Source organism: Tasmannia lanceolata, unplaced genomic scaffold, assembly GCF_043159265.1.
Source record: "Tasmannia lanceolata isolate RefF3 unplaced genomic scaffold, GAP_Taslan_0.1 ptg000015l, whole genome shotgun sequence".
NCBI classification, from domain to species: domain Eukaryota; kingdom Viridiplantae; phylum Streptophyta; class Magnoliopsida; order Canellales; family Winteraceae; genus Tasmannia; species Tasmannia lanceolata.
In genome coordinates this window covers 32,119,513-32,184,242 of record NW_027518692.1, presented here as the reverse complement: position 1 = coordinate 32,184,242, position 64,730 = coordinate 32,119,513, and the positions used below count along the sequence as shown (strand labels likewise).

Below are 64,730 nucleotides of genomic sequence, written 5' to 3'. Positions count from 1 at the left end.
GGGTGTCTTTTTGCTTTTCTTTTTCAAATAAATGGGTTGGAAGGATAGCTAAAGATGTGACTAATCATGTATTCAATTCATTACCATGTTTACTCGGTCTTATATGCAAAATCATTCTTCTACTTTGGTAATTTACAAGTATTCTCATCACATGTGATTACTCTACTTTGCAAAATTCACTCAAATGTGATTACTCTATCTGTAAATTGCCAAACTAGAAGACTGCTTTTGCAAAGTAGGAGACTTCTTTTGCAGGAACCCCTTATATAAAACCTACTTCTTTCTTTGGAATTTACCAAGACTTTGGAACTTCTAAATACCTTAGCTTGGTAGGGAGAAATCGTAATTGTGGAGTGTGGATGATCACTTCTAAGTTCTAAGCTGAATTTGGATTGCCTAAATAAGGAATCGGAATGAACATTTTATTCCAATTCCTAGAATAGAATTTTTTTAAAAAAAAATCTAGTAAAAGTTTCATTCAGATTGGTACAGAATTAGAATACCTCTTGGGGAGGGAGACAGATTTTAGCATTTTTTTCCCTTTTAATTTGGCCCGGAGTCAATTCCACCCTCTTGATTCCGTCCTTTTTTTAAACCAATCTCCAGAATTGCATAGAAAGAAATCTGATGCCAATTATCATGTTTGATCCTACCATATGATCTGTTATAATCTTTTACAACAATCATAGTCATGTTTTAACTAAATGATCGAGATAGATATTTGGACCAATTTCGAAGTAGCATTTGTATGAATGATAAATGATTAGCAGAGAATACGATGAAGCTTATACTTGCCATAAAGCACATTTATGTGATTGATATGAGAGAACTACATGTGCTATATGTGAACATGATTCATACAAAAAATGCATGCTTTCTTGAGTAAAATTTTATTTCAGGAGAAAATTGTGATGCGTCAAGATGATCTTTATTTTTAAGTGCACAACCAAATGATCATCGTTAACATCTTAATGAGCAAATTCGGGTCCCACGTAGCATGTGTGAGATCAAGCCAATTGATATCATGGATCCATACAGTGGCCTACTTAATCTTTATCCCATAGGGCTGATTTTTGGTACACACCCTATCCATGGAAGAGCCTTCCAAATGAATGCTTTGGATCCCCCAAAAAATGTGACCACACTAAGGTTTGTGCAGCCATGCACATATAACTTATCTGTGCAGCTGCACACAAACTATATATATGGCAAACATTTTCTACGCGATACCTCAAATAAGTTATCTGAGCCAGAGCTCAAAAAAACATATGGGCCCACATTGTTTGGATGATCCAAAGCATCCATTTGGATAGTCCAAAGATAAATAGAGTGTGCACAAAAAATCTGCTCCACAGGATTATCCTAACCCTTCGATTTGTAGAGGTTAAAGTGGATGGGTATAATAAACCTCCACAAATCTGTCCATTTTTAACCTCCAAAAATCGAAAGGTTAGGATGATCCTATGGAGCTGATTTTTTGGGCACACCCTATCTATGTAAGGACCTATCAAATGAATGCTTTGGATCATCCAAACAATGTGGGCCCACATGATTTTTTTAGCTCTTGTTCAGATAACTTATCTGAGGTATCGCGCAAAAAAATTGTCCTCATATATATATATATATATATATATATATAAGAGATTCAATAGATATGAATAACTTTACACTTGTAAGAGATTCAATAGACATTAAACCTTGACTTCATTCGGTTCAATAGATGAGATAGCTAAAATAAAAGTGTGTTGACTAAGTTACATCTCCATGGCCCTCTTGAACTTAGTCAAGATTCCCAGCTCTCATTTTCAACTTTGAACACCTATTTCCTTGGTAATTGAAAAAGGGATGTGTAATCTTGGAGTCAAGATCCCCTCATTTTCAACTTTGAACACCTATTTCCTTGGTCTTTGAAAAAGGGATGTGTAATCTTGGAGTCAAGATCCCCTGCTCTCATTTTCAGCCATTACTACATATAGTTTATTTTCTAAAGGAATTCAAAGTGTGTATGCTTTCTTTGTTGTACGCTAGTGGGATGCACGGGGCAGCAAAGAAAAAGTAAATGCAAATAAAGTCCTTGATTTAGCTAGGGCTTTTGCTCTAATACCATGTGAAGACCTGGCAAGAAGTGACCTGGACCCGCGAGTCGACCCAGCCAACCCGTATTTTCCGGGGTCTGGGCTACTCATTTGTGACCCGTTTGAAAACAACCCGCTGGTCCACCCGGCCCGTGAAAACTGGGCCGGTCCAGGTGGACCCACGGGTGCCTATAGAGAAATGAAACAAGGTTTTATTTTGGGCTTTTTCCGTAATTGTCATGTTTTCATGCATTTTCTTTATAGTTTTTCTACTTTCTAGCCATTTTTTCGTAAATTTTCTCCAAAAACTTGGGCCTTATGGCATGATTATTATTATGCTAGCCACCTCTGCAGAAGTGGTACTTCGGTGTAGTTTTCATAATATCAAGAATAAGACAAATCTCTCAAAAAGTCATATAAATGGCTAACATCAAAGGATGGATGAGAAGTAGCCTTTGGCGAAGGTGGCTAGCAAATACCTATAAAAGCAAAAAAAAATTAAAAAAACAGAAAAATTAAAAATTACCAAAAAAAGGGTGACCCGCGGGTCCACCAGGCCTGTACGGGTGGGGTGCAGATCAACCATTTGTGACCCGTAAATTTCCAGGTCATTTTTTGGCCCGACCCATTTGACCCAGACCCGTACGGGTCGGGTGAAACCTGGCCCGGCCCACACGTTTGCCCGGTCTAACCATGCGAAACAACCAATTACTCTAAAAGCTTAAGCTACTGGAGATGGAGTTATTTATTCCTTTATGCTTTAACAATAGCCCAGTGATAAATCGACCCCCATCTCTCTCCCCTCTCTCTAAGCACTGCACTATATGGGGGTTGATTTAAGATATATGGGGGTCGATTTACTCCCTAACAGAAAACGACAATAAAAAGAATGATCTTGCTGGTTCAACAATGGCAATGTACAAAGTCTTCAAAAGCTAGTTTTTGTAATGCCAAAAGGGTGCGGGTTTGGCGTACTGGTTTGAGTGCAAAAAATGTAGCAGATCACATTCTATATATAAGCAACAAATCTAAATAATGATCTGTTTCCGTCTGAATCCCATGATTCAATTCAGGAAATCCCGCTGCTTCAAACCCCTATTTAGACAGGGTAAGATGCCAATAGGTGGTTCCAGTCCCATAAACTTGTAAAGAAAGTCCCATCTCTGGATTTGTCTACTGGTGATAATTTGAACTTCCAATCACGATTTTCTTATGCGATCTTCCTCAACACACTGCGAACAGTCAAGGAAAAATCCTCACGAGCCACATTTCGAGAAGGATGCGGTTAAAGGCTGGTTGCGGTTATGCTAGCGGAGTGGGCGGCCCACAGTGGTATAAGTAGTCCATAGGGAGGAGACAAACTTTTGTAATATTTGATCTACCAAGGATTTACCTGGTAGAATAGAGTTAAGAAGTGTTTGGTTGCCAATCTGGTAAGTAATGGGAGATGGTGTCATTACCAATATATATATAGAAAGAGAAGATAAAGAGGGAAGAGAGAGACAGAGAAAACAAAGAGAAAAAGCAAAATTCTTTTTTTAAAATGGCAATAAAAAAAAATAAAAAAGCGCAAGAATTTTGCCATTTTGGAGAAATGAGGCATGGAGGGTAGAAGGAGAGGTCATGGGTGCCGCATCACCGGATAAACAATAATTAGCTATGGTTCTTATCTAGTGGTCTCTATGGATTGTGATGCTAAATTAGCAAACAAACACCAAAAAGTGCATTATTTTGCTTGGAGATTGCTTAAGGCTCCATTGCAATTGGCATCCAAATAGTGTCTTAAGTCAATTCTGGTCACGAACATCTAATTGAGAGCTAACCCAACCACACACAAACAAAAAAGATTACTTCCCGTGAGAACCTAGGGGGTGCAACTCGGGTTGGGTCGGGTTGGAAAAATGGGTTCCTTGGGTCAAGTTGCACCCCTATGAGAACCTTAGGAGGAATGTTGGAGCCCGGGCAAATCTCATTATAGAACAACTTGTTAGTTTTTATATGTGAAAGGTAGTGCATGCAAGTGTAGCAAAACAAATACAATAGGGCCCATATTACTGGGTGATCTAAACCATTCATTATTTGTTGGGCTACGACTTAGATAGCCCATGCACCCAAAAATCTTCTCCGTTGGATGATCCTATGGAAAAAAAATGAAGGGTTTAAGTTCAGTCTATGGAGAAGTTATCTTAAGTCGGGCCCAACAAATGAATGGTTGATATTGGGCAACCCGATCAACGACCACAAGTCTATCATTACCTCAGCATGATCCTGGCCACTCGCTTTGTGGGACCATGTGGGGATGATAGAGCTTAAAGATTACACGCCTGGGGCCATCTGATTAAAGGAGTTAATTGTATTTAATATTGTCAAATCCTTTTAACTATCCCTTCCCAAGCACTCTGTTATGCGACTTCTAAGTGGAGTGTTTTAGATGAACGGTTTGGATCATTTTTTGATGTGAGATAAGTGGGCCCAATCAGTACAAAATCCTCCCCAAAAGTGCTTCTGTACGTTCAATGAGGAAAGGGTAGGTTTTGGTAATTTTTGAAGATAAAGGTTTTATAAGATAATAAGAACCAAACCCTCTCTTCTTCATTAACTTTCCAAAGCGAGAGAACCCTAAAACCCCTCTCTCTGCAAAATGGGTTTGTGTTTCATTTCTCTTCTTTTTCCATTGTTCTCTTTAATTTTTTTCCACCCTCTTTTCTGATTTTCATGGCTAAAAAACCCTCTTATTTGCAGGTATTTCTCGTGATTCTATGCACAAGAGGCGCTCCACCGGGGGCAAAAAGAAGGCATGGAGGAAGAAGCGAAAGTACATAAAACCCTAATCTAATCTCCCATTTTTCTTCTCCTTTCTGGGTTTTGTTTTTTTCATTCTCTTCATCTGCTTTTCTTTTCCTTTCTGGGTTTTCTTTTGTGTACTGATATTGGCACTACCATGTTTTGATAATTGCACGAACTCAGCTTGTCTTTTCTTCTTTCTTAGCATTGAGAGCTTTTTTTGTAAACTGTAGTAACTTTTGATGAGCTAGTGCAATTATCAAAACATGGTTGTGCGCACATCATTAGCCCTTCTTTTTTCATTTTCTTCGTCTCCTTTTGGGTATGTTTCCCATTCTCTTCATCTTCCTATTGGCATTATGTTCTTCTCATCATTCTTGTGGGATTTTGCCTAGGTACGAGCTCGGGCGTCAACCTGCCATGACGAAACTCTCGAGCAACAAAACCGTTCGTAGGGTTCGGGTTCGAGGAGGGAACGTGAAATGGAGGGCTCTGCGATTGGACACAGGGAATTATTCGTGGGGCAGCGAGGCCGTGACCCGAAAAACTCGAATTCTCGATGTTGTGTACAATGCTTCGAACAACGAGCTCGTTCGCACACAGACCCTTGTCAAGAGCGCCATTGTGCAGGTCGATGCCGCACCGTTCAAGCAGTGGTATCTGCAGCATTATGGTCTTGACATTGGGCGGAAGAAGAAGCCATCGGCCACAGTAGCCTCTAAGAAAGAAGGAGAGGTATTGATTTTCAGCTCTCTTTATTTCATTTACTTTTTATATTTTACTTTTATTGATTAGTGGGTAGTTTGGGATTGAACCAGTGTCCTTAACAATGGGGTCTTTGCGTCTGCTTACAAACTGATGTGTCAGTAATCAGGAATTATGGGTTTGTGTTAATTTACATTTCTGATGGGTCTATCAGGATTGAACCAAATTGTTTAAGTAGAAGGAATTTTAGACTAGTTTTTTAAGTAGAAGGAATTTTATAAGTATGTGTATATGCTTTTGTAATTGGCATTATAATATATAGTTAGTTTGCTTTCTTAAACATTGTTTTGTTCAGTTTGACTTATATTGAATTGTGGGCATTTTGTGTATGGTCTTGGTAATTGGATTAAGATAGTTTTAGTTGTATTGAGGTAACATACTTATCTTAAGAGAGGAATTGGGAAGTTGAAACAAAAGTTGAGTATCCTTAGAATGTATCCCATCTAGTGATAACTGAGGTTGTCTTCACAATGTGAATAGTTCCCATGCTACATGTCCGAGTTCTCTAATCTTGATTTTTTTATATTTGAAATAATAGACGATATTATCAGTTTGCTCAATATCGGATACTTATTACCCAACATGTACTGGTATCAGATTTTTTGCTGATTATTACCCAGCATATCTACCATTAAAAAAAATGCATTGGTATTAGATGATATGTCATACAGTCATACTGTGGTTTTGTTAGAGAATTAGCCAAACACTTGACTTTATAGAAATTGCATAACATGATGCTTGAACTATTCAAAATCCAAATAATTTTTGTTAACTGGGTGGAAAATGAAAGGTTTAAAAGCTGTTGTTGTTGTTCTGTTATCTTTTAAAAAAAAAAAAAAAAGCTGTTGTTATTAATGTTTTCTCCATGTAAAATTCCCAGGAAAATTTAAGTAACAAGGTAGTATTTCTATGTTTTTCTTGGTGGGAAAGAGGTTCCAGTGGGCATCAGAACAAAATTCCAAGCGACATAAAAACTTAAATTTTCAGCAAACTCTAGCACAACTTGGAAAATATGATAATTGTTTTTTTTAATGGTAAAATGTGATGATAGGTCATAAGTTTTTCACGGAAAACTTGTCCCAGACTATTGTAGTTTTAAATATTCAATCAGGCCTTGAAAAACTTCTAAAGTATTCTTCAGGTGTTTAGAATATTGAATTGCACCGGCAAGTCTACTTCAATTTCTGCCAATCCAAGTTAATTTGGCCGATTTTTGTGTTGACATGTTCAGATTTAAGATCATGAGTCGATTGTTTTCTACTGTATTTTATTTTTTCTACATATCTTATTTGCGCAGTTTCATCTTGTTACATATTGTTCATTTTACGAACAGTTTTGTCTTTTTTTCTTGCAAGTTTGCATCTGGTACACATTCAATAAAATTGAGCGCTCTTGCCATTTCTTTTAGATTTCTTTTCAAGTACTTGCTACTCATATGTCATAAAAGGTCAGCGCAAGAGCAGGGAAAAATCATTGCTAAACCATTGCACATATTGTGTTATCAAAGGAGGTCATGCATGTAAATTTCATTTGTACTATGCTTCCATTTGTTCTAAACTGCTAATGTATGGGTTTCTTAATGGTGTTGTAAATAGGGAAATCACTACAAAATAGTTTTAAATTGGGAGATCCCTATTAATGCCCAAAAAGGAAGCCAAGACATTTTAAGAAAGCTGATAGAAGGGAAGATTTTCAGGAGAAAACCTAAGAAATCGAATGGATCTTAAGAGGCTTAAAGATCGTGGAAGAGAAAGAGTTCCATACTTCTTTCGAGATCTGTATCGAACAAGAGATTGTCCTAAGATTAGAACCAGCACCATAGATTTAGCTCAAGTCAGGGATTGGGAGAAATGTAGATCAAGACAAGAGAGAATAGAAGACTCCACAGCTTTGCAGGACGACATGACGGCGCGATGAACGAACCGGAAGGTGCATGGGTATGGTTTGTTGTCGAAATCTAAAAGGTTTGTGAAGACCGTAAATGGTAAATATAACCTTAATTTGGGAGACTTGATTTGAAGAAGATGCAGATTTGTCAAGTTCAATAGGAGGATTACCTGTCGGAGATGTGGAAAGTGTTATGAGTTCGGTCAATGGGGAAATCGTATATTAAGAAGTCTAGGGAGCCCTCTCCTCCTATGGCAGCTTTAGTGGCCATGGAAGGAATATGTGCATCCGGCCCCACCCTGGTAGGACCATCCTTTAAAGACAGGCTGGTTGGAGCAGAGCCAACCTTGATGTGTGTGATTGACATCCCAAGGGTCAGGCATTATTACACCTCGTATTGGGTGTTACTGCATCCTGGGCAGGATATTAGGACTTTGAATGGTTGGGGTCCTCGAGAGAGTGATTTCCGTGTTCGCCAGCTCTTTGGAGGTCCTGATCCTTGCCGAGGATGCTGGAGACCCATAGTTGGAAGCTGATATGCTGTCGATAGCCTTGAGTTGCCCCATTCTTAGCTTGGTTCGATGGAGGAAATTTTGCGCCACCAATGCATCTCCGCAATGGTGGGAAGTTTGAGAGGTCGCAACGCATGCTTGGTTCGTCCAGACTTCGAAACGATTGGTGGGCATCTAGGGGAAGATGCACCCTTTGATCATTTGTGTTATCATGGGCATGGTAGAGTTATTGCCCGCCTCTGGGCTTTGGTGGCGGATTTCTGCCTAGCCACTAAGTGCATTGATCTGGAAATCGACTACACGATTTTTTAGGTGGAGGTCTGTGCTAAACATCACGAAGATGTGTCTATAATCCTGCTCAGTGGTGGTATTTTTCGTAGGCATTTGGATGCTGTGGGCCGCCAAGGACTGCTAAATCGTAGTGATGCTTTTGCTATCGGTTGGTGTTAGATTCTCGTTCATGCCAAACATCGGCTGAGGATCCACTAAGTGACGTTTCTTACTAGTCAATCGAACCTACTGCTCATCTTCAGATGTTCAACGTCTCTTCTGCCGAACTTGTAGATGCTCATGGGTGTAGTTGAGTACCTGTAGGGCAATACGTGGTGTTGGGTACGAACGAAGACATGCCTATTATAAGATATCCTCGACTGTAAAGTCACAATGTCGGTAGGGACCATAGGTCAAAACCTCTGTGTGGATGTTGGGGAGTGTCTAGTCTTGTCATCGGTTCAGGTGGTTGTCAGGGGTCTTGCTATCTTCGGAAGTTTCCTGCAGTGGAGTTTTCATCTCTGAAATATGCATCCTCCTCCTTTGTCACAGTGCTCGAGAGTAGAGAAGTTGGTCTTTTAGAAGTGCTAAGTGGCGCCCAAGTTGGTGGTGGGCCCTTTACAATTGGGTGATATGATTCTCCAAACTTTACTGCCGTTGGCTTCTAGCCGTCTCAAGCCCCCTTTTCCTTAAGGCCACGTTTGGATACCAGCAAGATTTAGATTTGGATTTCCCACATTTGCAGTTGAGATTTTGAACTGGATCAGGTCCTTAGAATTCCAAATAAGCTACAGCCTATGATTTGTGGACACGGACACAAGAGTGTCGGACACGGCAGACTCCAAAATTTAGAAACGGGGACACGGCTAAAATAGAAAGTACATATAATCATGATTTGTGGGCATGGATTCTATACGAGGCATCTGAAATCGTAACACCTAAACATCCAGAATTATTTTCACACTCTCTCTCTCTCTCTCTCAACATCAGCATGAGGATGATTAATGTATTTTGTATCCAAAATTCAAATCCAAATCCAAATACAAAAACATGAGGTATCCAAACGTGGCCTAACTGAGATTGATAGTGATAATTGGATTTTTTGACCATTGGTGGGAACTGATAGCCAGATTGATTGCGCTTCGGGCACTGCGAAGTTCTATCAAACTCTGAAAGAGAAACGGCCTATGAATTACCCTTTGGAGACCATTGATTGTGGAATTTTCGATCTGGCTTCGCTATCTGGTGGGATCTTGGCTGATTGGGCGCAGGATGGGTAGGCAGTAGTGCTATGCCGATGTGGCTATCTTACCTTAGAGCTAAAAATTCTAGACATTAGAGCATCCTCCCCCATTGTAGGAGGGCTCAGACAGTTGACCAATCAATCCGAATTTGCCATTGGCTCAAGTTTGTCGGGATTTAAAGCATCTGACTCTACCCTGCTGAGGAATACTTGGCTTGCCCCAAGGCTCCATGGTTCAACTGTGTTGAAAGATTCGGTACCACACCCACCAAGAAGTTGGTTGCTAATGGATGGGGCGGCGAATCCCTTTTCGATGACATATACAAATAGTACTTTGGTTGTTGTGCCTAGCCTGGTTCCATCAGCAACGGCCAAGAGCTTTCCAGTCCACAATTATAGTGGGTATCCCTTGGAGTCACTTATGAATATAACACTCTCCAATTATTTTGGTAAATCTTGTTGCTCTATGGTGGTGCAGGAAGGTGAAACGGGGCCGCTAGCACTCGTAGAAAAATGGAACGACTGCATCCTGTCTCAAATTGTGCATTAATCCTTTGGAAGATAACCGAGAGACAGATTTGATGGCCATTGTTGAAGGTTTGGATCGACCGCTAAATTGAGAGGTGAACAGAAGGTATTCTGGAGGCACAAGCGGGATAGAAGAGATCATATGGGATCTTGTGGATATTCATATCATGGTAATGAGCACAGTGCTAGGGCTTTCCTTTGTTGGCCTAGAGGCGGAGGCCGACATTCGTGACAGAAACATCAATGATCTTTTTTTTTTGTTGAAATGGAACATGATTGATCTTTGGATCCGGCAAGAAACGAAAGAGCTAGAAGACTCACCAGGTAGATGATCAGGCTCCAATCATACATGAATTAAGAGAATGGGTCTTTTAGCATAGGAGTGGGCACTCTAGAGTGAGGTTCTCACAGAAGGCTATAAACGCTCCAATCATGCGTGAACTATGAGAATGGGTCTTTTAGCACAGGAGTGGGTACTCTAGAGTGAGGTTCTCAAATAAGACTATAAATGGATGATTCTTCAGGAAAAGTTGAAATTGAGACAACACTGAAGGATGAAGTGGCTTAAGGAAGGAGACAAAAACTCAGACTACTTCCATGGCATTGCCACTATGAGACGGAAGACCAATAGGATCCACTCTTTAATGATAAATCATAAATGCGGTTAGAAGCAAAGACCAAGAGACCGTCATTTGTATGTAATCCATATAAAAATTTATATAATGTTTACACCACATTGCACATGCAATTTATATAAATATTTTTATGTAACACATACTGATATAGTATATCACTAATTCACTTACAATATTGGCTTCGGTATGCGTTTTGGTATTGTATGTGTAATATAGTATACCACTAATATGACTAATACATTTGTTGAACTAGCTGTGTTACATGTTATTTGTTGAGCTATATTAAAAATTCTGTCCCCTTGTTGATTTTATGATGCCTTTTTTTGTTTACACTTTTTTCTATCAAATTTACTTAGTGTGAGCACTAGAAGCCATAGTTCTCCAAATATATTGAATTATGATGGAGCTTGTTGCTTTATTTCTTCACAATACCTTTGTAACCACAGCTGCAGCTTAGAATCCAACAAGGATTTAGAGAGCAGCCCTTTCTAACCAAGTGTAGTTCTAATGATTGATAGGAGGGGGAGGCTGCTCCCGAGGAGGTGAAGAAAAGCAATCATGTCCAGAGGAAGTTGGAGAAACGCCAACATGATCACAAACTTGCCCCACATATTGAGGAACAGTTTGGCGGTGGGCGATTATTAGCTGCAATCTCGTCTCGGCCGGGTCAATGTGGTCGTGCTGATGGGTATGTAACAAATTTGTTTCCGATTTCATTTATTCAACTAATTTAAGTTAATGAATAGTAAGTAGACATGGGTTTTGCCCAAAAAGACGAACAATAAACAATTAAGAATTGAGCCCTTAATCCATCCTAAAGTACTGTGGTGCTGTAAGATTGACATTTTTCTTACATATTAGATGTACATGCATATTTTTATAAAACAAGTTTATACTTTCACCTGAATTTTTGTGTGTTCTCATTGTGACAGGTATATCTTGGAGGGTAAAGAACTGGAGTTCTACATGAAGAAGATCCAGAGGAAAAAGGGCAAGGGTGCCGCCGCGTAATGTGTTTACCTGAACCATATTGGTTCTACTGGGTTGAATTTCTTCTTCCATAAATGTTTTACTTTCCATGTGTTTACTAGCTGTCTGGCCAGTTCAGATGTTTCATGTCCATCCAACTTTTGTTGAAATCATTTACCGAGGGTTTTGATAATGTTTGTTAGATTTGATGTTTGAACAATCCTTCAGATAACATTTGCTTAGGGTTATATTCTGCTTTAGTCTGCTCTCTCCTTTTAAATTTTTTTTTTTGGAAAAGTGATTATCTCCTGTGTGTTGGTTTAGCTACATGCTGCCTCCATTGGAGTCCAATTTCTATGCTCTGTAATGAGCTATCTCCATGTGCAAGTGCCCACTTCTGTGGTGCTCAGCCGTCCATTTGGTATGCTCAACTTTGGTACTCCACAGCCAAAGTATTACAACTCAAACAATCCAAAATGTCTGAGAATAAGGGAGACTTACTGCATATAAAGGTGAGATGTTGTGGGAGATTAAAAAAAAACTATCTATAATGTTGCTTGATAGAAAATAAAATCAAAAAAGGGATTCTAGTTTCCCTATCAAAGGGGAAATCTTGTAATCAATGGTTTTTATATAAACAAGTGAACAATTTCCTCGTAGTTGAAGTACCTATAGAAAAAACTTGTAGCTGAATAGATAAGAGTATGCTTGGCTGCTTTCTTGTGTTTGATTTTGCCTGTTTGCTCATTTGAATACAAACTTTACAAGCCTAAGTCTTTGGAGACGGTGTTATTTAATCTTTATTTTATAGTTCACTCACACTCACGTGTGGCCCTTTTTTATAGGGTTGGCCTACACGTGGCACATGTGGCCCCTCTTCTTCTTTTTTGGGTTGGCCATTGCATGTGGATTTTTAATAACAAGTAGTTTTGAACTCAGGACCCTTGCTCTGGTACCATGTGAAACAATCAATTACTCCAAAAGCTTAAGGTGTTGGATGCGGCCTTATTTAATTCTTTTATAATTTAACACTGAGATTGAACCTCCGACCTCTAGGTTGATAAGTCTTTACCACCTAGTGGCTCAACACCTAGCAAGTTGTACTAGAAGAGGGATTGAAACTCCGTTTTGTTCCTTGGAATCAGTGTTTTCATTCAATCTTTTAATTTTTGACAGTAAAAAACGCAGAACTGCAGAGAAGATTTGAAGAATGTGCAACCTTAGTTTGTCTTTTTTATATATATGTTATCACCTTTTGTTTTGTTTTAAAACCAATGTAGCCACTCAAAAGAATAGCTCATAGCAATCCAAACAAAGAGTTTAATAGAAAATGGCACTTTTTCTCAGCCCAACAACCTGAGAGTCCACTGTTTGCTCAACAAAGCTATTGAGTTCTGCAAATGTTTTTTTTCTATAGATTACATAACAAAGACTTTCCTTCTAAATGACAATCTTAATATATAAGAAAATTGTTTAAGTTTACACCTCAAATATTGTCAATTTGGTTCATTTTATTGACAATGAATTTTAAATAGCACTAAAGAGCAAGAGGAATATGAAGAGGTTGAAGAAGAAGAAGAAAAAAGAAGAATGACACCAGAAAAAATGGTTAAGAAGGAAAAAAATAAGAATCCACTCTAGGAAAAAATGAAAAAGAAGAAGAAGAAGAATAAACTATGGAAAAGTAGAAAGGAAGAAGAAGTAAATAATAAGTATCAACGCCAGAAAAAATGAATAGGGGGAGTGGGTGGGTGAAAGTTAGGGTCATGTAGTAAAAAGAGAGAGGTTGTATAAGGAAAAAGCATGTTGACCCCACATTTTACCGAGGGGGGTACTTTTGACTGAGCCGACCCCACATTATATCGAGTTGAGTCCGCATTTTACGAAGATGATCCCATGCATTGGTAAGTCTGATATGAGAAATGAAGAGAAGAGGAAAAAGCACCTTGAGGACATTTTCGTCTTTTTTCTTGTACTACAGCACAACTCTGACCTGAATTCATAAAAAGCATTTTCTAGGTGCTTTTTATCTAAATTCTATATATAATGGGCAAACCATGGAATGAGTGAAAGAACATCAGAAATGATAACCACTAGTATCCCATGCAAATAGGAGTGCATCGGAGAGGAGGGACCTTTGTACCTCTCACTAAAGTTTTTGAAAATAGGACCGCCCTTTGTGCTTTACAGTAGGGCTTTTGCTAAATGACACTTGTAAAATTTTAACACATTTTTTTTTAGAGAAATGATATCAGCACAACCATATTTTGATATTTTCACAAACCAACTTGTCATTTTGATACTTAAAGAGCTGTCAAAAGGTTATTACATTTCCCAAAAAGCGCTCAAGAGCGCCAAACTAAAGAAGAAATGACAGTTGAGTTTGTGCAAATATCAAAATATGATTGTGCTGATAACATTTCCCTTTTTTTAAGGGAAATCATTTCAGCGCTCGAGTGTTTTGATAAACATGCGCTCTACTTGTTTGTCGTGTATTATTTAAAGGTACTACACGACAAACAAGTGGAGCGCATGTTTATCAAAACACTTGAGCGCAGAAATCATTTCCCCATTTTAATACTTCAGTATGTATAAAATGTTGATTCCATGGTCTTTTTCCAACGAGGTTCCAATGGGGGAATGTCCTACCTATTGGGGTCAACACTACTGTAGAGGCAAGTGCCACTTAGATATGGGGTAACGGTTTGGCCAAAGTGGTGAGATACTAGTCCTACCTATTGGGGGGGTCAACACTACCGTAGAGGCATGCCCCTATGATATGATATGAGGTACCGGCTTTGGCCAAAGTGGTAAGATACTACCCACACCTTTCACTTCCCCACCCCCATACGAGATAATGGCCTGGACCAATCTTATCTCCGCCACTCACAATGTGAATCCCCTCTCTCTCTCTCTCTCTCTCTCTCTCTCCGCATTGCACCTAGGGATACATTATGCAAGATTTCTGCTAAACGAGACAAGGCAAAGGAGAGGATATATGTGAAATCATGACTATTGATCTTTTAGAACTCCATGACCCAACCCCCGTCTTAGTGGAGACGAGGGTGAAGTGGCTAAAAATCAGGAAACAAAAAAACACTAATTAAAATCTGATTCACTTTTTCCTGATTTTTAGCCACTTCTCAAGTTCATCTCAATCATGCCCTCTCAAATCTCTCCTCCTCCCACTCTCCCTACGCCACACCCCTCTCTCACTACTTGGAGACACTAATTTATCATGAAAAAAAAATTCCAACAGACAAGGCCTAAAGGGCTATAAAAATCAACAGGGGGCAGTTTCTAGGAGAAACTTTAAATGGCTTAGATCATTCGATCAAAGTGTTCTTAATGGCATTTGGCCAAACCGATGGTCGCCCTTTGTAAATTGATGGAAAGTTTAACAGATTCTTAGCATGCTCGCAGAGGGCAAGCCATAAATCTATGGAAAGTTATGGTTCAGATATAAAACTTCTAATCTATAATTAAATTAAAATGACATTACACATCCGGCCGACTCTGACCTCGAGAGCGATCTCTGAGTTCTAAGGCTTTGATTTCTCTAACTACTTAGAGCTTTATCTGCCTCAAAACTGTTATTGCAAACTCTGCTACATCTCATCTCATGGGCGCTCTCTAGGTTCCAAGGCTGCGATTTCCCTGATCACCTGAGCTTTGTCCGCCTCAAACTGTTCATCCTCTGGAAGAACATGGGCAGACGATCGAATAATAAATGCAATTGCTACACTGAAAGGTTGTATAGATCTAAGACCCAGAAAAGAAAACACACAGGAGATTTTCATTTTTCATTTTCTTTTTCTACCTTTATCCATCTTGAAGTCACTGAAGAAACGAAGAAGCTTGCTTCTGTTTGCAACAAGTATGGTGACTATTTCTGGTGGCTTATTTTGATTAGCTGCAAATAGCTGATAATTAAGAGAAAGGAAGAATTACATCAAAAACCTTTAACAGATCATTAACAGAGTTATAGGACTGACGTTGAGATTGAATCAAGTGGACTTGAGTCATACCTTGAATACATGAAATGCTTCTAATTGGATGTTCTTACTTGATTCCTGTAAATGAAGGAACCCAAAAGATTCAAAACTAGGAATAAGAATTTCTTTTAAGACATGGACTAATGAATAGTTGCATTGGCAGGTCACTTAATTCAACAGAAAGCTGGATAGTATAACACAGAACAACAATACTTACATGCAGTCACATTCAAATAAATCAGTGTGTATGTCATGGGTTGTGCTAGACTGAAGGGAGCCCTTGCAAAAATAGGATGAAAGGGCGCTCCCATTGGTGGAAAGTCACTAAGTGCATTTATTGTTCATTGACTTTTACATGTTATAAATGCAGTTTGGGGACTTCCCCATTACATAATTTATATACCAGAACAATAGTAATAGTCTCAGTGACATCCAAAAACAAGTGTATTTTGCTCATTATGATTTAGCAAAGGTTAATCAGTGTCATGGAATGGTAGTCAACTTGTCAAAAAGAGACTGCAACTTGTTGAGGAGGATTGATGGATATATTTAGAAAAAGATAACATTTAATTGAAGCAAGTATTGATTTTTCAACATGTTTTTCTTTTTCTCTTTTCTCCTTCACATAGTTACATCTATTTAGCTGATCTGTTTCCTCTCTTTTTCTCCGTGTGTTTACTTTTCTAGTGTCAGCTCATTATTGTGGCTAGGTGCTGGAGTCAGAAACCAGTCTTATACCCATCTGGTATGGACTATGAGATCGAGGATCTAGCCAGCAGCATTTTGAATTGAGTCAGTTAGTTTCAGCTTTCCTACTGGGCCTTTGGCTTTGACAAAGGTTACAATTTAATGGTAATACCTCATGATTCCGGAATCAGATTTTTCTTTCCTGACTTTAGATTGGTATCAGACCTGTAATTGGAAGGACAAACCAACTTAACATATGGACTCCAATTCTACAAGAAGTTGAATTGGAGATGTTTTGGGTGTCATTAACTGTCTCCAAGTAGAAAAAAAAGTGCTTACTCGACATGATGTAAGCAGTGAATTATTTTCTCATGGTGCACTCCAAGAACATATTACCAAGCCAGGCAAGTAAAATTTCAGTTTCATGAACGAGGTCACATTATACAACACCCTTGAGACATGTCTATAGAATACATCAATGGACCTAGTAATGTGCTACAAACCTACAAATATAATTCTTAAGCATCCTTTCTCATCTTGGAATCATAAGTCACCAACCAAATTCCCGGAGTGGAGGAGACACACTGCCAACACCAAAATCAGGGATCTCGTTTGGCTGATTCACCCAGATTACCCACAGGAGTAGATCTGCGAATGTGTTGGCCGACGGCTTGGCCAAAAGGGAGTGGAATTGGACCAACAAAGGGTCATCTCGTCCGATCTGGTCAGACCAGCCTCTATTTGACTTTCAGGAATTTCAATTTTTCCTCATTGGGAGACTTTAATGTCATCATCTCTATTCTAATTCAGTGTCTCTGGTTGTACTCCCTAAGGTGACTCCTTGTCCCCATGCTGTACTCTTTATTCTGGGTTATTAATAAAATTGTTACCTCTTAAAAAAAACACCAAAAGCATATCTAGGAAAGCATATCTGGGCTCTGGAGATTATGATATTAAAAGCATTGCATAAGCTAGGTTTTGTTTCCGGACACTTTCCTGCTGGTTTTAGCTTTTTAATAAATTTTGCCTTCTTTCAAAAAGAAAATTAAATGAATAAATAAAAATGTAACACTGAGTTACATTATTTTCTACATTTTGCAACAGTAAAGGATGGGAAAGGAAAAGAATATAGCACCCTGGTATATCTATTAGTTACCTTATGAAAATTTAGTACCCCAGAGAAAAAAATCAAATATAAAGTCAAACTATGTTGAAGATTTGAACACATGGTAGGAAATCATGTAAAGATAAATAGAGAAACGCAACCATTCAAAAAAAAAGATATATAGAGAAACGCATACCCTGAGAAGATTCATTAGGATCCTTAAGTTATCTTTTGAGCTCACATAGCGCACCATGACAGCGGAGTTTGAACGATCTAGTAACATATCTCCCAAAAGCTGAAATAGAAATACAAAATCTGTAAAAACTAAAAAGGGGTTACGTGAGCAACTCTTTTTTTTTTTTTTTTTTTTTTTTTGAATATTATTACGTGAGCAACTCTTCTGGGTAAAGACTTAAAACCACAAAAGAACCTTGGGGCTACATGGCGAAGATCCTATTTGGAAGCTAATTCAAAAAGAAAAGATTATCTATTATTCTCTTATGGAGATTATCTATTATTCTTTTATGAAAAAAAAAATCTAGAACACCAAAGTTACCTTGACAGCCTGCCTTCTCGTGATGTAATTGGGAGATTCCAGAAGCTTTGAGTTATATTCAGCAAAGAACTAGAACCAGAAGAAATGGATAGGAAATGATTATGAACTAACAGCGATTAGTCAATCCAAAATATCATTATGTTGAAAAAACATTATAATTTTGAAATGAAAATGTGGAAGTTCTAGCACAAGTATGCCAATGCAACATGTGATACAGCAAGATTTTCTAATGCACATAACTTGAAATAGCAATGAAATATACTATGATACCAGGAACTTTTACATGCCTGGAATATCAGCATCCATAAAGTATGATACTGATGTGGTTATAGGATATGGATGAACGCTTACCAAAAATGAATATGGATTAGATGTAAGATCTTCTGTGGGCTCATTAGTCTTAGATCAACGGTCTAGATTGATGAATGAGATTAAGTGTGAAATTACTAGAGTTGCACATTGACCAAAGTGATCAGTAAGGGATATAAGAGTAATCGGTGCATCTCATCCTTATTGAGACATGAATGATTAGCGTAGCCCTAAGTTCAACTACATCATGATTAGTAGTTGGTTAAGTTGATCACAGTTCTATTATGGGTGGAACTCTAAGAGATCCTTTTTTATAAATATTGGGGCTGGATGGTCCCTGCTGCCATTTAACTAACTATAAGGAGATCTTCCCCATCAGAGATCAGGTCGCCTAGAGAGGCAGGAGAAGGTCCAACCCAGACCGATCTCCATTACGGCCGATCGAGATAAGTTCTTATTCCTCCTTTTAGAGAGATCTTTGATGTTGTATTGATTAGATCAATCGTTTATATGATCATGGTACATTCTATATGTATGTTTTGAATACCATTATCCCAGTTTTACATCAGATACATACGCAGCCATCCTACTGTGATCGAATTATTTAGAACACATATTACATCCTATAATATACAATACATAATATAATTTTATTTGTGGATTATAATATATACACAGAAGAATGTAACATACATAATAAAGAATTGAATAGCATGTATCTTAGTGTCTTTGAATATTTTGTCCACTCTGACTATTTTGTTTGATCTATTTCGACTTTTTCTTAAATAAATAAACATCACTAGAACTATTCAAAAAATAAACATCACTAGAGTTCCCATCAGCCTCAAGGAACCACTACCTGTATCCATACGAAGTTTTTGGGAACTGCCGAATAACATCAGCATTTATGTATTTTTATCAAGATATTGTCAGTGATACAAGAATTATCTTTTTCTCCTTTAATTTTAGCAACATCTCTGACATTCAGAGCGGTTGAAACTTCATTGGTGAGGTTGAGGTGTTATGTTTATTAGGGCAAAGTCTCTCATGATGAGGTTTTTGATATAGGACCTTGAGGGATGGATAAAAAAGCGGAATAGGGCAAGGGTGTAGAAGAAATAGGCAGTTTTATTGGACTGAAGGACGAGATGTTGGGGTTTAAGAAATAGGATAGGAGAAAGGGAATGAACAAGGAACAAGTGGCTCATGTGTGGGTTGCAAATTTTTTAGCAAATGTTGCTAAACTACGATTGGCTGAGTGGTAGAGAATGAAGAAAAGAGAGTTCAGTATAAGAAGTAACCAGGATTTGATGGGAAAATGTGTGTTAGGCTTTAGGAAATCAGATTTAGGTATACCATAGCAAGGAAGCAGGATTCTTCCCTGGGAGCCTTCGATTCCCGCTTTTGATTCCCGTTTCGATTCCCGCTTTAGATTCCCGCTCTGGCAATCTTGAGCAGGATTCTTCCCTGGGAGCCTTCGATTCGCGCTTTCAATTCCCGTTTCGATTCTCACTTTCGATTCCCGCTCTGGCAACCTTGTACCATAGTTCCATCACCCACTACCTAGATACCATTTGCACATTCCATTCCACACCTTCTAAATCATATCCCTAAATACTACGCTAAGAGAGATAGTGTCAGGGTCGAGTACTTCATTTTGCATATCAAGGAGGTAAAACAAGAGGTGTTAAACCGACTGCGAACAAGTACCGAGAGGTAAGAGGTGGCAGCCCGATCAGTATAAGAGAGATCACTTCAATAGCTGGGGCCTTAGTGACGACAGTTTGTCGATATGACTGATTCGTGCTTGGAGCCGTTCACCATCACTTCGTTACAATCACGAGACTACGATATGGATATTCGGAGATATCTCGTTAGTTTGCAAAGGCGTTGTCTGATCAACTATTTGTGGATGGATGCTGTGCCACTACGATAACTTCGTGAGGAGGGGTTTCTTCAGCATATGGTAGACTTTTACTCGATGAAGTAAAAGTCTAGTGACGACAGTTTGTCGATATGACTGACTTCGTGAGGAAAGATCACTTCTATAGATGGGGCCCTAGTGACGACAGTTTGTCGATATGACTGATTGGTGCTTGGAGCCGTTCACCATCACTTCGTTACAGTCACGAGACTACGATATGGATATTCGGAGATATCTCGTTAGCTTGCAAAGGCGTTGTCTGATCGACTATTCGTGGATGGATGCTGTGCCACTACGATGACTTCGTGAGGAGGGGTTTCTTCAGCATATGGTAGACTTTTACTCGATGGAGTCGAGTTCTTCCCACATGGTGAGGAACTGATATGATTCAGTCACCTTAGCTGTTAGATTTAGTTTTTTCTCTATTGGACATGTTCTTTTTCTTTTAGGTAGTGTTTTATTTGATTTATTAGCATTTTTATTTAGCCTAGATGTGGGGATGTCCACATCAGCCTAAGGTCCATCATATCCCTTTTCCCATGGGGACCGTTATTAAAACCATAGTTTAAAATATTTTACCCATGGCCCACTTAACTTATTTCTTATTGGCTCATCCCTGACATTACACACCAAATCACATAAAAATGATATATAGAAATCCAACTTTCAAGGGATTCACTTGCAAAAGCAACAACTCAAGCCATAGAAACTAAAAAGGGGGTGCCTCATGCCTACGCAACAATTTGCCAAGAGATAAATCATACATGCATGCTAGTTGTTCTTGCATCATTTCTTTTGTTTTGAAGGCTATACTTGTAATTTTGCTTATTTTACACCATATTTATACCAGTGACATGTCAGAACTTTCTTATTCTGAAAGGATGCCCAACTTTACGCCATATTAGAGCCACTCTTGGGACGTGTGGACCTTCCCATGGTGCCCATAAAGTAAATGTTGGGGTACAAGCTGACTTGATTTATTCTCCTCTTTCCTATTATGTCTTTATCCTTTTGTCTATTGATCTCTCTCTTCACAAACTCCTATGCTAATAAAAGACCCTAGTTGTAGCATTTTTTTTAAATGGTAACTTAGTTGTAGCTCAACTGATCCAAATTGAGTCTCAATCATCCTAAAATAATAAATAGAATCTTATCTTTCTGATTACCTGCAACAATACTCACTACTCTAACCTGTTACATCTAATGACCATTCTATATCAATAACGGAAATAGAAATACTTACCCAGTCATAATTTTTTGTAAGGAACTCAGCAACCGTTGATTTATGCCTCGTCAAAAGCTCCTGCAATATAATGAGGCAGTGGCATGTTAGCGTGCTTTGTACATGTCAGCACACAAAAGAAATGTAATGATTGCAATAGGTTCGTTCAGTAGCCAATAAAATCTCCTGGAATAGGATTGGATGAATGATTAAATGTCCTTCGAATAAATAGTAGAAATTGGTATGCTTACTTAGTGGAAATCCACCAGTATTTAGAAGCAATAAAAAAGTCTTTCTTAGCAGTGCGAAACCCGAGAATTGGTAAATAATATGAGCTAAAAGTTACAATACCATGAAAGAGCACAAGACCATAAAGAGAATATGACCAACACTGAAATATACTGTAGAAAATATGACGAGTCAAAATTGCATATAGCAATAGCAAAACTGAATGGGAAGTTCTTTGTTAAGGTTTAGAGGATTGCAACATCATGTAGTCTCTAAACCATAGTTGAGTGCAGGGAGCGGTAGCAGGAAGCGAAAAGCTCTAAAGAAAGTACAAAGGAAACATGTGAGAAACGTCATTGAAAGTCGGAATGAAGGGGGCAATAAGCCTCACTGGAAGCGAACAAGAAGTATATAGAACAAGTGCGGTTATAGCAAGTTAGGGAGGAAGGGTTGACATAGGTAAGGATTACAAGTAGTGAAAAAACTTCACGACTGATTGAACTTACAACTTTTAGGGATTTATAGCTTCACATGTTTTATTCATGTAACTTTTTTGAAAAAGGTTCCACATAGGCTTCATTTGAAACATGAAATGATTTTTAAAGCTTTAAATATGTTCCTTCGACATTATCAAATGGAGAAAATACTCTTGTAGGAAAAAAATCACCAAAATAAGAAGCGTAATCTTAATTAAGAGAAAACTCGTGGGAAAATTGGGAAGGCAAGAAGAACTTAGCTTCCGAAGCAAGTTTCTAGGGAAGCGAGCTTCCTATCCTGCTAGGAAGTTTCCAGTTTATAACCAACTTGGGAGGAGCACTCGGCAGCCCACATGTTACAAGATAGGGTCAAGTTTCAAACGCAGCATTTATGTTTATTCTAAATGAACACTTTGGAAAAATTCTAAGATAACCCCAAAAATGAAATAGTTGTGGAAGAGATCCAAAAAAGAACCTCGGGTGTAGGTCAGTGTGCTGGAAGTTTACATAGTTGTTTCAGCATATAATATTGTGTCACATACAACAACATCAAAGTACTTGAGGCAGTCTAAAAGAGTTGCGGAAAACCAAATGAAAATATCAAGGCTAACCCATTAAATCAGGGAGCAATAATTGTATCCAGTATAACCATTCAAAAAATAATAATAACAAATGTATCAGTATACTTGACCTTAAATGTTGCTGCAGCATCTGAAGCAATGTCAAAATTTGGGAGTTGTATGAAACCGAAGAACTTCTTCATGTGATCCGATTCCAAGACATACCTGTCGCATGAACAGCATAAGCTTACTAGTTTATAAATTTTGAGCACTTTGATATACGGTACTTTCTTAAAGACACACCATTTCAAATCTGTTCCCAAGAATGACTCCCAAGTTGCTTGATATTGGAAATGACATGAACCATTTGGGCATGAACAATAATGCATATAACAGTAAAAGATATGGCATTGAATGTGCAAATAATGCCCTAGCAAGTGAATATGTGCACCTCTCTCTAAGCTCTTATCAATTAATTAAATGTAAAAATTTGCCATTCAGATTTTCCTGACACCAAATAGTATTTTAGGAACCATGACATTGAAACAACCACAATGATACATCATAAAATTAAAAAATATTACTTTATAGTAGGAACCACAATTGGGCAAGATAGTGTAATGATGCAAGAGAATGATCCACCACGAAAACCTCAAAGTCAAATGTTGACTCTTTTCGTCGTAAAATATTATAATTATGTCTGACAAACAACAATCAAGATCCTATCCAAGCAAGAGTTTGAGAAAATGGGAATCCAATTGCAAGTCGGCATCCATCGATTGCTAGAATATGTTATTCTAGAAATTAGACTTAGCAAAGAGTTGCTCATTTCTTTGAAGCATATTATGAGAAATTCCAATGATAGAGAATTTTTTAGCTACAGAGGGAGTCCATAGAGGGGTTTTTGTATCAGGAACCTTTTCATCTTTTGCAGTAGCTCTAGTACTTAGACTTCTGTTGTGTATGCTGTTTTCTTCAATATTCATACTTATGTATGGAATCAACTCGACCCCAGGTTTTATTTTCAATTTTTGTTCTCTAACCTAATTATCACATGGTCACCTTTCAAAAAAACAAAACAAAAAATCATTCACTTGTTAGCCTCTAAATGTTTTCAAGCAACATAATATTAAGTAAACAACTAACAAACCTTACCTTGCTATAGTCTGATGGCGTATGCATTCCCTCAGCATTGCACCATAATGTAATGCTATGTCCATGTCTTCATAACTAAACAAAAGAAATTGTAAAAAGTTGACATGTCATGAGAAATATATATAATTTTGTGACTGTCAAGAATAACTAGCTCAAAAAGAAAACAAGTTAACAATCTAACCTAATGTTCTCAGACAGGTGTCACATATCAGTATAAGAAAACATAAAATCCTAAACTTTAAAGAAAATCATGGGATTTAATTAATCATAAGAAATTAATAAGTTTTTAGACTCTCGCAGGTAGGGGTGTCAATGGACCTAGGTAGTCCGATGGATAGTCCGAATCCGAACCTTAATAGATAGGATCTAGGCACATTAGAAGGATCCATGGACATATTTTGGATCCTCTTCGTAAGATCCGAAAAATTTCGGATCATGATCAAGACATGGCAAAAAAATCTGATGGACAGTCACGATCCGAAGTCCTTCTACTAAAATACCTCAAAATATTTCTTATATTAAGTCTTAAGGAGGGGTATTTTCATAAAAATGAACTAAATATTGCTTCGCTTACGACTTTCCACTTCCCCCCTTTTCCAGACATCTTTTTCTCTTCCTTTCCTCAATCAGTTTTTCCTCCTGTAAACTTGCCACTCACCCTCGACAAGGATTAGTTACTAGAAAGTTTTATCGTCATGCACCCTCGAACATTGGAGTTCTTTTCAACAATAAAAAATCCTATTCTTCATCAAAATCATGGGTTGTTATAGATAGTGACTATTTCTTTTCTGATTTGAGGAAGTTTTGGAGTTCATTTCAAATGAAGAAAGTTGAGAATTTTTTGTTGATTTGTAAGTAGGACCTACTAGGACACTCCGATGGACAGTCCAATTTGAAATGGATCGTGACCGGGACACAAGAAGTAGGATCCGAAGAACATTCCGAATCCGATCCGATCTATAAGGGATTTGAATGGATCGTGACTAAGACATAGGTGGATCCGATCCGAAGTGGATCCGTTGACAACTTGACTCGCAGGCTCTGGGATTTTGAATCATCGTTATCTCGTATTACAGGAATCAGAACATGCAGTGCAGAAAAGAAAACTACAGAAACTACTTACAATTTTTATTTATTTTTGAATGGTGAAACTACTTACAAAATATTAATAAGAAAATCAACTAAAAACTGAGCAGCTAACAAGCGTAGCCAAATACTAACTGAAATAGACAGAGGAATCATCCCAAAATATAAGCCCATCATATCTCCAAAGATCAACAATGAATAGCTCACCCTGATATCAAGTGATCCATAAGATCTTTGTTTTCTTCCAAGTAATCAGAAGAAATCAACCGTGAATGAACTTGTTGCCTTTGCAAATTGGCAACAACTTGAGTTGCATCTTTACGAGCCTACAAGAGATCATGATCCTCGTCATGAAAAACATCAACAAGAAGAGCAAGCAGACTTAACAGAAAGCAGAGAATTATGTAATTTAAATATTCCTATTCAACCAAATCTAATAAAAGCCTTCCTATTGAAAGCATGGATATTCAAAATATCTGAAGTTGAATTATTAATGAATCATCCAAAACTTACTCAACTCAACTCAAAAAAAGAAGAAAACTTAAAACTACAAAAAATATAAACAAAAAAGAAGAAAGATTACATTCAACATTTATTTCAATTGTATCATCTGAACTTATAACACAACCAGAAAATTTGTCTCTACTTACCTCCAAGTTCAATTTTGGAAGACAAATGATTAGGAGACGTAGTGTGTTTTGTTTAAAGAACTCCTGGGTCAATTGTGCACAAGCTTCTGAAACTGGCTCTGATTCACTGTTGCCATAAAGAATGCACTTCAACTCCCGGATGAGTTTACCTAATTCTGCCATCTGTTGAAGAGTGGAAATGTGAAGAAAAAGCATTCTAAACTGGAATTTAACATAAATTAGCCTGAAAGGAAGTGAAAACATGTCTTTTACATGTACAAATTCTAATATGCTCACATTCATTTACAAATAAACAGGAATAAAAATAGAGTACGGCCTTCTAAGAGGCCAAAGATGGTTACATCACCACAGAAATAAATATGGTCACATCTGGTTATGATCCAATCATTATTCACAACTAACATCACGAAAACAAAACCCATTCCTCTAACGAATGGATGAGGTAATAATGTCTAGCAATATCTTATAAAATGAGTCAAACTATGATAGAGGTTATAGAGAGAGTGTTGCAAGAAACTCAAATTAGAAAATGCAGCAATGAAATAGATTTTCAAAGAATGGTGCCATCTAACAGATATGGTGATCAATAACATGTTAAGAAATTGGGGACCAGAATCAACAGCTTAAAAATTATGGAGTTTTTAATCGATAATATAGTGATAAATGCGTGGGCACATTGCAGAATTTAATAACCATTGGGAAGCCAAGAAAAAAAAAAAAAAACTCATGTTCCAACACATCATTTAATGAACTTCAAATATTAAGCTTAAGTACCTAACCAAACTAGGAAATACCATAAACTTCTAGTTCAACCCCTTAACTTCTTATAAGCAATTGAATTGAATCTAGCTTTGAAATTATGGAGTTTTTAATCAATAATATAGATATAAATGGGTGTGCACAATGCAGAATTTATTCTTTTCAAAGAAACTGAATTGAATCTTGCTTTGAAAAGAATAAAAATCATATTTTTCCTTTAATCAAGTGCAATTCAGGCTAATTTTCTTTTCACTTTTGTTTGTGTGTTGTTCTAGACAATCTCGATTGGGACCATATATATCTATCTATAAAATATACTAAGCACGTAACTTTCCAAGTATCATTCATATTTTCCAAGAAAATTTTTTCTCCAAAAAAATTTTCCCGTACAAATTTGGTTATTCCCACATTCCCTCCCTACATTCCCACTTCCTAATTTGTTTTGATGTTTAAACTTTTTCCTTGATATATACGTATCCTATTTCCCACGTCTCCCTCTCTATCCCTACTAAATCAGCAGCTCTAATTTGTGCTATTTAACCATCTCTCTCCCTATTAAATGGGTAACTAATCCGTGTGATTTAATTCCCTCTTTTCTATTAGAAATCCTATGAATTTGGTTTAGCAGGGAGTGAATCTATGATTTAGCGGACACTTTGAATTTATTGCTGACACACGTGCCGCACCGGGTCCAACACGACACGCGTGTCCACACGTGTCGAGAACCCTTTGGACACTTTAAATGTATTGCTAGGAGTGTTAGAGTTGATGTGGGTGTGTTGACACATATTTGTGTAATAATCAATAATTTCATGTGTATGTAAATGTCATCATTTCTAGACTTTTACCTAAGTCGGGCAATTCATATCCGTGTCAAAACTCGACACGAATTCATATCGACAAATTATGATTATATATTCTTTCTATTTAAGCCGTGTCCCATATTCTAAATTTTGGGAGTTTGCCGACACTCCGTGTGTCAGTGTCCACAAATCATAGGAGTGAACTAATATCATTAAAAAAAAAGCATGGAGTGAACTAGGTTTGGTAGATTTCTTTGGAGATTTTGTTGGCTTTTTGAGGAGTAAAAAGAGTCCATTATAGGAAAAATTTTGCTAAGAAATTTCTGTTTAACCAAACTCGAAAAGACTACAAAATCTCCAAAGAAACCATCCAAACCTAGCTCTCTCTCTCTCTCTCTCTCTCTCTCTCTCTCTCTCTCTCTCTCTCTCTCTCTCTCTCCCCAACCAAATTTTTAGGGATTTTAATTGAAAGAAAAGAGGTAATTAAATCACACGAATTACTTACCCATTTAATAGGGAGACAGCAAAAAATTTTATACAGTGGACTCTTTTTACACCTCATGCTTAGCATGGGATGGGCCTGTTTCGATATGCTAGGACCTGCTATTTTACAACCATGAGTGGGCCCGCTTTCCTCTCAAATCCTTGCCTAGGATGAGGCCCCCCATTTTAAGCAATGTTTTGGTACTATGCTCCCTCCAACTTCACTCAAACCACACAACGGGTGGGCCCACTATTTTACATCATGTTTCGATGTCATAGGTCCCACAATCTCCACCAGGCCCATATTTAGCGTGGGGCCTATCATCTTACACCATGTTTTGATTAGCATTGGGGGCCAATATTTTACACACACACACATGCACGCACACATCATACAAAAATCTCCACCATAATAATTAAAACAAACCAATAGCAGAGAAAGGGTTAGAAAGAACTCTAAAACAGCCAATTTAGCGCAACAAGACCAAGCCATCTAACAGATATGGTGATCAATAACATCTTAAGAAACTGGGGACCAGAATCAACAGCTTAAAATTATGGAGTTTTAAATCGATAATATAGAGATAAATGGGTCTGCACATTGCAGAATTTAATAACCATTGGGAAGCCCATAAGAGAAAAAAAACTCATGTTCCAACACATTATTTGATGAAGTTCAAACACTAAGCTTAAGTGCCTAACCAAACTAGGAAATACCATAAACCTCTAGTTGAACCCCTTGACCTCTTATAAGCAATTGAATTGAATCTAGCTTTGAAAATTATGGAGTTTTTAGTCAATAATATAGATATAAATGGGTGTGCACATTGAAGAATTTATTCTTTTCAAAGAAATTGAATTGAATCTAGCTTTGAAAAGAATAAAAATCATATTTTTCCTTTAATCAAGTGCAATTCAGCCTAATTTTCTTTTCACTTTTGTTTGTGTGTTGTTCTTGACCATCTTGATTGGCACCATATGTATATATAGATATATACACACACATCTATCTGTCTGTCTGTCTGTCTATCTATCTATCTATCTATAATATCTATAAGATATACTAAGCACGTGAGACGAACCCAACTAGTGTCAGGATTAGACTTAGTCAATTTGAGCCGGGTAGATCCTTTAACCTTCTTCATGAAAATTTTCTAAAGGATTCATTAGCCAACCCCAACTAGTTTGGGACAAAGGCTTAGTTAAGTTGAGTTGTTGAATATCCTAAGCACGTAACTTTCCAAGTGTCAATCGTCTTTTCCAAGAAAAGTTTTTCTCGGAAAAAAATTATCCCCTACAAATTTGGTTATTCCCGCCCTACATTCCCGCTTCCTAATTTGTTTTGGTGTTTAACTTTTTCCTTGCTATATACGTTTCCCGCGTCTCCCTCTCTATCCCTACTAAATTGGCAGCTAATTTGTGCCATTTAACCTTCTCTCTCCCTATCAAATGGGTAACTAATTCGTGTGATTTAATTCCCTCTTTTCTTTCAATTAGAAACCCTATGAATTTGGTTTAGCAGGGAGTGAATTAGGTTTGGTAAATTTATTTGGAGATTTTGTTGGCTTTTTTAGGAGTAAAAAGAGTCCATTATAGGAAAAAAATTGCTAAGAAATTTCCGTTTAACCAAACTCAAAACGCCTACAAAATCTCCAACGAAATCATCCAAACCTAGCTCTCTCTCTCTCTCTCTCTCCAAATTTTTAGGGATTCGAATTGAAAGAAAAGAGGGGATTACATCACACGGATTAGTTACCCATTTAATAGGGAGAGAACAAAATTTTTTATATGTGGACTCTTTTTACACCTCATGTATAGCATGGGATGGCCCGTTTCGATATGCTAGGGCTTGCTATTTTACACCCATTAGTGGGCCTACTTTCCTCTCAAATCCTTGCCTAGAATGAGGCCCGCCATTTTAAGCAATGTTTTCGTAGTATGATATCTCCAACTTCACTCAAACCAAGCATTTGGATGTGTGTGTGTGTGGGGGGGGGGGGGGGGGGGGGAGGTATTATCTTACACCGTGTTTTGATTAGTATTAGGGGCCAATATTTTACACCCATGCATAGCAAGAATGCTAGTGTATATATAGACACACACAAGCGCACACGCACACACACACACACACACATCATCATCATCATCCAGGCTTCTCAGTCCCTATTGCTTCAATATCAAGAAACATTTAGATTTCCAATACAAGAAATGACAATTATCACTGGTGCTAAAAATGGAAGTAATCATGAAAATACACGGAAACCATGACAGAATTGAAGTCATACATTTAATATTATATATACTATAGCAAAAAATGAAAAATAAAGGCAGTAGGATCTTTGCTTAATTTCTGTGATTTTCTTTGATCTCGGAAGCAAAAGCTGAACTGAAACACTATAATTACAATTTACCACTTTCCTCAGCCCTATGGTTTTCAATTCGCACAAAAAAATCACCCAAAAAAACCCTAAAAATCGATAGAAATCCAGCAATTCCATTCCACTGGAGATCCAAAATCGATCAAAACCGCACAAACCGACCGAATTCTGAATCAAGATATGATCATAAATAAATAACTGAAAACAAGTCCCTAAGGCCATATTTGGTTTGCAAGAAATTTCGGGAAAATTTTGGAAAGGAAAAAAATTCTAAAATTTCCTACCTTTTTTTTTTTGAATGGTATCCTACTTATTTTACACACAAAAAAGATAACATTAACTAGTCCTGTTCAATTTTTATTTAGAGGGACCTACAATTTATGATGATATCACTCTAGATTAACCATAATCATATCATTTTCCTCTAAATTGCCAAAGAGAAAAAAAATTTCTTTTATAAATGTTCTTCTTTCAATCCAAACAGGGCCTAAATAGAATCAAAATCCACGTAAAAAAACCTAAAAATCGATAGAATTCCATCAATTCCATTCCACTGGGGATCCAAAATCGAACAACCCCAAATAATCATAAATTTTTATTATTTTTTTTAAAGTACTAAAATAGAATCCAAATCTTTCACCTTTTCTTCTCTTTTAGCCTCTTTAGAATTCGAATTGAGGTCTGCATAGATAAGTAATTCGCGCATCAACCGTACGAGCTCGGCCGGAGTTCTCGGCTTCGATTTGAAGAGGCCCTTCATTTTCTTTGGCCGGAAAAACAGCCTCCACGGGAGATGGGAACACAAAGCTGCTAGGGTTAGGGTTTTTTTTTTTGTTCCCTTACCTCAAATCTAGGGTTTTTCTCTCTCCTAGGGTTTCAGACGGAGGGGAAATGGATTCGAAATTGGGATAAAACCGGCCATAGAAAGAGAATTTCAGAAGAAGAAGAAGAAGAAAAACTCTTATCATAAAATGCCAAAAGAGTTTTTTGTACTTGGATTGAAATTTCCTTATTATCTTTTCTCGTTTCAAAATTTGTGGACGTCTTTAATCTTGGACGATAGACTTATAACACGTGTCGAAGATCTATACCGTTCGTTGTATTTGTGCCGTTGTGGCTCTGTCACAGCCGCATACATCGAATAATCTTAGGGGACGGTTAGGATTGTTTTTGAAGGGTTTGGATCTTATATGTGTCTGACACGTGTAGGACATTGATTTTGAGTCTAGATACTAACCTACATAAAAGGATTGTTTTTTTTTTTTTCCAACCTTATTTAATGCAAACAAAATCTTATAAAATCAAAGTTTTATTTACGCTAGATTTTTATTTGTCTAAAATAGTTGTAGAGAAATGATAATTCCACCCACTTTTCAAGCATTTCAACCTCTCCCTTCTTTAAAATGGCTTCATTTTATACAGAAAAGATTAAGAAAAGGGTGCATTCATTTTTAGAAAAAGACAAGCTAAATGGGGTGAGTTATCATTTCCTATATTTCTATTCGATTTTAGAGATATTGTTGACATGACTTAGGGTGTGTCCGGTTGCTTTAGAACCCTGGGAAAGGAAAGTGACTTGGCAAATGAAAAGGGAAAGCAATGGAAAGCCTGTGAAGTGGGTGTTCTCTTGCCTAGAAAATTGGCTGAAAAGTTACTAAAAGGTTGTAGGAAAGTCAAATCTGGATGTTATGCTAACTGGACTTGGTGAGCTGCTCTTCTGCCTCCAATCTGGCCAAGTACAGGAAATGCCTTGCTTTTTTTTTTTTGACTGATAAGCTGGGGCTAGGCAGACCCCCACCAGAGTACAAAGAAAAAATAAAGAAGAATAACAAAATTACAATTTTGGATACAATGCAGCCTCTCTATCCGAATTTAAACATGAGAGAAGAGACTGAGTACATAACATGGGAGGGATACTATCCTGTTTCCACGGGAAATTGCATTTAGAAAGGATGTCAACTACTGCATTCGCTTCTCACCAACTATGAGAGATTCTCCATTTACTGAATGATTTATGAGTGTCAAGGATATCAGTAATGATTGGCATTTTCCCCCAAGGTTGCTCTGATTTTCCACTGATGATATCAACTGCGAATTTAGAGTCGGACTCTATCCATAGATTTTTTATTTTATTTTCAGATTTGCTGCTTGGATAATGCCTCTGTGAATTGCCATGATCTCCAACTCAGATTTATTCCATACTGCAGTTCACTGAAAACAAAGAGATGAGCATACCACGATCATTTCGAATTACTCCTCCAAGCCCTCCTTCATTGCTTTCAAGAGAAGCATATGTATTCAACTTATATTCCCCATCCAACGGAGGAGTCCAGGAGCAAAATCTTTCCCGGTTGATTTTAATATTGAGCATGTATCCAAAGTGACTGGCGATACTTACAGATAGAGGGTTATCTCTGTCATGAAGTTGAAGCCAATTGATCCTCTCCTTCACATCCTGCAGAATTGCCTTGAGAATCACTGATTTATGACATTTCACATTTTGAAATTGTCTTTCATTTCTTTCCTTCCAAATCCTGTAAATGGTAGATGAGAGGGCTAGTTTCATTGCCGTTGCTGCTTGTCTCATTCCTGTCCAGTTAAGTCGGACCCAATTCTCTTCCTCTTGCAGTGATCTAAAGGGTCTCCTCCGAGTATTGAATCTCCGTAGTATAGACCTCCAAATCCAACTAGTGTATCCGCAGTTCAAAAACAAATGATTGATGGATTCTTGATGAGCTGAACAGAGAATGCATCTGCTGATTATGGATGGAAAGATGTTCTGCATTTTGTCTTTGGTGAGTAATTTGTTTTGGAACACCTTCCATACTACAATGGCATGTTTGGGAATGTGTCCCTTGAACCAGTAGGCCTTTGCCCAGGGGACAATGGGGGATGATTGCCGGATCGCCTCCCAGGCACTTTTGATTGTGAGTCTTCCATCAACAGTAGGCATCCATATTGCTCGATTTTTATCTGCCTTAATGAACAAGCTTCTACTTAGGATTTCCTTCTCAACCTTGAGAGAGTCATTATCCAGGATGATGTGCCAAATCTCATTTCTCCACAGTTCTCCAAGATGTTTAATTCCAGCAAGAGTGCTGGAATTAAACATCTTGTGGAAACAGGATAGTATCCCTAGATTATATTTTAGACCAAGATGATGTGCCAACCTTGAGGGATACTGTCCTGCAAAATGTTCCACAAGAGTTTGATTTGTAAAGCATTGTTTATATGGCCAAGCTTCCTCAGACCAAGTCCCCCTTCAGATTTTGGATGACAGATGTCTACCCGCGCTACTGTATGCATTTTTATTTTGAGCTCTGAACCACTCCAAATGAAGTCGCAGAGAAGTTTTTCGATTTTTTCCAAGATCCCTTTGGGAAGGTTGAAAGTAGAGGCCCAGTAGATTTGAAAGGAAGAGAGGACACTCTTACAGTAGATGCCTTGTTGACCGCCCATAAAGGCAACATAAAATTTCTTCTTCGCCATTTGTGTTCACCAGTATATATGCATAGATAGATTATATATTACCAACATACAAGCAATACATGCAAAATATGTCAGAAAAAATCATAACATTAAACAAATCTAAATGAAATTAAAACCATGCTGTCACAAATGAAAGCCTAGCTGATGGATTTGGCTATCGTCCATGAAATCCAAGCACTAAGTTCCTCTTCGCCGTACATCATGAATATGCGGGCTTCTGTCGGATGGTTGCTTAGGTATTGCACTGCCCTCAGCTTTACATTATGGCTGAAACCACCAAGCCCTCATACTGCGTTACAAAGCTCATCCAGATCCTCAAAGTCATACATTTTATCTATCGTTGATGCCATACGCGTGATTTAAGTCATCGCCTTCTCTATAGTCTCCACAATTGTGCATTCCTATTGCTTTTTTTAGCGTCGACTCGTACCCGTGTGGTGCCTCGTAACGTCGTGCTGCCCTCTGGCATAGGGTATGGTGGCACCGATTCCTGTGCGGACATTGGAGTTTCTTCATTACAGTTATTCGAAAAGTTGTCCAAACTGACTGGCTGAGAAGGCATGCTACTATCAATACTGGTGGTAATGGACCCTCGTGACCGGCTCCACTGCCCGGTCACGCATACTCCCATCACTCTCATTGTGTGCTATAATGTGTAAGAAAATAGCAACCTGCTCCTAAACGTTACAGTGAATCGTGTCTTCGAGGGTACTGCTTTGTCTGAACATGTTATCAAATTGACTGAAGCAAGAGATGTTGATCCGTAGAAAGTGCTGACAATGTCCATCCGAGAGGGTCACCTGACTGATGAACGAATAATGTGTGAAGCAATTGCTTTCATATGTAGGACAGTGAGGCATCCTACCAGTTACATCCTAATGGTAATTAAGTCCACAGGCTCAATCAGTAAGTCGATATTGTCCTAAGCAAGCACAGAAATTGCCAGATATACTAGCACCCATTATTTGCAGGATTTTGGGCGAAGGAAACTACTCTGCCACGTCAGCCTAGTGGAAAGAGAACAAAACTTGGCTTCAGAACAGTTTGGAGAAAGTTCCCCCGGTACCCTCTAATAGCAGGGTGTGTGGAAATATCAAATCCGTGGCTACTTTTTATTTTCAAAAAGATTTGATATTTCCACACCCCTTACTATTACAATATTAGCAAGGGGTTTGGAGGAACTTCCTCCAGTTAGCCAAGTTTTGTTCGTCGAAAGACAGGTCATTTTCCATTTTAGGTGAAGTGCGACACCTGAATGGTGGAAAGTAACTTTCCATCGAAAAATTCTCTCCAAAGGAAAGTCCTTTCCACCAAAATTTAGTAACCAAACACACCCTTATTCTCTCTCCCAATTTGCCGACCTTCTCAACACATGCCACATGTGCATGATGATTAGGACCATTAATTAATGGTCAAAACTAGTTTGTTTGGAGCTCGCGGGTCCACACTAAAAATGATCCCAATCGTCAATGAATAAACACCCAAAAAAAAGAAGGAAATGATAAATCCGCCCCCTTTTTCATACGGGCCAGCCAATTCTAGTGTTAGTGGCAATCAGGCCCATTGAATCCTTCCCAAGTAAAGTAAATCAACCACTCTGCAGTCATAGATACACCGGAGGTGGCTGTCCCAAGTGAAAAAAAAGGGCTGATATGTCACTTCCCAGGTTCCCAGAAACCAAAATTGGTTCATTAAAATTTGTTGTCCTTTTTTTTTATGGTAGGTAAGATAGGGTTAGGCAAGACCCCGACCAGATATCATTAATGATAAAAGGAGTACAACTAGGGGGGCTTAAAAAGCAGCCAAAAGGGAACATGCTCCAAATACAAAAGGCCTAAAGCATAGGAATTATAATCGGGAGAACAAACAACCTGATGCATCATTAAAAATGATATCGGCAAGCGGGGAAGGGATGAGATAAAGAGGAATATCTTCCCCCTTGCACACACAATCTACTTTAGATAGAAAATCTGCCGCAGCATTAGCTTCCCTCCAAACGTAAGACACCTTTCATTTTCTGAACTTAATTTGTTGTCGTTATTGAGCATATCAGATATTTCTATGGCACGAGAGTTGTAATTGATATCTACACTCCTTTTTTTCAATAATGCCGTCCACTGGTCCACTCGCTCAACTTTTAAAAAAAAGTTGTCACAATACCCAGGATACTTTCTACGTGAAACAATACAGAAAGTTGATTAAAAGATTATGGAGTGCCATTATTATCAAGACACCCGGAGGTACCTTTGATTCTAATGGGACCGTGACACAGACAACAAAAAGTAGGATATCTACATATACGACCGAGTACCAGCCTAATTAAGATTCTACTGTATTGTAACACCACCATAGGATGATCGAAACCGTCCATTTGATTGGCCACAATGTAAATACGTTGGCCGCTAAAATCATTTTCATATGATGAATCCAACCCTCCCATCTATAGAGGTTTCCATAACATGCATTTCCTCTATAGGTCGTAGGTTTAGGATCATCATATGGAAATGATTTTCTGGGCACAACCTATTTACATTGTGACTCATCAAAATGGATGGTTTGGATCATCCTATGGAGTAAGCCGTAGAGTGGTTTTTTTTTTTTTTTTTTTTTTTGAAAAACACTGGACTATACGAGCTTACACCATACATAGGTGGATCTGATCCGAATTATGTCGGTCAACGGCCCTAATTTCAAGTCCTACTTCTTTCCTTTTCATATGATAATTTGGTTTTGAAAGCTTGAGAATAATTGTTAGGGATTGGGAGAGACCCATGATATAATAAACTGTAACATAAACACCTTCGATTAATTAAAGAACATTGCTCTAGCATTAGAATCAAATATATGATTAGAGCTTACCTATGTTTTGTCTATGGATGTTATGATATGAACACCCTCCTGTACTCTCTTTTAATTAGCCTTTGAGAGCTTCTTAGGTAAGTACAAGCTGATTTTGTGCAATTATTAAAATATTGTAGTGCCAACATCAACATCAGAAGCCTACAGTAGTCTATATGTATAGCAGCATAGAAATTCCTATTTTTTTAAAAATTCCATCAATCTATCTCCTTGATTCTTTCTGTTCGTATCTTTGCATCGATGAAATCTCTTTCCCAGATGACCCAGCTGTGAAACCAAAAATCCCTTTCATGCCCCCCACTCTGTCACTCTTCCTCTTCTCATGTGCCATCTCTTTTATATACAGCGGTCACCCTCGCATGGCAAGCATGACACTCCAAAGCGAAACCAACTTTACAGTTGAAATTTGAGAGATCTCCTTTTCATAATGTACGCATGTCAAGTCCACTTCCCTTGTCATTGGACAAACTGGGCTCCTTTTCATTTCCAAAGTCACATGCCTTGCCACACATTCAAGACATCTTTCCATCTACCTTACTTCCTTTTTCTCTTTACTAGTGTCTTGTCATCGTATGATCTTCACTCTCATTTTTCACAAGCCTGTGAACACAAATTTGAGAGAAAGAAAACAAAATGTCAAAATCAACCTCATTATATGGTGACTGTTAATTAAGTAGAAAAAGTTGAGGAGGATGGCTCAATTATATGGTGAAGGAAATAAAGTCCCTTCAAACAACTTCATGATCTCCCTCAACATAATTCATCTTAGATTTGTGAGGACGAGGAATCATTCACTGCCCATATGAATGATTCATCACCTTGAATAACCAATCACTTTTTAAGTGACTTGAAAGTTGAAACTAGATCTGTGTGGACTCATGAAGGCGTGATGAGTCCTTCTGCTGTTCAATGAGAATTATATCTCTGCTTAGGTTTCAATTTGTCATCTTCATTGAATAAGAATGGTAAAAACCCATACTAGCTTTTATAAAAATTATAAAAACATCATTTATTGAATGACAATTTTTACATTATTCTACCTCCATACGAACTTATTTATTGGGATTGAACCTCTAGATTATTCATTTACTAACTGTAGCACTCTAATAGATGCCTGGGTTTTAATTTGGGAAATGGTTAAGTTGCTTGTGATATTGACTGTCTTGCCCGCTTGTAGGGTTCGCTCTGTAGGTGTGCGGGCGTGACAATATATTAGCTATATACTATATAGATCTGATTCTAGGGGTCACCTCCGGTCTGGTTGAGGGCAACCCTAGCCCAACCCAAGATAGCATTCCCTCAACCCTAACACAACCCAACACGAGCCTTGGGGTTGTGGATGGTGAATCCTAACCCAACCTGCGTCTAAATCTCTCAACCCTAACCCGACCCATCTAACCCATCTAACCCGAAATCAGACCGGGTTGACTCGGGTTGGGTTCCAGCTCACCTAGGGGCATATAGAAAAAAAAAAAAACACAAAATCCAAATAAATTAATTAGAGGACGGAGGTCAAATTCAGGTTGGGTTGCCAAGGCCTCAACAACTAACGCAACCCAAAATTAAATGGGGTTGGCTTTTCCCAACCCAACCTGAGGAAATGCCAACCCAACCCCAGCCAAAATCGGATTGAACCAGTCGGGTTCAGCCTGACCCAAGTTGCACCCTTGAATTGATTGGTGGCCCATACAAACCATGAACTTGAACAAGATTAGAGCGGGCTACTAAATTTGGTAGCCCTGAGAAGCACCAGCAGCTTGGCACCAGATAAGTAAAACTCAAAACTCCACCACACATCCCGCCACATTTTTGCCCAGCAGACAGAAGAATGAATCATTTTTGGAGAGCTCGAGAGAGATGATCCTACTCCAGAGACTAGTCTCCTCTCCTCCTCTCATATCTTCCTCTCTCCTTAGACTCCCAAACCCTAATCCCCTTCCAAAACCGCACCCTTACCCTTTTAAAACTCTCTTCTCGATCTCCAGAAGAAAAACATCTGCTACCGGAGCTAGGGTTAGGGTTTCTGCAGACCGAAGCAAAGGGATCTCGACCTCTGCTTCTTCCCTCTCCGTTGTTGAAACGAAGGAAACTGTCACAAATGAAGATTCCTTGGCCGAGGAGAGGGTCATTCTACCCACCAATGATTCCTCTGAAAAATTGCTTCGGATTCGCCACACGGTAATGGGTTTTGAAAGGAAAAATATTTCCAAAATTTCCAACTTTTTTTGCATATGAAAAAACCCAAATGTTTTGAGCTTACTTGGTTTGAGGGGTTGGTAAGGCTCTTGCGATTTCTGTAGTTTGGTTTGAATGTTGTGAGAATTTCCTGAATTTCGTAAATAGGAAATTTGACCTTGTCGAATGAATTGATTTTAAGGTGTTTTGAAGATTGAATTTGAATATGAATCAGTATAAACAGCTCTCGATGCCGCAATCAGGAAGAAATGTTTTATCTATTTATTATTTTCTTGGTATTGTTCACGACTGTTTGCGTATACATATTTGCCTAGGGACCCAAATTTCCTATGGTTTCATGATCCTAACTGGGCGTTCAAGTCCTTGAAAATGGTCAGTTAAACAAATGTAGGCTGTGGTCCACATTCAGTGGTTGACAGAGCAATTGGTTGGATGTATATGTAATTTCAATGTAGTGAGTTTTTGAGATAATAGCATCCCAAGGTAGGCTTACTTGGAGGAAAGTACAGATGGTTGATGAACATCCAGTTGTACAATGGGATAGGCATTCAATGTATTGAAATGATGCACGTTTGTCACATGTTGTATTGGATCAATCTTCTTTAATGTAGTTCTATTTATATGGATATATTTTTGTGTAAGAAGTGTACATACACACACAGACATGGTTGCACAGTTTTTTCCTTTTCTTTTGTAGGGATTCCATGTGAAATTTTGATTTATTAGGGGTCACGCATAGAAACATGTCTTCTTTGTTTCTTTCAATAGGGAACATTTGATTCGTCATCATGATTTCAAGAAAAAAGAAAAATGCAGAGATAAATCACAGTGGAGCACCCGATTCGAGATTAATTACAAAATATTTCTCCCAAAGGATTCTTTCGAAAACACAATTCAGTACATGGCATCTCAACGCCATGGGGTATTTTTCTCTATTTTCTACAGCATGTCTTTTGAATCAACTCCATTCCTGATACTTTTTTTATGTGAATGCTGCGGTTTTCTCTATACCTTATCAATGCACCATTCATAATGATATTCGTAGGGTTGGGAGTGGTAATAGTAATAACTCTGGTTTATGTAGTAGCAATGGAAGAATATAGTCATCCATCATTTCTAACATATATATATTTCTGTGGTGTTAACCAATGTTTTAAATTTCGACCGAAATCCGAAATTTCGGGTTTCGGTGGAGACCGAAACTGAAAGTGGGTAAAGTCGAAACGTTACAAAATTTAGATCCCCTGAAATTTCGTTTCCCCCGAAAATTCGGGCCGAATTAAGGAATATCTCCAAAAAATCAGTAATTTATTGATTATTTAATATTATCCCGAAATTTCGAGGATTTCGTCGAAATTTGATACCGCCTAAAATATTGCTTTATTTAACTTCGACAGATTTCGCTGAAATTTCAGAATTTCGGCTTAAATTTCGGTTTCGGTGAGGACCGAAACGCATTCCGAAACCGAAATTTAAAACCTTGGTGTTAACCCACAATTTCAGTCACTCATAGAACACCGACATTTTTTATTTGGTCCAGTTTTTCCATTTTCTGTTAAATCCTTCATCATACGTTGATTCCATTACCAATAACATTTTTGTACTCCACTTTATTCATTATCTATTTAGATTTATCTATCTGTTTTGACTAGCAAGTTTTGCCATGATTGCAGTGCGCACATGTAATGGCCATGGCTGTTCAGAAACTCTACCCCAATTCTAAAGTGACAATAGGTCCCTGGATAGAGACTGGGTTTTATTATGACTTTGATATGGAACCCTTAACAGACAGAGACCTCAAGAGGATTAAAAAGGAGATGGTGAGAAACACAATTCTTTAGATATTTTTCATTCTGTTCTTCTGAAGTAAGGTCAGTTGTTGCATTTAACTTGGAAACGTATTCATTAGTTTATGGTTTCAGGGTACGGAATTTATTTCTTACATCGTCTGTAGGATCGTATCATCAGCCGAAATTTACCATTAGTAAGGGAAGAAGTTTCCAGAGATGAAGCTCAAAAAAGAATAATGGAAATCAATGAACCATACAAATTGGAGATTTTGGAAAGCATCAAGGAGGATTCTATCACCATCTACCATATTGGTTAGTAACTATTTTGTTCACCTTATTTATTTACTTCAATCCCTCCTAATTCAGTTTGTGATTTATAGTTTGCATTCCTTGAAGTTTACTTTCTATTTTCTAGAATCATCTAGAACATTGTGTGGCTCTCTTTAGTTGATATGTGCCCCAACACTTCAATTTAAGAAGAGAATGAGTTGCATTTAGATGTTTTTTTAGAGAAAGAATTCTTCTTTGGCAGGCCATTGCAGCCAAAATGACTTCTCTCTCATCCATTCTCTAACAACGCTTCCCTGTTTCACACAGGAAATGAATGGTGGGATCTTTGTGCGGGACCACATGTTGAATTTACTGGAAATATAAACAAGAATGCTGTTGACCTTGAATCTGTTGCCGGGGCCTACTGGAGAGGAGATGAAAAAAATCCAATGCTGCAGAGAATCTATGGTACAGCTTGGGAGACCGAAGAACAGTTGAAAGCCTACCTTCACTTTAAAGAGGAGGCAAAACGTCGTGATCATAGACGCCTGGGTCAAGATCTTGATCTGTTTTCTATACAGGTGCCAGATAATGTTACTTGAAGGATGGGTTGATTATTTTCCAAGAAAGTTAGTTCCATGTTTCTCTTATGTGAAATGTGTGCAGGCCCCATTATTCTATGTGCCACAATAAATATCGGGAGATGATTTTTTCACATCCCCTGTAGGATTATGCGCCCCCCTATTAACAAAACCCATGTTATCTTTCTCTCTTACCTCACATTAATGAATCTCTCAGGCTAACACTGTATTTTCTTTCTTTTTCTATTTTCCATGTTTATGACCTGCAATACTGTAACACATTTTTTTATAGATTTATTTGTGGTTCATCTTATATCCCGGTGTTTGTCTGAATTCCTTCATCTCTATTTTGACAAGTGTCTGTCCAGATACACCCACATTCAGATACTGACATTGTTTTTGCGGGCTCTGAGCACTGTCTATCTGTTCCATCGTTTTGTCTCTCCTGCACTCCTCGCGTTTTGGTGTTTTAAATGTTTGGTTAGTATTGCTCTTAGGCTTCTTGTGAACCATTTGCAGGATGAAGCAGGTGGGGGGTTAGTGTTTTGGCATCCAAAAGGAGCCATTGTCAGGCATCTTATTGAAGACTCATGGAAAAAAATTCATTTACAACATGGTTATGAACTGCTGTACACTCCTCATGTGGCAAAGGCAGATCTCTGGAAGATCAGTGGTCACCTGGATTTCTACAAGGAAAATATGTATGATCAAATCAAAATTGAGGATGAACTCTATCAACTTCGACCCATGAATTGCCCTTACCACATCCTGGTGTACAAACGGAAGCTGAATTCATATAGAGATTTTCCTATTAGAGTTGCTGAGCTAGGAACAGTATATAGATATGAGTTATCTGGAAGCTTACATGGCCTTTTTCGTGTAAGGGGTTTCACTCAGGTATGTTATCTGTCTTACGTTTTGCAGTTTTGTATTGGAAAAGTTGATGCCTTATTTGGTTGGTTGCATTTGCTATTTACTATACTCCTTTTTTGATGCTTCAGCATATTATTTATATTTAAATCACCATTCATAATAAAAATCTTTTATATATATCTCGGTGTGAATCCTTGAAAGATTTTTCATTTTTGCTCTGTAAGTTTTTTTTTTTTTCTATTATTTTGTTTGACCCTTGATGCATTTCAAGCTGCAAATTCACCATGGAACCGTCTTATTATATGGGTCTTTTTGGTGCATGTAGTTGGGATTAACGTATACATTATTTTCTCTCCCAGATATCAATCATGTGTGTATTATTTTCTTATATATTACCAAATTTGACCCTTGTTGCATTTCAAGCTGCAAATTCACCATTGAACTGTCTTATTATATAGATGTTTTAGGTGCTTGTAGTTGGGATTTAATCCTGTAAATAAATCAAGAGAAGAGGAACACATAGAGAAGAAGAAAGGAGAAAAGGAAGGGGAAAGAGTTTGCGGGTTTCAAAGTTAAACTTCCTGAGTCGCACAAGATAGACTCTAACTTGGGTTTGACAACCTTTAGTTAAATCGTCTGCAAGTTGATCTCCACTCTTCACAAATGGCAAATAAATCTCCTTAGAAGAAACTCTCTCTCTCTCTCTCTCTCTCTCTCTCTCTCTCTCTCTCTCACACACACACACACACACACACACACACACACAAAATGCCCGTCAGTGTCTATGCTTGGTGCATCATGCTCACCTAGAATATGAGCTATATTAATAGCAGCTTTATTGTTGCATTAAAGCCGCATGAGTCTTTTCGCCTTCACTCGCATATTATATAGAAGAATCCTTATATTCACCTTCAACACGATCTACACACAACCAGTTATTTCTACCCCAGGAAACTACATTACCTTTCACTAAGGCATAATAATTAGTAGTAGAACATTTATTATCTATAGAGTCTTTTCAGTTATCATCAAGGTTTTAAATTTCGGTTTCGGTTTCAATCGGCACGGAGATAGAAACATTTTAGTTTCGGTGGAAATCTTTTAAAATCACGGAAACATATGAAAACATATGCAAATGACAAAATTTTAAGATGAAACTTTGGAAAATGCTAGAATAAGCAGAAATACATACTTAGAAACCATCACATAAGCAAGAAAGACATCCATAATGGCCTAACCACATCTAACTCCTAGCGACATGCATTGTTGCACATGTATGGAACAATAAAGTCATTAAAAAAAAGTATAATGTAATGAAGTATAAGAAAGTACAATGACTAGTCTCCCCTCTAAGGACCCCAATTCTGTGTAAATACCACATAGAGTTATGGGTTATTATTGGTTTCATGTCGATCTGCCACCCCAAGCATAAGATATGGTTACTTTGCTATGTAGTTTAATGATGTTGCCTACCAAATATCATTCTCTACTAGGAGAAGTGACTTGGATAGAAGAATCTGGAGGTGGGAGTCCTCGGGTTAAAATCATTGTCAATCAGTAGAGTCTGCTCAGTTAGCATCAAGGTTTTAAATTTCGGTTTCGGTTTCAATCGGCACGGAGATAGAAACATTTTAGTTTCGGTGAAAATCTTTTAAAATCACGAAAACATATGAAAACATATGCAAATGACAAAATTTTAAGATGAAACTTTGGAAAATGCTAGAAGAAGCAGAAATACATACTTAGAAACCATCACATAAGCAAGAAAGACATCCATAATGGCCTAACCACATCTAACTCCTAGCGACATGCATTGTTGCACATGTATGGAACAATAAAGTCATTAAAAAAAAGTATAATGTAATGAAGTATAAGAAAGTACAATGACTAGTCTCCCCTCTAAGGACCCCAATTCTGTGTAAATACCACATAGAGTTATGGGTTATTATTGGTTTCATGTCGATCTGCCACCCCAAGCATAAGATATGGTTACTTTGCTATGTAGTTTAATGATGTTGCCTACCAAATATCATTCTCTACTAGGAGAAGTGACTTGGATAGAAGAATCTCGAGGTGGGAGTCCTCGGGTAAAATCATTGTCAATCAGTGTGCTTTATGTATCAAGGATCCCGAGTCCGTTGACCATCTTTTGATTGACTGTAGGTTTATGCAGGATATCCGGTACTATGTTTCTTATATTTTTGGAGTTAGTTGGGTTCATCGGGGACAAATAGGTGATCCTTTTTTAGATTGGAAATTCGCCCGTAGCACTGGCACTAGAATACTTTGGAATCTTATGTTTGTTGTTATGTTATGGTTGTTATGAAAGGAAAGGAGTAGGAGAGTCTTCAAATGCATGTGTCTAGCAAGCACAAAGCCTTCAAAAGCAAATTCTATCTTTGGTCATCCAATGGGCATCGAGTCTTCTCATTTTTAGGGATTACTCGATGTCTACCTTCTACATGTCTTGGGAGGAGATTCTGTCTTGCTGTTGTATGGAGTGCCCTAGCCCAAGGTGAGATCCCTCTCTAAGTTTTTTAAACTTGAGTTTTGACGGCTGGAGTAGTGGTAACCCGAGTCTTGTCGGCACTGAACATCTTTTGAGGAGCAGTCACAATTAATATCTCTAACTTTTTTAAAATATCGCGATTATAACACGACGGTTCGGTAAAACGACAAAATCCCAATATAATCTTGATATTTTAAAAAAGTATCGTGATATTTTCTATAGGATTCATTTCATGGAAGAGTGCCAAGGTTTTTCGGTCGGCTGCCAACCTGATGCCAACCCTCCTTCTTTATCCTGGCTTGGGACAGGCTGTGAAAAACACAGGTGGAGTTACCATAGTAGTGTAAGGAGGCGGGACGAGGATGTAGTAAATATGACTGGACAGTAGGTACCTAAGAGGGATATCTTTCGCTATCTTGGTTCAATTCAACATAAGGAAGGAGAGATTGAAGAGGATGTTAACCATAGAATAAGAGTAGGTTGGTTGAAGTGGAAGCTTGCCTCAGGAGTTCTGTGCAACTGTAAAATCCCTACCAAGTTTAAGGGAAAGTTTTATAAGACAGCTGTGAGGCCAGCCATGCTATACGGCTCAGAATGTTGGGCTACCAAGAAGCAGCATGTGCATAAGATGAGTGTAGCGGAGATGCGAATGCTTAGATGGATGTGCGGCCACACAAGGCTAGATAGAATTAAAAATGAAGACATTCGTAAAAAGGTGGGGGTGGCTCCAATTGAGGAGAAGATGAGAGAGCACCGCTTAAGATGGTTTGGATATATCCAATGTAGGCCTTTGAATGCTCCGGTGAGAAGAGGCTACTCGTGCCAAATTGATGGATAGAAACATTGAGGAAAGACTTATAGCTCGGAACATAACAGTGAACATGACCTTGGATAGGATAGAATGGAAGAAAATGATCCACGTAGAAGAACCCAACTAGAACCAGGATTAGAGCCGGGTAGATTCCTTTTACCTTCTTAATGATTTTTTTCTAAAGGATTCATTTAGCCGACCCCAACTAGTTTGGGATGAAGGCTTTGTTGAGTTGAGTTGAGTTGAGTATCGTGATATTTTCATTTTTATCATTTATTGGGAAAATTAAGGTATTATTTTATATTTTTCTTAAATTATACATTTTCATACATTTTAAATATTCTATTTTTTCCCGATATAAACCCAGAAGTAATAAAAAAAAGTTTAAAATCTCCTGAGATATGCACTTCCCGATAAATTCCTGAGGCAAATATTTGTGACTACGCTGAGGAGTTTTGATAGAGAGATCAGGTGGGCTTTCTTGGGCCCAGTTGACGAGAAAGACTCTAATGAGGCTGAATTACAGGCTTTTCGCTTCGGGATTTGGTTAGTAGATTGTGCTCAGTTAGATCATTTAATTGTTTAGGGAGACTCAATGTTGTCAGATGAGTGAGAGACAGTACCGGTTATCATTATAGATTAGCCGATGCCATTGTCGAGATCCAAGATTTGATTGAGGTGCATGGCATATTGGCATCGATATTCGGCACGTCTGGTGTTCGACTAACTATCATGCCAATCCGCTTGCCCCTTAAGGGTGGACAGTGATGAGATTTTGACTTTTGTTTCTCTTCCTCCTCGACAACTCAGTAACTTTTTTTTTTCCGGCTATCTTTGTTTTTTCTCTTTATGGTTTGAGACCTTGGTCTCTTTTTTTCTTTTAATGAATTAGCCATTCAAAAATAAAATGTTTTCATCATAATCTATTTTAATTTTGCAATCTGTTTAAAATAGACATATCTGAGAGGGGCTTAAAATAGATATATTCGAGAGGTTTCCACATATGCTTGTTCTTGAATGGAATATTCAGTTCATTGCATGCTCAGTTTATCTTATTCTGTTTGACTTTTTTACATGGCTTGTAATGCACATATGTTGGTGGTATCAGCCAGTTTTGTGGTCCTTCACATGGAAATGTGATGAAAGTAGGACTTCTATCACCCCCATGTTTGTCATAAATTTTGGATACGTGACTCACATTTAAGGTGACCCATCGTCTTTACATTAATTGCGGTTTGCATGGTTACAAGGCTTCAAAAACTGTTAAGTAACTTAAATTCTTAATTTTCACAAAAAAGAAAAACTTAAATTCTTGACACCTGGTTATATGCAGAATATATTGTGGTTACGGAAACTCATACCTTGTATTCCTTTCGCAGGATGATGCACACATATTTTGTTTAGATGATCAGCTCAAGGATGAAATCAGAGGCGTCTTGGATCTAACTGAAGAAATATTATTGCAGTTTGGTTTTAGAAAGTATGAAGTAAACCTTTCTACAAAACCGGAGAAAGCTGTGGGTAGTGATGATATTTGGGAAAAAGCAACCACCGCCCTTAAGGATGCTTTGGATGATAAAGGTTGGGTGTACCAAATTGATGAAGGTGGTGGTGCTTTTTATGGTCCAAAGATTGATCTCAAGATTGAAGATGCTCTTGGAAGAAAATGGCAGTGCTCAACTGCGCAGGCAAGTTATACTTCCGTACAAGGGGACTCTACTAACTGATTCCGAGAATTAAACCTCATAAAATCAGTTACTATTCAAAAAAAAAAAAATATCTTATTCCTCGTCACTTCACTTTTCTGTTCCTTTGTGCTCTGATGTACAATGTAGAAAAGAAAAGTTTAATCTTGTGAACTTAGCTGGCTGGTCAGAATGTCAAATATTTTATGCCATTATGATGTCTTAGCTTTAACCAAGGCCAGTTAAATTATGTCGGTTTCTTTCCTTGATCTTCCAAAATTTCCAAGTTTTTCTTCAACGGCCATGTTTCTTGTTTCTAGAGCCCATCTGGTTCTCTTAGCACAACCTGGTCATAGTTTCAAATTTGTTAAGGTCAATTAATTAGTATTTGTTTCACTCATAGTTTCAAAACTCTCATCCATCATCCTGGACTACCCCTATTCGACTCCATTTTTCCTTGGTTGCGTGCTTGTCCGAGCCCGTGTTTTGCCCTACAAAGTCAATCATAACTCCTTTGACTTTCCCGAGAGTTATAACAGTGTCAGTTGAGTACTCAGTTGCGTCAACCGAGTACTCGACTGCGTTTTGCTGGGTCGATCAAGATTTGCTTTAGCCGAGTTCTGACCCGCATCCCCGTTTTAAGACTCTGGTTTCACTTCAGCGTGGAATATCAAGTTTGCTTCCTATCTTAAGTGCATATCTTTGTACATGTGCATGCATGCATGCATACATACATACATGCATGCACATTTGTAATTTTTCAGCTTATTCTGAAAACATGACATCATTTTGTAATTTTTAAGTTTATTCTTAACACGGCATCAATTATTGATATGCACATTTCAAACCTTGTTCTACAATAAATGCATGGTTATCATGTTATACTAATGATGCCCCTTGTGTGTTAACAACAGGTTGATTTCAATTTACCGCAGCGGTTTGACATTTTTTATATTGATTCAAACTCAGAGAAAAAGCGGCCTATTATGATCCATAGGGCAGTTCTTGGATCCTTGGAGCGCTTTTTCGGGGTTCTCATAGAACACTATGCAGGCGATTTTCCTTTATGGATTTCACCAATCCAGGCTCGTATATTACCAGTCACAGATACCGAGGTGCATGTTTCCTCCCTGTTTTTTACTTTTATTCTTGCAGTTGTATCTTTCTTATTGTTTTATAAGTGAGAAATCAATGTTTTTATAGAATTAATATAAATAATATTACAGTGGAAAACTGTTTCTGTGCTCGAGTGCAGAAAACCGGGGTGGGCCCACATCTTTTTGGGGATCGAAAGCATTCATTTGATGGGCCCTATCATAGATAGGGTGTGTACCAAAAATCAGTTCCATTGGATCATCTTAGAATGTCCATTTGTGGAGGGAAAAAATGGGCAGAAACTGTTTGTCCACGATCTGCCCATTTTTTCCCTCCACAAATGGAAGGGTTAGGATGATCCAATGTAGCTGATTTTTTGTGGACACCCTATCTATGTAGGGCACATCAAATGAATGCTTTGGATCCCCCAAAAAATGTGGGTCCACCCTGTTTCTGCACTCGAGCACAGGAACAATAAGCCCATATTACAGAAGTAAATTGGGACTGTACCTTCCGTTGGGGTACAATGATTCTCAGAAATCTCTCATAGAGGCTCCGTTTCTTTCGACATAAAATGGATGTAAAAATAAATTTTATGCTCATTTTAAAGTGTGCTCATTTTACGGAGTGAGGGAAATAAAAACCGAGAAACAAATTAGATTCAATGTGTATGGAATTTCAACACGTGAACTGTAATCATCAAAAATTGATATCGAGCTCCACCTATTGGGGTACAATGATTTGCAGAAATCTGTTTCATAGAGGAAACAAACCCGTTAAACAAATTAGATTAATTGTCTACAGAATTTTAACTTGAAACTAAACTCGTAAAAATTTGATATTGAGCTCTTTCATTTTTCTTCCAAAACCAATCTTTTTCAATACCTTTGGGATGCATCATTCTCAACAAGAGCTATCCTTGATTTGTCATCGCCTTCCACCAAAAAAAAGACCACCTCTATTTTTTATTTTCCAGTCCCCGTTTTCTCGTTAAACCCTATTCTCAATTTTCCTCCCTTGGAATGTTGGTGCAGATCTACTCAATTGATTTTAGCCGATCCTATATTCTAAAAAGAAGTACTTCTAATCCTTGCGGCCCTAGTTTACTAGGAAATTGGAGTTCAGAGGATCTGATGTACTTGGTCCTTACTAAAGTCAGCTAATAGAATAGAACAGCTGGAGTTTAGGGGTTGGGCCTGTAGCTCAATGGTTGCACTTTGTTTCTCAACCTTGAGGTCACAGATCCCAGCTTACCTACGCCCCCACCATAAAAAAAAGAATAGAACAGCCTACTTTTAGTTTTGTAGACCTTACTATATACCTACGTACTTCGTTTGTTCATAATTAGTTACTCATTGCTTGGAAAGACATCAGTAGGGGTATGAGTGTCAGAAGCAGACACAGATATCGAGTGTTAGATTCGGCAAACTTCAAAGTGAAAAGATTCGTGGATTCTCCAATATATTTTAATTAATCTTTAAATTTTAATTTTCTTATAATAATATGGTTATAACTAGTATATTAAATTTTTTAATGAGTTAATCAAATGTAATGTTTATTTTTATATAAAATCTTACTATTAGTATTATGATGGATAAAACAGATAAAAATAGATTTCAAAGTATCACGGAGAATCCGAAGTATTGCAATCCGACACGTGCTCGACACAGAGACTTCACCCACTCAAAAGAATCCGTGTAACATTTTTTTTCCTATTTTGAATGGTAAAAGAATCCGTGTATCAGAGACTATAAAAATGATGATTATGGACATTTATTTTTAGTGGATGTATTTGATCCCAGGCAGATAACCTGTTAAAATCCCCATTGACTGTTGATTAGTACAATACTCTACACGTCCGTTTGTATGCATGTTAAGAAAAAAACAAAGTGTTACAAGTAAAAACAAAGTACAAGTAAATATCATGTTAATTAGAACCTTGGACATGAACATCATAAATCTGTTTTTAGCAGAAGAGAAAAAATAGTAACATACACCTCTTTGAAAGGATCTTTTACTTTATTGTTTCATTTTTTTTTTCCAAATTTGAGTTTTTGGTCATTTAATTTGTGAAGGGATTTGTATTTTTGCTGTTTGACCCAAACCAGCTTGCCTTACCATGCTAGATAAGCTACCTGTCATCTTGGACCTCAGATCATTTAAATTTGGAAACATTGCTTATTTTCCCTTGATATTTGATACGTTTCTTCCAGGTTGAGTACTGCAATGAGGTGATGATGAAACTCAAAGCTCACGGAATCCGAGCTGAGGTTTGCCATGGCGAGCGCCTTCCCAAGCTCATAAGAAATGCAGAGAAGCAAAAGGTGCCATTGATGGCAGTTGTCGGGCCAAAAGAAGTTGAGAGCCAAACGGTAACGGTTAGATCTAGGTTTGGCGGGGAGCTTGGAACTATGAGTGAGGATGATTTTATTGGCAGAATTCTTTTTGCTGTTCAGAGCAGAACATCATTGTAGAAGCTCGTCTTCATTGAATGTTGATAAACTTACATAATATTTGTAGTAATGGTGAGTATACTAAAAAGAATCCGACAATATTTATAGTGATAATTCAAATATTTGTTCACAGTGAAATTAATAAGAAATGAAAGTACAGAGATTGATCCTGTCTTTGGTTTAAGCCTTTACCAAGCCACACCCATTTGCAAGATTTTCATTTTGCTCAATATGCCTTCTGATCTAGGGTTTCACATCTAATCATTTATATATTGACTGAAACCATTGATTGCCACGCCATTTCGAGCTTGATGCATGATACCATGAAAAATAGCAATTCTCATTGAAATGCATTTAATTGCATTTCTCATCTAATTTGTTAATGTTGGATCAGTTAGCCTTGTTGAAGTTCCCATGTCTGCTTTTGCCTCTGTTTCTTTTGCAGGTGGCTTGGCCGTAGGCGTAGGCTGCCTCCAGCAGCAGTACAATGTTCCATGGAAGTTTCTTGCATTTGTTCTAATTCATCTATTTCTTTCCCTTCTGCTTCTCAATAGGGATTATGAACAACTGCGTTGCCATCATCACCTGATAAAAGATAGCTTGATTAATTACACCAGGAAACAATATGTGCAAAAGATGATTCATGCAAAAAATATGATTTGTGATTATGTTTTTATGTGACAAAAATAGAGTGCCATAATTTATTTTTTTGAAAGATAACTGAATTTATTATAGCATAGCAATTAAGATACAAAAACAGGGGACAAGTTGTTCACACTATGTATACAGCATTTATAACTCCTGCCTCAGCGCCTTCCATTTTTAGACCTCGATTGGCCATTGCAGAGATGCACCGTGGCTTGATCTTGGCTATATCTTCTATAGCCTCTTTTGGTTGAATTGATCTCTGATTGGCAGAGATCGATCTTGGCTGTATCTTCTACAGCCTCTTTGGTTGACATGATCTGTGATGGGCAAGATCTCCTTTTGGTCAGTTAGATGACTAGAGTCAGATAACAACAGAGACGAACCCCCTTGTTTAGTAGCACAAGTGGGCTCAGATAGCTTGGAGATAGTGAGCATATAAGAAGCAATCAAGAGATGTAGGACCATCAGGAACTTGCGGTGCAGTATGTGAAGGCTCATGACACAACTTTATTTTCTTCATATCGTCATTGGTTTTCCTACTAAAGCCACATGTGTATGTATATGGGACTTACCAGGCAATTTCGCCATTCCATGACTCACTTTTTCAAGAGAGTACGTCCACCTTGCAGGAGATTTTGTCATATTTAATTTATCTGATGTGGTGTTTTCTCGTGGAAAAAGTGAACTGCAAAATGGCTTTCTACAAAATTACCTAGCAATAGGCCCACCTATACTTTTGTTTATTATTAAAGAAGTACAACAGGCCCACCTTGTTCCAAGATCCAAACCATTCAATTGGATTGGCTCAACGTGAATACTTTGTAGCCCAAAAGTCATCTCCAAAGGATGATCCTAACCCCACCTTTTACAGATCAGAGTGGGCCCAGTATATAACCAAAACCAACCTATGGTTAGTGCCCGCTATAGATATTATCATCGGTGCAGATGTAAAAATTTGGATTTTCTAACCATGTAGGTAGGTGATGGATGAGGGATCCTCTAGTTGCGGTGTACCCTCGACTTTATACTTAAAATTAGCAAGCTCAAACAAAACCACAATAACCAGAGAGAGAGAGAGAGAGAGAGAGAGAGAGAGAGAGAGAGAGTCCATCATTTGCATTGAAATTTGGTGTGCTGGGGGAGTAACAAATACTACGTAAATTGGTTAAAATAGCTGTTTGGATGTTTGATTGAAACGGGATTTGAGTGGTTGCAAAACCATAAAAAGTGATTAGGTAACCCCCAACGCAAAAACAAGCCAAGAATAGGTACAGCTTAATTAACTCTATTCTAAACCATGCATATCTAGGAACCTCTCCAGACAAGCAAGTGGTTAAAACCTCAAAAACTAAAAAGATGTTAAAGATACACATGTAAATAGCTTTATACTCTATAAATACCAAAAAGAGATGATTGGTCTGCTCGTTCCAAACCTTAAAAAGAAATTATAGAAGGAAGGAGCAAAAGAAAAAAAAAAAAAAAAATCTCTTTTTCATCAAATTGATCTTTGTTTTAAAGAGATGGGTTCTAACCAGAGACGTGGAATAGTTGGTCTGTTGTTCATGTTTGCATGCATAGCAGAAGCAACTGGACCAGCCCGGATTTTTAATGTAAAGGACTTTGGTGCAATTGCAGATGGCACAACAGATAGCAATGAAGTGAGTATATTAGGATGCATTTGGATGAATATCCAACTTTCAATTTGGGCTTTAGATTGTAGTTTATGTTAAATCTAAAGGAACAACTAGAAATTTAGGTGAACATCCACTGTGGATATAGTGACTTAAAAATATCCTTATTGCCCCATTTTCAAATAAGGTTAGATTAAGGGAAGTGATATATCCGCCACTTTTGATCACCAGGAACACCCCCTGTCAGTGTTTGTGGCAATCAGGGGCATTGAATTCTTCTGACAAAAGTACAACCAGCCCCTCTTTAGTCATTGATACACTGACAGGGGGTGTTCTGGTGATCAAAAGGGGTGGATATATCATTTCCCTAGATTGAACTAATCTTCTACAAAAAATAATAAAATCTCATTTATTTTATAGGCTTTCTTGAGTGCTTGGAAGGAGGCATGTGCATGGGAAGGAACGGCTAGAGTTTTAATTCCAGAAGGGACATTCTTGGTGGGCCCAGCGATATTTAAGGGGCCATGCAAGGGAGCTATGGTGTTTCAGGTCAAAGGAGTAGTGAAGGCACATACTGATCTGAACAAGTTCGAATCCGATGGTTGGATTCAATTCCATTACGTAAATGGATTGATGATCACAGGAGGGGGAACATTCGACGGCCAAGGAGCTTTGGCTTGGCCCCACAATCAATGCCCCAAGAGTGTACAATGCAAGCTTCTACCCACAGTATGTAATGCATTTCTAGCTTTAACATGCTTACTAGTTTATTGATAAAAGCATTGGTGTTAATTTAATGTGTTTTTTTTGTTTCTCCTAACAACAGTCAATAAAATTAATCTTTGTAACTGATGCAACAATTCGAGGCATATCTTCGGTGAACAGCAAGTTCTTCCACATGAACATTGTTGAGTCTAAGAACATCAAAATCATATCAGTCAAGATCTCTGCACCAGGGGACAGCCCTAACACAGATGGGATTCATATTGGAGAATCTACTGGTGTAAAAATCTCTCGTTCAGTGATTGGAACTGGCGATGACTGCATCTCCGTCGGTCCTGGAAGCTCCAACATCTCCATCTCCAATGTTTTCTGTGGACCAGGACATGGAATTAGTGTGGGTAGCCTTGGCAAGTACCCCAATGAGGAAGATGTAGTTGGCTTGCATGTGAGAAACTGCACTCTCACTGGCACCACTAATGGTGTAAGGATCAAAACATTTGCAGCCTCTTCACCTAGCTCTGCCTCCAATTTCACTTTCGAAGATATAGTTATGAACAATGTTTACAATCCCATCATCATAGATCAAGAGTACTGCCCATATAGTTCTTGCAATCAAGAGGTACCTACTCTCTCTCTCTCTCTCTCTCTCTCCCTCTCTCGTATTGAAGCAACCTTTCCTTAATGCCTTGTTTGGATTGCAAGAATTTTCTGGAAATTTTGGAAAGGAAAAATAAATTTTAAATTTCCTACTACTTTTAAATATAAAAAATGATAATTTGAACCTCCCAACCCTATTCAATATTTATTTAGAAGTATCTTCAATTCATGATAATATCCCTGTAAATCAACGATAATCATTCTAGTTCCCCCTAAATTATTGAAAGAAAAAAAAGTTGTGAATTTTTTTTTTGGCAATCCAAAAAAGGGCCCAAGTGATCTTACAATGAACAAGAGTTTTTTCATTGTAAATTCGTAAGACGCAATCAATGATTCCAACAAAATAGAAAATTTACAAGTCCAAATGTTCCTACTAAAGCAGATTTTTATTAATCTTGATTGATTACAATTAGCCTTCATGGATGTTTATATAGAACACTCAAAGGGATAAATATATATATAACAAGAGAAACTTTCTTTTTTATTCTTCATTCCTATAGGAATGTCTAAATTCTCTCTCCCATCTATCATGTGCATACTTAAATATTCATGGCTAAGTATTTCATTCATTTCCTATTCTTGTTTGCAGTCTCCTTCCCGGGTTAAGATCAGTGGCATTAGTTTCACGAATATTAGGGGTGTCTCAGCATCCCCAGTCGCCGTAAATCTGTTGTGTAGCAAAGCCGTGCCATGTCAAAATGTGCAACTCAGCGATATCAACTTGGCGTACAATGGACAAAAAGGAGAATCTAGGGCCTCATGTACCAATGTGAAGGGTGCTTCATCTGGTCAGCAGATCCCACCCTCCTGCATCTGATCCTCCTTTCTTCTCACAAATAGCTAAATAAAACTGGTGTAAAATTTTCAATGTATTCATTCATTTGGAGCAGTTCCTCCCCCTTCAATTATACCATGTACCCCCCTAATGAAAAGATGGATGCAAATCCATCGGGGTGAAGTAAACTCATGTATACAACGGCTAAAAAGTTGCTTTGTACTCTTGAAATTGAAATATAAATTGATTAGTTTGCTACTCATCTTGTAAATTCTATGTGGGTTTTCATATTAAGATGGGAGAAATTATTTGATGAAGGGTCGTACAAACACGTAAAGGTGGTACGATAGAAGTACCACTCTTGATATTTGATCCTGCTGTTGCTGGATCAAATATAAAGGACGGGATGATGAGTATGAGTTTATAAGGCCCTTCATCATATAATTTCTCGAAAGATGGATAGAAGGCCTTACCTCTTCCTGATGGGGCTAGTTGGTAACTTTGACATAGGGCATGATATGACCGCATTGTATGGTGATAGCCTAAGTGCAATATACCCGGCAAAATACCAAGTGTATCACTCTAGGACCAAGATACATATCATTTCATTCGTAGAATCATATCTTGGGGCATCTTTTTAGAGAAGATAATCACCAATAAGAATACAAGGAACACAGGACAAAGCGTATTATAGTAGAGAAGTTCAAGCATTTCTTGGATTTGATCGACATGCTACATAATTTATTTGGACACCCTAGATATATTATTTATGTCTTGAATTCTATCCCATGTGTATTCTATGCCTGCTACAATTACAATATGCACACACAATGCTAGTTGTAAGATTGGGGGAAGTACCCACAAAGCACAAAATAGCGACATTCTCATTATGGGAAGTGATATATTTGCCCCCATCTCTTCCCCGGTCCACCCTTCTCTAGTGTATTTATGACTACTCGTTTTACATTAAGTGGGAGTGGTCCTAGGAAGAAAAGGGGGCAAATATATCAGCAATTCCGCATAACTATGTTTTAATAATTGCCGCTTTTTTGGGAACTGTAATAACCTTTGACAGCTCTTTAAATATTAAAAGACAATAAGAGTTAGTGCAATTATTGAAAACATGGTTGTGCTGGTGTCATTCCCTATGAAAATTGCTTAATAAATGTTTTTGGTTTGGTTTAAACTCCGAAATGTAGATGGTGCATTGGTTAGCCCGGATGTGTACAATACTCACAATTCCCTTCATTAAAGGGGTTTGGTAGGTTGCACATCACAGTTGGTATGGTTGGTCACCTCGAAATCCAACAAGTTGTGCGTGCTGCCTGAGTCGATGAGTGTGATCAAAGGTCCCCGCTAGATGTAACCCTTGACATCATGAACAGATAGAGCAAAATGTTCACCCGCCATGGGATGATCTTGCTGGTTATATTTTCAAACCATGATGTGGACAACGCTGAGTCCTGATGCAGTCATTGTCGGGATTAATCCTAATTATCATTTTTTTTTTGGGTCCCACAAGGGGAAATGTATGTGCAATCAAGACCCTTGGTCTTGATTCCCATGTCGATCAGAAGTCCCATCTATAAAACATGGTCAGACCGATGAAAATGGGCACAACCACTTTTTGGGACCCTCGTGAAAATGGGCACAGAATTTTCACGTCCTGTTTCACCATCTAAAAGCTCAATTATGGACTTTGAACCTTGCTGGGAGCTCCTATTAAAAGCTTAATTCTGCCTCACCATCCAATCTTAATTATGGATTCTGAATTCTTGTTAAGCCTAAGGTAACCTGAGGAATCTCTACGAGCTGCCCTTCATCTTTCTCCTTACCAATGGCCTAACAAATTTCCTACATTTACCAAAATATCACCGTCTACTAACTACCTCTGCCTCTTTGGGTTTTTAACCAAAAACCCTTTGATGGAGCTTGGAGCTGAGATCCACCTCAACAAGGAGCCCAGTAAAATATGTTCTAGTGTCACGTATGGTTGGTGCATCAATAATCAGCACCCTCCCAAGCAAACCTCCCTTAGAATTTAGGTAATCCTCATTGAAATAGAATAGGAGAAGCCCCGGAAGAGTGATCCGGAATGGAGCAATGAGCGGATCATACCCCTGTCCCTCTAATTTTCTCATGATTTTCAAATTCCTAGGTTCATGCTTTCTTTTATATTTTCTCTCTCTCCCCCTCTCTCTCTCCCAAGCCAACCCGAACGCAACCCACCCGATTTGGAACATCAGGTTAGATGGTTTGGGTTAGTGTTGAGAAATTTAGGTGCGGGTTGGTTTAGGGTTGACCCTCCACAACCTGAGGCTCGGGTTGGGTCGGGTTAGGATTGAGGTAATGCCAACTTGGGTTGGGTTGGAGTTGGCCTCAAACTGACCCAAACTGGCCCAAGATGCACCCCTAGCATGGATGCAGGCCACTCTTAAAAGCGCGATAACAGGACAAATTACCCGGTCCGAGATCTTAGGTGGGCCACACATTGCATAACTTTTTATCTGAAACTGAAGAAATCACAACCCATAAACCTGAGAGAAGAGAGTACTAAACTGCAAACATGGTTTGGTCTCAAAGCTAACACAGCCTGAGTACAAGGAATCTATTACCATATGTAAGTTTAAAATATTACAGGACTTGGATGCTCTCAAAATGGGCAAAAATAGCAAAACCAGGTCATCAAATAATGGCTCCAGGAAAACCGATACGAGTAGTATGATCATGCAGTGAAAGTACCTGAACACTGCACGCGAAAGATAGAGGAAGAAGAAGAACATAACGCCGGTGAAATTAATAGAACAGTAGTATCACATTCGTAGAAATAGGAGAGATGCAAGGAGCATTGCCAGAGACATTAAGAAGCAAGCAGTAGTATGTGGCTGTCCGCTTGGAGGTGTCTGAGGAATGACGTTGGGGGCGGGTCCTGACGTAATTCCTGCAGGAGTGTTTGTTCGTTCTGAAACGGGAGGCAAAGGTGGCTCTATTACATCGGACTCTGTCAGGTCTGGGAGTGGTGCGGCGGCTGGTGGCATGGCGTAAACTACCTGCATTAGACCTCCAGGTGGAATAGGATCCATAAAAAAAGGCATTTTATGGCCCATCTTTAAACAAGTATTGCCTGCATCAACCCAAAGCACCATTAGTTCCATCACCAAGATGCAGCAAATCCGTAAGAAATTAGTCCATACCATCGAATCAAAATATAAGCAAAATGTCGAAGTAGTAGGCTATGATTTTCATTTTTCAGAATCAGCAAGAGAATTAGGAATTGTGGAGAGAATAAAGGTGACCTTAATTTTGCATGGTTTCCGTGTTCTGGGTGGAACTCCTCAAGTGGGATTAGGTTTGGGATAGTGTATAAGGTCTTGGTTTTCAAACCCCAGGTCGATGTTTTATCAACAATTTTGAATTTATATAGCCAAATGGGCAAATGCAAGTTGAACAAAGAACTGTAGAGAAGGATGCACTTACTTCTGTATGATCTGGCAGTCCCTGGGAAATCAGTGATGATTCCATCCACCCCAGCTCCCAGAAAAATTGTGTTGATCTCCACGTTTGGGTCCGAGAAGAAGTCCCATGCATGAGATACAAACTCATTTTTAAATAGATATGCATACACAGAGAGGTTAAACGATTGCAACTTCTGTACAAGTTGAGTATCTCCAGTTATGAACTGAGCACCATTCTGAATAACTATAGACTTCTTCCCAATTGCCACAGAATCTGCAAACTTCTTGATATCATTGATAGATGAGTTAAGGGCATCCCTGATTGTCTCATCGATCTTGTACATGAGCTTGTAGTTGGTTTGCTGCTTGAACTTTGTCAAAACAGAACTGTTGGTGGATTGTATTGTGACTTCCAGCCTTGTTTGGTTGGCATAACCAGAAGCATTTAAGGAACTAATGACAGCATCAATTATGCTAATACCTTGCTTCTGCGCGAGGTATGCTGCATTCTGTAGAAATCACAAGTACACTAGTTAAAGCAGTAGCGTACAAGCTCAGATTGGTTAGACAATGAAACATTTCCTCTCATATGGCCATGAAGTATTTTAAAGGATTAAACATGTACAAATCATAGGAATAGAGGAAGTTTCTGGGCCTAAAGATTGGTAGTACTTGCCATAAATTTTCCGAAGATTTCAATTATTGCTTAATTTTGACAATCCTTAAAAATGGTTTCCCTACATATTTGTTGTGCACCATGTAAGTTTTTCTGCACGGGATTAAGCATAAAAAGTCAAATGGTGCACAACAGATCTGTGCAGTCTTCAGGTAATGAGTGTGATGAGTCGACCAATTCTTCTTCTCAACTTGTTCCGCTTCTCTTTGTTTCACCACCTAGGTCCCCAGCTTGGTTGCTTGGCCGGAATAGAACTGCCGCTTAGTTAGCTGTGGCGGAACTCCATTCGTTAGGTTGGAGCATTGCTCTATAGTCACAAAAATTTGCCTCATTTCTTGGGAAGTGAATATCTCGGGGGATTTTTTAAATATTTTTTGTTACTTTTGGGTTTATATAGGAAGGTATTCATACTAAGTTAATGCTTTAATTATCTGCATTCTTTTCCTCATTTCTGTCAGAAAAAAAGAAGATTGGGGCTGCTGATTTGGCGCGCACATTATAACTAGGCCAAGCCATCAAACCAATTGGGTAGATCGATCGATTTTACAACTTCGAATGGCACTTCAAATATTTCAAATCTTCAGTAAGTGAAGTTTTAGTTGCTTTTGGAGAAACTGAGGAATGTTACCACAACTTACGCATGGCAAAGGATGATCACATGCTTCCCTGATTCATAAAAATGATGGAACCCTATTAGAGGTACTGAAAATTCCTGACATGCCCAATTTTTCCACCTCTAACTATGTGGGAGAGGATAATCCCTCCCAATTTGGGCCGACAATAATACTATTTCCCAAATGCCCAAGGTTTTGCCAGCTCAGCCCTCTCCATCTAAACGAGACAGCAAAAGGAAGATAGAAAAAGCCAGATATGCTCTTTCACAGTAGGAGAATTTTAGGAGGTCTCTTAATAGGACTAGAAATGTGCGAAGTGTATAGGAATTTACCTCTATGCTGATCAAGATCCCAGTAATAGGCTTGCCTATAGCAAAGGTCAAAAAATCAGATAGTGACATGAATTTTCCTGCATTTGCATATAATGGGTTTCTCCACAGATTGTATGTCTTTAAGTACGGGTTTGAAATTGCCGCTGCAGTCAAAAGAAAGAAAAAGATTCGTCATAGAAAATTCATTAGTCAAAAGAGCATCTCTTTATGCAATTCTTTGCCAAGGAAAATTTCAGCTGAATGAGGTCATTTATGTCAGAGATTGGGTTACCCTACTCCTCTCTTGCTTCACTTCATTGTGATAACAAGTTCACCATTCATATAGCCTTGAATCCAGTCTTCCATGAGAGGACAAAACACATATAGGTGGACTGTCACTTTATCCGTCAGAGGATTCGGGGAGATTTGCACAGTATTCACGAGGTCAAATGATCAGATAGCTTATATGTTTACCAAACCCCTAAGCAGAGCAAGGTTGAGTGACTTATGTAACAAGCTGGAGATGCATGATATATACACTCCATCTTGAGGGAGAGTGTTGAGGGTGGGCACATTTGATGGGCCCTCACATTGATAGGGTGAGCCCAAAATATCAGTTCCATTGGATCATCCCAACCCTTCAAACTGTGGAGGCAAAAATGGACAGATTTGTGAAGGTTTTTACACGTCCATTTTTGTCTCCACAAATCGTAGGGTTGGGATGATCCTATGGAGCTGATTTTTTGGGCACACCCTATCTATGTGAGGGCCCATCAAATGAATGGTTTGCATCACCGAAACAATGTGGGCCCCACTGTATTTTAAGCCGACGAAGTAGCTAAGTTAGCCACCCGTACGTGTAGCTACATCTCTCTCTCTCTCTCTCTCTCTCTATATATATATATATATATATATAAAACAACTCTCTCTCTCTTTCTCATTCTTTCTTCTCTAACTCCATTTACTCTCTTCTCTTCTTCTCCCATGGAAGATAGGATACCTCTAACAAGCAATACTAGCTTAAAGGCGAATATTTTAGAAATATATAAAACTGTTACCAATTAAAAAAAGAAAAGACTAATTAAGATGAAAAAAATTACTGCATTCAAACATTCTGCCATGTAATCTGAATTATAAACTCAGTAAACTTTTAAATAAATTAGATAAGTTCAACTTGTTTTTGTGAGAAGTATTTAAGTTTATTGCTTGTGTACAAAGAGGAGACCAAGTTTGACTTACGCTTCAACTGAGACTGAATATCTCTCCAAGTGAGATTGAAGGTGAAAATTCCAGGAGTTTCCTGAATCTCTGGAATATTAGTTAAACGAGAATAGTGGGGCGACTGTGCAACTGTTGTGCTAGATAAAACATCTATAGAGGGTAAGCATATGGGGATTCCATCTTCTGTTACTTGAACAGAACAATCAATAATATCTGCACCATCTTCAACAGCTTGCTGGTAAGCCAGATCAGTACAGCCAGGGTAGATTCCACTTGCTCCATCATGGGAAATAATTACTGGTTTGTCTGAAGAACAACACAAGATAAAAGAATAAATTCGGCAGTGAGCTGCTTATAAATCATCTTCACTCAACTGAAAAATATATGTACAGCCCTGATGTATTGTTGACAAGCTATAAAGAGAATAAAACCAAGGTTTTAAATTTCGGTCTCGTTTCGCATTTCGGACCCTAGCGAAACTGAAATTTCGACCGAAATACCGAAATTTTGGTCGAAATACTGTATTCGAATAAAATAGTAATATTATAGCCATATATTATTTCGGTCTAAATTTCGGAAATTTCGGGAAACATATTGTCTAATTAAATTAAAATTTAATAGAGAATAGAGTTCCTAAGGTGTCACCTCATATAGCTTATATGAGGTGGCGCTTAAAAACATAAGGGGCCCACTTTGTTTGGATGATCCAAACCATTCATTTGATAGGCCCTCACATAGATAAGGTGTGCCCAAAAAATCAACTTCATTGGATCATCCTAAACCTTCCATTTGTGGAGGTTGAAATGGATGGGTATAAACCTCCATAAATATGCCAATTTTTTACCTCCATAAATGGAAGGGTTAGGATGATCCTATGGACCTGATTTTTTGTAAGCACCATATCCATCTAAGGGCCTTTCAAATGAGTGGTTTGGATTACCCCAAGCAAAGTGGGCCCCTTATGTTTTTAAGCGCCACCTCATATAAGCTATATGAGGTGACACCTTAGGAACTCTATTCTCAATTTAATATTATATTTCGGCAGAAATTACCGGAATTTCGACCGAAATTTCAGGCACTCTCATATTCTTGGGAATTGGAATAACCTTTTGACGTCTTATTAAATAATAAAATACAAAATGAGAGCACAATTATCAAAGCATGGTAGTGCCAATATCATAAGTGCTTATCTTTTTCCCAGTTCCCATGTGAGTATCTGACACAAAGATTCGATGTTTCCGGAAATTTCTCCGACTTTGATTGCATGTGAGTGTTGTATGTGATCTTCCCAAAATTTTGGGCGAAATTTTCGAAATTTCGGTTGAGATTTCGAAAATTTCATTACAATTTCGTCGAAATTTCAACCACCTATTTTGATGCCATAAATTTCGGATGAAATACAAATCTCCCGTCGAAAGAAGTTACCGTTTCGGGTTACTGCCATTTCAATTTCGGGTAGGATCGAAATTTAAAACCTTGAATAAAACTAGCAATATAGTTAGTGACGTACCATGTGCAGAGCTATTCTTGTTTATATGATAAAAGCAACCTGCAGTAATAATAATGAGAAATCAATATCCTGAGCAGGTCCAACGGCCTGCCGAAATAATCAAGGTTGATTGCGGACAGACTACATTAAATGCAGTTAAGTCATTTGTAGGAGAAGCTTAGGAACAGATTGGTCATTGCTATAACAGAAAAATAGTAAAATCTCATCTAACCCAAAAATCGGTTGCTGGAATACAAAAGAACATTACAATTAAAAAAGTCTGCATCTAACAAGCTTTTGGTAGACATGTGTTTTGATCATGATAGAAAAGGAAACATGTCAGTTTCGGATGGAAATTTCGGTGAAAATCTTATTAAATATGGAAAAAATGCAAATGACGAACATTTAAGATTCAACTTTAGGAAGTGCTAGAATAAATACAACACATGCTCAAAAACTATCACAAAAGAAAAAAAAATCACCCATATAGGGATTTAGCTAGTAACATGATCAAACAATCTCTTTCTTGAGAACAGAACATGCTAAGGTCAACTGGCAATTAATTAAGGAGAAAGAAACTCAATATGTGATTAAGACTCCTCTCATCAAAATTTAAGAACTTGCTAATATTTTTCTGAATGCGCTTCACAAGCATAACATCAACTAGTCATAAGTAACACGGGAATAATAGACCTACATTCCAGTTTGAGAAAAGTGTCGGAGGCCGAATAATTATTTGGAATGTGTGTGCATATGTGTGTGTGTGTGTGTGTGTCTATATATATAGGGATTTGCTAGCGTCCATCGCAAAAAGGCATTTTGCGGAACTTCTGTTGCATGAGAGAGCAGCCACCTCATGAATACTGATAAAATCTGTTGGAAAGTGAGCCAATGTGGTTGCTCTCACATGCAACAGATGTTCCGCTAAATGCCTTCTGCGATGGACCCTAGCAAATCCCATATATATATATATATATATATATATATATATATATATATATATATATATATATATATATATGTGTGTGTGTGTGTGTGTGTGTGTGTGTGTGTGGGGAAGAAATATACCTAAGGGGCAAACCGAGAAGACCTCATAAAGACTAAGCTAGTGCAATCAAAGGGGGAAAATCCTATACAAATTGGGGGTTGCGTCAAATGTAATCATAGATGGGCATTGAACTCCCACCCTCGAAGGCTCATTTTCCTTCTCATTCCTTCTCATTCGCTGACCACCACACATGATGGAAAGGGGTATCTCTACCAGATAGGCACTCCAAGATATTGTCACTCGTGTTGAGGAAGCACCAAGGGCCTAGACATGGCTTCTTCATTCATAGTGTTATTTTCACATGGTCGGTGAGTGAAGGAGAAAGAGAAGGAGAAGAAGAAATGAGGGAGAAGGTGAGAGTCCCACTTAGGGAGCTCCATGTAATATGAAATGTGTGTGTGTGTGTGTGTGTATGTGTGAAATAGGATTACGTGTACAATGTCCAAAGTACCCTTCTAACAGACTAACACTCCCCTTCAAGTTGGAGTGTATATATCATACAACCCTAGCTTGTTACAAATATCAGACAGGTTTGCCTTACCGAGGGATTTAATCAATAGATTAGCTAACTGATCTCCTGATCAAGTAAAGACCGTAGATATTTCTCGAGTCTGTATCTTGTGAGGGATGACATGACAATCCACCTCAATATGCTTAGTCCGCTCATGAAAAATGGATTCGAGACAATGTGAACAACAACTTTATTATCACAATAAAGAACGGTTGCAGATGAAGAGGGAATACTAATCTCAGACATAAACGACCTTAACCAGGTCAACTCGTCATAGGTATGGGCCATAGCCCGATACTCAACCTCTGCATTGGAT

General features: G+C 38.1%; 6 protein-coding genes across 8 annotated transcripts in view; 3 read left to right on the top strand and 3 right to left on the bottom strand.

Moving 5' to 3' along the window:
* The first annotated feature begins 4,637 nt into the window (after positions 1-4,637).
* Positions 4,638-11,928, top strand: LOC143845428 (small ribosomal subunit protein eS8-like). The gene is made up of 5 exons (XM_077353761.1): positions 4,638-4,720; positions 4,818-4,890; positions 5,255-5,594; positions 11,218-11,387; positions 11,632-11,928. The coding sequence occupies exons 1-5, from the start codon at positions 4,717-4,719 to the stop codon at positions 11,708-11,710; spliced, it is 666 nt and encodes a 221-aa protein (XP_077209876.1). The 5' UTR covers positions 4,638-4,716; the 3' UTR covers positions 11,711-11,928.
* A 3,037-nt stretch (positions 11,929-14,965) lies between these two features.
* On the bottom strand, positions 14,966-31,062 carry LOC143846567 (putative MO25-like protein At5g47540). Its single transcript, XM_077355030.1, has 11 exons — positions 30,685-31,062; positions 25,622-25,783; positions 25,179-25,297; positions 23,886-23,960; positions 22,862-22,955; positions 21,488-21,547; positions 18,012-18,080; positions 17,652-17,750; positions 15,697-15,741; positions 15,489-15,591; positions 14,966-15,365 (listed from the first exon to the last, which is right to left on the bottom strand). The coding sequence occupies exons 1-11, from the start codon at positions 30,802-30,804 to the stop codon at positions 15,289-15,291; spliced, it is 1,023 nt and encodes a 340-aa protein (XP_077211145.1). The 5' UTR covers positions 30,805-31,062; the 3' UTR covers positions 14,966-15,288.
* A 1,173-nt stretch (positions 31,063-32,235) lies between these two features.
* LOC143891936 (uncharacterized) lies at positions 32,236-33,156 on the bottom strand. The gene has a single exon (XM_077396428.1). The coding sequence runs from the start codon at positions 33,154-33,156 to the stop codon at positions 32,236-32,238; it is 921 nt and encodes a 306-aa protein (XP_077252543.1).
* A 5,017-nt stretch (positions 33,157-38,173) lies between these two features.
* EMB2761 (threonyl-tRNA synthetase, putative / threonine-tRNA ligase) lies at positions 38,174-50,825 on the top strand. 2 transcript variants are annotated; one of them, XM_077355028.1, is made up of 8 exons: positions 38,174-38,570; positions 40,262-40,408; positions 40,543-40,690; positions 40,976-41,229; positions 41,749-42,126; positions 46,802-47,110; positions 48,022-48,222; positions 50,416-50,825. In XM_077355028.1, exons 1-8 carry the CDS (start codon positions 38,250-38,252, stop codon positions 50,674-50,676), a joined length of 2,019 nt encoding a protein of 672 aa, XP_077211143.1. In that variant the 5' UTR covers positions 38,174-38,249; the 3' UTR covers positions 50,677-50,825. The 2 variants fall into 2 exon arrangements, with proteins under 2 accessions (XP_077211143.1, XP_077211144.1); XM_077355029.1 differs by lacking the exon at positions 38,174-38,570 and having other exon boundaries at positions 40,268-40,408; positions 40,511-40,690.
* Positions 50,826-53,390: 2,565 nt separating this feature from the next.
* Positions 53,391-55,229, top strand: LOC143847488 (exopolygalacturonase-like). Its single transcript, XM_077356334.1, has 3 exons — positions 53,391-53,663; positions 53,761-54,276; positions 54,904-55,229. Exons 1-3 carry the CDS (start codon positions 53,472-53,474, stop codon positions 55,129-55,131), a joined length of 936 nt encoding a protein of 311 aa, XP_077212449.1. The 5' UTR covers positions 53,391-53,471; the 3' UTR covers positions 55,132-55,229.
* A 2,458-nt stretch (positions 55,230-57,687) lies between these two features.
* Positions 57,688-64,730, bottom strand: part of LOC143845740 (glycerophosphodiester phosphodiesterase GDPDL4-like) — a 16,439-nt gene continuing 9,396 nt past the window's right edge. For both annotated transcript variants that reach the window (XM_077354149.1, XM_077354150.1), the window contains exons 5-9: positions 62,877-62,915; positions 61,385-61,672; positions 60,167-60,309; positions 58,567-59,053; positions 57,688-58,213 (exon numbers count right to left, since the gene is read on the bottom strand). In XM_077354149.1, coding sequence (XP_077210264.1) covers positions 57,903-58,213; positions 58,567-59,053; positions 60,167-60,309; positions 61,385-61,672; positions 62,877-62,915 — 1,268 coding nt within the window. In that variant the 3' untranslated portion in view covers positions 57,688-57,902. The remainder of the gene's footprint in view (positions 58,214-58,566; positions 59,054-60,166; positions 60,310-61,384; positions 61,673-62,876; positions 62,916-64,730) is intronic.

Coding starts and splice junctions, on each gene's coding strand:
- LOC143891936 (XM_077396428.1), bottom strand. CDS start 33,156: ATGTTTAATTCCAGCACTCTTGCTGGAATTAAACATCTTGGAGAACTG.
- EMB2761 (XM_077355028.1), top strand. CDS start 38,250: ATGATCCTACTCCAGAGACTAGTCTCCTCTCCTCCTCTCATATCTTCC. Junction 41,230..41,748: donor TTGATCTGTTTTCTATACAG/GTGCCAGATAAT, acceptor AACCATTTGCAG/GATGAAGCAGGTGGGGGGTT. Junction 47,111..48,021: donor GGCAGTGCTCAACTGCGCAG/GCAAGTTATACT, acceptor TGTTAACAACAG/GTTGATTTCAATTTACCGCA.
- LOC143847488 (XM_077356334.1), top strand. CDS start 53,472: ATGGTGTTTCAGGTCAAAGGAGTAGTGAAGGCACATACTGATCTGAAC. Junction 53,664..53,760: donor AATGCAAGCTTCTACCCACA/GTATGTAATGCA, acceptor TCCTAACAACAG/TCAATAAAATTAATCTTTGT. Junction 54,277..54,903: donor ATAGTTCTTGCAATCAAGAG/GTACCTACTCTC, acceptor TCTTGTTTGCAG/TCTCCTTCCCGGGTTAAGAT.
- LOC143846567 (XM_077355030.1), bottom strand. CDS start 30,804: ATGAAGGGCCTCTTCAAATCGAAGCCGAGAACTCCGGCCGAGCTCGTA. Junction 25,784..30,684: donor AGGCTAAAAGAGAAGAAAAG/GTGAAAGATTTG, acceptor ACTCTTCAACAG/ATGGCAGAATTAGGTAAACT. Junction 21,548..22,861: donor ATGCTGCAGCAACATTTAAG/GTCAAGTATACT, acceptor ATTATATTGCAG/GAGCTTTTGACGAGGCATAA.
- LOC143845428 (XM_077353761.1), top strand. Junction 4,891..5,254: donor GCATGGAGGAAGAAGCGAAA/GTACATAAAACC, acceptor GATTTTGCCTAG/GTACGAGCTCGGGCGTCAAC. Junction 5,595..11,217: donor CCTCTAAGAAAGAAGGAGAG/GTATTGATTTTC, acceptor AATGATTGATAG/GAGGGGGAGGCTGCTCCCGA.